Below are 72,089 nucleotides of genomic sequence, written 5' to 3' on the forward strand. Positions count from 1 at the left end.
TGGGAGTAATGGCTCAAACTGTCTACGCTTTTATCGATTCCTGGGAGACCAGTAGTAGTTTTCGAAATACATTTGGAGGCATTCTGTAATCTGTGGACGTTCAGAGTGTTGATGAAACACAGAAATTGCATCGGTATTGAATACAACACGCACCACGAGCACTTTTCTCCATGGGAGTAATGTCTCAAACTGTCTACGCTTTTATCGATTCCTGGGAGACCAGTAGTAGTTTTCGAAATACATTTGGAGGCATTCTGTAATCTGTGGACGTTCAGAGTGTTGATGAAACACAGAAATTGCATCGGTATTGAATACAACACGCACCACGAGCACTTTTCTCCATGGGAGTAATGTCTCAAACTGTCTAAGCTTTTATCGATTCCTGGGAGACCAGTAGTAGTTTTCGAAATACATTTGGAGGCATTCTGTAATCTGTGGACGTTCAGAGTGTTGATGAAACACAGAAATTGCATCGGTATTGAATACAACACGCACCACGAGCACTTTTCTCCATGGGAGTAATGTCTCCAACTGTCTACGCTTTTATCGATTCCTGGGAGACCAGTAGTAGTTTTCGAAACACAATTGGAAACATTCTGTAATCTGTGGACGTTCAGAGTGTTGATGAAACACAGAAATTGCATCGGTATTGAATACAACACGCACCACGAGCACTTTTCTCCATGGGAGTAATGTCTCCAACTGTCTACGCTTTTATCGATTCCTGGGAGACCAGTAGTAGTTTTCGAAACACAATTGGAAACATTCTGTAATCTGTGGACGTTCAGAGTGTTGATGAAACACAGAAATTGCATCGGTATTGAATACAACACGCACCACGAGCACTTTTCTCCATGGGAGTAATGTCTCAAACTGTCTACGCTTTTATCGATTCCTGGGAGACCAGTAGTAGTTTTCGAAACACAATTGGAAGCATTCTGTAATCTGTGGACGTTCAGAGTGTTGATGAAACACAGAAATTGCATCGGTATTGAATACAACACGCACCACGAGCACTTTTCTCCATGGGAGTAATGTCTCAAACTGTCTACGCTTTTATCGATTCCTGGGAGACCAGTAGGAGTTTTCGAAATACATTTGGAGGCATTCTGTAATCTGTGGACGTTCAGAGTGTTGATGAAACACAGAAATTGCATCGGTATTGAATACAACACGCACCACGAGCACTTTCCTCCATGGGAGTAATGTCTCAAACTGTCTACACTTTTATCGATTCCTGGGAGACCAGTAGTAGTTTTCGAAATACATTTGGAGGCATTCTGTAATCTGTGGACGTTCAGAGTGTTGATGAAACACAGAAATTGCATCGGTATTGAATACAACACGCACCACGAGCACTTTTCTCCATGGGAGTAATGTCTCAAACCGTCTACGCTTTTATCGATTCCTGGGAGACCAGTAGTAGTTTTCGAAATACATTTGGAGGCATTCTGTAATCTGTGGACGTTCAGAGTGTTGATGAAACACAGATATTGCATCGGTATTGAATACAACACGCACCACGAGCACTTTTCTCCATGGGAGTAATGTCTCAAACTGTCTACGCTTTTATCGATTCCTGGGAGACCAGTAGTAGTTTTCGAAATACATTTGGAGGCATTCTGTAATCTGTGGACGTTCAGAGTGTTGATGAAACACAGAAATTGCGTCGGTATTGAATACAACACGCACCACGAGCACTTTTCTCCATGGGAGTAATGTCTCAAACTGTCTACGCTTTTATCGATTCCTGGGAGACCAGTAGTAGTTTTCGAAATACATTTGGAGGCATTCTGTAATCTGTGGACGTTCAGAGTGTTGATGAAACACAGAAATTGCATCGGTATTGAATACAACACGCACCACGAGCACTTTTCTCCATGGGAGTAATGTCTCAAACTGTCTACGCTTTTATCGATTCCTGGGAGACCAGTAGTAGTTTTCGAAATACATTTGGAGGCATTCTGTAATCTGTGGACGTTCAGAGTGTTGATGAAACACAGAAATTGCATCGGTATTGAATACAACACGCACCACGAGCACTTTTCTCCATGGGAGTAATGTCTCAAACTGTCTACGCTTTTATCGATTCCTGGGAGACCAGTAGTAGTTTTCGAAATACATTTGGAGGCATTCTGTAATCTGTGGACGTTCAGAGTGTTGATGAAACACAGAAATTGCATCGGTATTGAATACAACACGCACCACGAGCACTTTTCTCCATGGGAGTAATGTCTCAAACTGTCTACGCTTTTATCGATTCCTGGGAGACCAGTAGTAGTTTTCGAAATACATTTGGAGGCATTCTGTAATCTGTGGACGTTCAGAGTGTTGATGAAACACAGAAATTGCATCGGTATTGAATACAACATGCACCACGAGCACTTTTCTCCATGGGAGTAATGTCTCAAACTGTCTACGCTTTTATCGATTCCTGGGAGACCAGTAGTAGTTTTCGAAATCCATTTGGAGGCATTCTGTAATCTGTGGACGTTCAGAGTGTTGATGAAACACAGAAATTGCATCGGTATTGAATACAACACGCACCACGGGCACTTTTCTCCATGGGAGTAATGTCTCAAACTGTCTACGCTTTTATCGATTCCTGGGAGACCAGTAGTAGTTTTCGAAACACAATTGGAAGCATTCTGTAATCTGTGGACGTTCAGAGTGTTGATGAAACACAGAAATTGCATCGGTATTGAATACAACACGCACCACGAGCACTTTTCTCCATGGGAGTAATGTCTCAAACTGTCTACGCTTTTATCGATTCCTGGGAGACCAGTAGTAGTTTTCGAAATACATTTGGAGGCATTCTGTAATCTGTGGACGTTCAGAGTGTTGATGAAACACAGAAATTGCATCGGTATTGAATACAACACGCACCACGAGCACTTTTCTCCATGGGAGTAATGTCTCAAACTGTCTACGCTTTTATCGATTCCTGGGAGACCAGTAGTAGTTTTCGAAATACATTTGGAGGCATTCTGTAATCTGTGGACGTTCAGAGTGTTGATGAAACACAGAAATTGCATCGGTATTGAATACAACACGCACCACGAGCACTTTTCTCCATGGGAGTAATGTCTCAAACTGTCTACGCTTTTATCGATTCCTGGGAGACCAGTAGTAGTTTTCGAAATACATTTGGAGGCATTCTGTAATCTGTGGACGTTCAGAGTGTTGATGAAACACAGATATTGCATCGGTATTGAATACAACAAGCACCACGAGCACTTTTCTCCATGGGAGTAATGTCTCAAACTGTCTACGCTTTTATCGATTCCTGGGAGACCAGTAGTAGTTTTCGAAATACATTTGGAGGCATTCTGTAATCTGTGGACGTTCAGAGTGTTGATGAAACACAGAAATTGCATCGGTATTGAATACAACACGCACCACGAGCACTTTTCTCCATGGGAGTAATGTCTCCAACTGTCTACGCTTTTATCGATTCCTGGGAGACCAGTAGTAGTTTTCGAAACACAATTGGAAACATTCTGTAATCTGTGGACGTTCAGAGTGTTGATGAAACACAGAAATTGCATCGGTATTGAATACAACACGCACCACGAGCACTTTTCTCCATGGGAGTAATGTCTCAAACTGTCTACGCTTTTATCGATTCCTGGGAGACCAGTAGTAGTTTTCGAAACACAATTGGAAGCATTCTGTAATCTGTGGACGTTCAGAGTGTTGATGAAACACAGAAATTGCATCGGTATTGAATACAACACGCACCACGAGCACTTTTCTCCATGGGAGTAATGTCTCAAACTGTCTACGCTTTTATCGATTCCTGGGAGACCAGTAGTAGTTTTCGAAATACATTTGGAGGCATTCTGTAATCTGTGGACGTTCAGAGTGTTGATGAAAAACAGAAATTGCATCGGTATTGAATACAACACGCACCACGAGCACTTTTCTCCATGGGAGTAATGTCTCAAACTGTCTACGCTTTTATCGATTCCTGGGAGACCAGTAGTAGTTTTCGAAATACATTTGGAGGCATTCTGTAATCTGTGGACGTTCAGAGTGTTGATGAAACACAGAAATTGCATCGGTATTGAATACAACACGCACCACGAGCACTTTTCTCCATGGGAGTAATGTCTCAAACCGTCTACGCTTTTATCGATTCCTGGGAGACCAGTAGTAGTTTTCGAAATACATTTGGAGGTATTCTGTAATCTGTGGACGTTCAGAGTGTTGATGAAACACAGATATTGCATCGGTATTGAATACAACACGCACCACGAGCACTTTTCTCCATGGGAGTAATGTCTCAAACTGTCTACGCTTTTATCGATTCCTGGGAGACCAGTAGTAGTTTTCGAAATACATTTGGAGGCATTCTGTAATCTGTGGACGTTCAGAGTGTTGATGAAACACAGAAATTGCATCGGTATTGAATACGACACGCACCACGAGCACTTTTCTCCATGGGAGTAATGTCTCAAACTATCTACGCTTTTATCGATTCCTGGGAGACCAGTAGTAGTTTTCGAAACACAATTGGAAACATTCTGTAATCTGTGGACGTTCAGAGTGTTGATGAAACACAGAAATTGCATCGGTATTGAATACAACACGCACCACGAGCACTTTTCTCCATGGGAGTAATGTCTCAAACTGTCTACGCTTTTATCGATTCCTGGGAGACCAGTAGTAGTTTTCGAAACACAATTGGAAGCATTCTGTAATCTGTGGACGTTCAGAGTGTTGATGAAACACAGAAATTGCATCGGTATTGAATACAACACGCACCACGAGCACTTTTCTCCATGGGAGTAATGTCTCAAACTGTCTACGCTTTTATCGATTCCTGGGAGACCAGTAGTAGTTTTCGAAATACATTTGGAGGCATTCTGTAATCTGTGGACGTTCAGAGTGTTGATGAAACACAGAAATTGCATCGCTATTGAATACAACACGCACCACGAGCACTTTTCTCCATGGGAGTAATGTCTCAAACTGTCTACGCTTTTATCGATTCCTGGGAGACCAGTAGTAGTTTTCGAAATACATTTGGAGGCATTCTGTAATCTGTGGACGTTCAGAGTGTTGATGAAACACAGAAATTGCATCGGTATTGAATACAACACGCACCACGAGCACTTTTCTCCATGGGAGTAATGTCTCAAACTGTCTACGCTTTTATCGATTCCTGGGAGACCAGTAGTAGTTTTCGAAACACAATTGGAAGCATTCTGTAATCTGTGGACGTTCAGAGTGTTGATGAAACACAGAAATTGCATCGGTATTGAATACAACACGCACCACGAGCACTTTTCTCCATGGGAGTAATGTCTCAAACTGTCTACGCTTTTATCGATTCCTGGGAGACCAGTAGTAGTTTTCGAAACACAACTGGAAGCATTCTGTAATCTGTGGACGTTCAGAGTGTTGATGAAACACAGAAATTGCATCGCTATTGAATACAACACGCACCACGAGCACTTTTCTCCATGGGAGTAATGTCTCAAACTGTCTACGCTTTTATCGATTCCTGGGAGACCAGTAGTAGTTTTCGAAATACATTTGGAGGCATTCTGTAATCTGTGGACGTTCAGAGTGTTGATGAAACACAGAAATTGCATCGGTATTGAATACAACACGCACCACGAGCACTTTTCTCCATGGGAGTAATGTCTCAAACTGTCTACGCTTTTATCGATTCCTGGGAGACCAGTAGTAGTTTTCGAAACACAATTGGAAGCATTCTGTAATCTGTGGACGTTCAGAGTGTTGATGAAACACAGAAATTGCATCGGTATTGAATACAACACGCACCACGAGCACTTTTCTCCATGGGAGTAATGTCTCAAACTGTCTACGCTTTTATCGATTCCTGGGAGACCAGTAGTAGTTTTCGAAACACAACTGGAAGCATTCTGTAATCTGTGGACGTTCAGAGTGTTGATGAAACACAGAAATTGCATCGGTATTGAATACAACACGCACCACGAGCACTTTTCTCCATGGGAGTAATGTCTCAAACTGTCTCCGCTTTTATCGATTCCTGGGAGACCAGTAGTAGTTTTCGAAATACATTTTTAGGCATTCTGTAATCTGTGGACGTTCAGAGTGTTGATGAAACACAGAAATTGCATCGGTATTGAATACAACACGCACCACGAGCACTTTTCTCCATGGGAGTAATGTCTCAAACTGTCTACGCTTTGATCGATTCCTGGGAGACCAGTAGTAGTTTTCGAAATACATTTGGAGGCATTCTGTAATCTGTGGACGTTCAGAGTGTTGATGAAACACAGAAATTGCATCGGTATTGAATACAACACGCACCACGAGCACTTTTCTCCATGGGAGTAATGTCTCAAACTGTCTACGCTTTTATCGATTCCTGGGAGACCAGTAGTAGTTTTCGAAATACATTTGGAGGCATTCTGTAATCTGTGGACGTTCAGAGTGTTGATGAAACACAGAAATTGCATCGGTATTGAATACAACACGCACCACGAGCACTTTTCTCCATGGGAGTAATGTCTCAAACTGTCTACGCTTTTATCGATTCCTGGGAGACCAGTAGTAGTTTTCGAAACACAACTGGAAGCATTCTGTAATCTGTGGACGTTCAGAGTGTTGATGAAACACAGAAATTGCATCGGTATTGAATACAACACGCACCACGAGCACTTTTCTCCATGGGAGTAATGTCTCAAACTGTCTCCGCTTTTATCGATTCCTGGGAGACCAGTAGTAGTTTTCGAAATACATTTTTAGGCATTCTGTAATCTGTGGACGTTCAGAGTGTTGATGAAACACAGAAATTGCATCGGTATTGAATACAACACGCACCACGAGCACTTTTCTCCATGGGAGTAATGTCTCAAACTGTCTACGCTTTTATCGATTCCTGGGAGACCAGTAGTAGTTTTCGAAATACATTTGGAGGCATTCTGTAATCTGTGGACGTTCAGAGTGTTGATGAAACACAGAAATTGCATCGGTATTGAATACAACACGCACCACGAGCACTTTTCTCCATGGGAGTAATGTCTCAAACTGTCTACGCTTTTATCGATTCCTGGGAGACCAGTAGTAGTTTTCGAAATACATTTGGAGGCATTCTGTAATCTGTGGACGTTCAGAGTGTTGATGAAACACAGATATTGCATCGGTATTGAATACAACAAGCACCACGAGCACTTTTCTCCATGGGAGTAATGTCTCAAACTGTCTACGCTTTTATCGATTCCTGGGAGACCAGTAGTAGTTTTCGAAATACATTTGGAGGCATTCTGTAATCTGTGGACGTTCAGAGTGTTGATGAAACACAGAAATTGCATCGGTATTGAATACAACACGCACCACGAGCACTTTTCTCCATGGGAGTAATGTCTCCAACTGTCTACGCTTTTATCGATTCCTGGGAGACCAGTAGTAGTTTTCGAAACACAATTGGAAACATTCTGTAATCTGTGGACGTTCAGAGTGTTGATGAAACACAGAAATTGCATCGGTATTGAATACAACACGCACCACGAGCACTTTTCTCCATGGGAGTAATGTCTCAAACTGTCTACGCTTTTATCGATTCCTGGGAGACCAGTAGTAGTTTTCGAAACACAATTGGAAGCATTCTGTAATCTGTGGACGTTCAGAGTGTTGATGAAACACAGAAATTGCATCGGTATTGAATACAACACGCACCACGAGCACTTTTCTCCATGGGAGTAATGTCTCAAACTGTCTACGCTTTTATCGATTCCTGGGAGACCAGTAGTAGTTTTCGAAATACATTTGGAGGCATTCTGTAATCTGTGGACGTTCAGAGTGTTGATGAAAAACAGAAATTGCATCGGTATTGAATACAACACGCACCACGAGCACTTTTCTCCATGGGAGTAATGTCTCAAACTGTCTACGCTTTTATCGATTCCTGGGAGACCAGTAGTAGTTTTCGAAATACATTTGGAGGCATTCTGTAATCTGTGGACGTTCAGAGTGTTGATGAAACACAGAAATTGCATCGGTATTGAATACAACACGCACCACGAGCACTTTTCTCCATGGGAGTAATGTCTCAAACCGTCTACGCTTTTATCGATTCCTGGGAGACCAGTAGTAGTTTTCGAAATACATTTGGAGGTATTCTGTAATCTGTGGACGTTCAGAGTGTTGATGAAACACAGATATTGCATCGGTATTGAATACAACACGCACCACGAGCACTTTTCTCCATGGGAGTAATGTCTCAAACTGTCTACGCTTTTATCGATTCCTGGGAGACCAGTAGTAGTTTTCGAAATACATTTGGAGGCATTCTGTAATCTGTGGACGTTCAGAGTGTTGATGAAACACAGAAATTGCATCGGTATTGAATACAACACGCACCACGAGCACTTTTCTCCATGGGAGTAATGTCTCAAACTATCTACGCTTTTATCGATTCCTGGGAGACCAGTAGTAGTTTTCGAAACACAATTGGAAACATTCTGTAATCTGTGGACGTTCAGAGTGTTGATGAAACACAGAAATTGCATCGGTATTGAATACAACACGCACCACGAGCACTTTTCTCCATGGGAGTAATGTCTCAAACTGTCTACGCTTTTATCGATTCCTGGGAGACCAGTAGTAGTTTTCGAAACACAATTGGAAGCATTCTGTAATCTGTGGACGTTCAGAGTGTTGATGAAACACAGAAATTGCATCGGTATTGAATACAACACGCACCACGAGCACTTTTCTCCATGGGAGTAATGTCTCAAACTGTCTACGCTTTTATCGATTCCTGGGAGACCAGTAGTAGTTTTCGAAACACAATTGGAAGCATTCTGTAATCTGTGGACGTTCAGAGTGTTGATGAAACACAGAAATTGCATCGGTATTGAATACAACACGCACCACGAGCACTTTTCTCCATGGGAGTAATGTCTCAAACTGTCTACGCTTTTATCGATTCCTGGGAGACCAGTAGTAGTTTTCGAAACACAACTGGAAGCATTCTGTAATCTGTGGACGTTCAGAGTGTTGATGAAACACAGAAATTGCATCGCTATTGAATACAACACGCACCACGAGCACTTTTCTCCATGGGAGTAATGTCTCAAACTGTCTACGCTTTTATCGATTCCTGGGAGACCAGTAGTAGTTTTCGAAATACATTTGGAGGCATTCTGTAATCTGTGGACGTTCAGAGTGTTGATGAAACACAGAAATTGCATCGGTATTGAATACAACACGCACCACGAGCACTTTTCTCCATGGGAGTAATGTCTCAAACTGTCTACGCTTTTATCGATTCCTGGGAGACCAGTAGTAGTTTTCGAAACACAATTGGAAGCATTCTGTAATCTGTGGACGTTCAGAGTGTTGATGAAACACAGAAATTGCATCGGTATTGAATACAACACGCACCACGAGCACTTTTCTCCATGGGAGTAATGTCTCAAACTGTCTACGCTTTTATCGATTCCTGGGAGACCAGTAGTAGTTTTCGAAACACAACTGGAAGCATTCTGTAATCTGTGGACGTTCAGAGTGTTGATGAAACACAGAAATTGCATCGGTATTGAATACAACACGCACCACGAGCACTTTTCTCCATGGGAGTAATGTCTCAAACTGTCTCCGCTTTTATCGATTCCTGGGAGACCAGTAGTAGTTTTCGAAATACATTTTTAGGCATTCTGTAATCTGTGGACGTTCAGAGTGTTGATGAAACACAGAAATTGCATCGGTATTGAATACAACACGCACCACGAGCACTTTTCTCCATGGGAGTAATGTCTCAAACTGTCTACGCTTTTATCGATTCCTGGGAGACCAGTAGTAGTTTTCGAAATACATTTGGAGGCATTCTGTAATCTGTGGACGTTCAGAGTGTTGATGAAACACAGAAATTGCATCGGTATTGAATACAACACGCACCACGAGCACTTTTCTCCATGGGAGTAATGTCTCAAACTGTCTACGCTTTTATCGATTCCTGGGAGACCAGTAGTAGTTTTCGAAATACATTTGGAGGCATTCTGTAATCTGTGGACGTTCAGAGTGTTGATGAAACACAGAAATTGCATCGGTATTGAATACAACACGCACCACGAGCACTTTTCTCCATGGGAGTTATGTCTCAAACTGTCTACGCTTTTATCGATTCCTGGGAGACCAGTAGTAGTTTTCGAAATACATTTGGAGGCATTCTGTAATCTGTGGACGTTCAGAGTGTTGATGAAACACAGAAATTGCATCGGTATTGAATACAACACGCACCACGAGCACTTTTCTCCATGGGAGTAATGTCTCAAACTGTCTACGCTTTTATCGATTCCTGGGAGACCAGTAGTAGTTTTCGAAATACATTTGGAGGCATTCTGTAATCTGTGGACGTTCAGAGTGTTGATGAAACACAGAAATTGCATCGGTATTGAATACAACACGCACCACGAGCACTTTTCTCCATGGGAGTAATGTCTCAAACTGTCTACGCTTTTATCGATTCCTGGGAGACCAGTAGTAGTTTTCGAAACACAATTGGAAGCATTCTGTAATCTGTGGACGTTCAGAGTGTTGATGAAACACAGAAATTGCATCGGTATTGAATACAACACGCACCACGAGCACTTTTCTCCATGGGAGTAATGTCTCAAACTGTCTACGCTTTTATCGATTCCTGGGAGACCAGTAGTAGTTTTCGAAACACAATTGGAAGCATTCTGTAATCTGTGGACGTTCAGAGTGTTGATGAAACACAGAAATTGCATCGGTATTGAATACAACATGCACCACGAGCACTTTTCTCCATGGGAGTAATGTCTCCAACTGTCTACGCTTTTATCGATTCCTGGGAGACCAGTAGTAGTTTTCGAAATACATTTGGAGGCATTCTGTAATCTGTGGACGTTCAGAGTGTTGATGAAACTAAGAAATTGCATCGGTATTGAATACAACACGCACCACGAGCACTTTTCTCCATGGGAGTAATGTCTCAAACTGTCTACGCTTTTATCGATTCCTGGGAGACCAGTAGTAGTTTTCGAAATACATTTGGAGGCATTCTGTAATCTGTGGACGTTCAGAGTGTTGATGAAACACAGAAATTGCATCGGTATTGAATACAACACGCACCACGAGCACTTTTCTCCATGGGAGTAATGTCTCAAACTGTCTACGCTTTTATCGATTCCTGGGAGACCAGTAGTAGTTTTCGAAATACATTTGGAGGCATTCTGTAATCTGTGGACGTTCAGAGTGTTGATGAAACACAGAAATTGCATCGGTATTGAATACAACACGCACCACGAGCACTTTTCTCCATGGGAGTAATGTCTCAAACTGTCTACGCTTTTATCGATTCCTGGGAGACCAGTAGTAGTTTTCGAAATACATTTGGAGGCATTCTGTAATCTGTGGACGTTCAGAGTGTTGATGAAACACAGAAATTGCATCGGTATTGAATACAACACGCACCACGAGCACTTTTCTCCATGGGAGTAATGTCTCAAACTGTCTACGCTTTTATCGATTCCTGGGAGACCAGTAGTAGTTTTCGAAATACATTTGGAGGCATTCTGTAATCTGTGGACGTTCAGAGTGTTGATGAAACACAGAAATTGCATCGGTATTGAATACAACACGCACCACGAGCACTTTTCTCCATGGGAGTAATGTCTCAAACTGTCTACGCTTTTATCGATTCCTGGGAGACCAGTAGTAGTTTTCGAAATACATTTGGAGGCATTCTGTAATCTGTGGACGTTCAGAGTGTTGATGAAACACAGAAATTGCATCGGTATTGAATACAACACGCACCACGAGCACTTTTCTCCATGGGAGTAATGTCTCAAACTGTCTACGCTTTTATCGATTCCTGGGAGACCAGTAGTAGTTTTCGAAACACAATTGGAAGCATTCTGTAATCTGTGGACGTTCAGAGTGTTGATGAAACACAGAAATTGCATCGGTATTGAATACAACACGCACCACGAGCACTTTTCTCCATGGGAGTAATGTCTCAAACTGTCTACGCTTTTATCGATTCCTGGGAGACCAGTAGTAGTTTTCGAAACACAACTGGAAGCATTCTGTAATCTGTGGACGTTCAGAGTGTTGATGAAACACAGAAATTGCATCGGTATTGAATACAACACGCACCACGAGCACTTTTCTCCATGGGAGTAATGTCTCAAACTGTCTACGCTTTTATCGATTCCTGGGAGACCAGTAGTAGTTTTCGAAATACATTTGGAGGCATTCTGTAATCTGTGGACGTTCAGAGTGTTGATGAAACACAGAAATTGCATCGGTATTGAATACAACACGCACCACGAGCACTTTTCTCCATGGGAGTAATGTCTCAAACTGTCTACGCTTTTATCGATTCCTGGGAGACCAGTAGTAGTTTTCGAAACACAATTGGAAGCATTCTGTAATCTGTGGACGTTCAGAGTGTTGATGAAACACAGAAATTGCATCGGTATTGAATACAACACGCACCACGAGCACTTTTCTCCATGGGAGTAATGTCTCAAACTGTCTACGCTTTTATCGATTCCTGGGAGACCAGTAGTAGTTTTCGAAACACAACTGGAAGCATTCTGTAATCTGTGGACGTTCAGAGTGTTGATGAAACACAGAAATTGCATCGGTATTGAATACAACACGCACCACGAGCACTTTTCTCCATGGGAGTAATGTCTCAAACTGTCTCCGCTTTTATCGATTCCTGGGAGACCAGTAGTAGTTTTCGAAATACATTTTTAGGCATTCTGTAATCTGTGGACGTTCAGAGTGTTGATGAAACACAGAAATTGCATCGGTATTGAATACAACACGCACCACGAGCACTTTTCTCCATGTGAGTAATGTCTCAAACTGTCTACGCTTTTATCGATTCCTGGGAGACCAGTAGTAGTTTTCGAAATACATTTGGAGGCATTCTGTAATCTGTGGACGTTCAGAGTGTTGATGAAACACAGAAATTGCATCGGTATTGAATACAACACGCACCACGAGCACTTTTCTCCATGGGAGTAATGTCTCAAACTGTCTACGCTTTTATCGATTCCTGGGAGACCAGTAGTAGTTTTCGAAATACATTTGGAGGCATTCTGTAATCTGTGGACGTTCAGAGTGTTGATGAAACACAGAAATTGCATCGGTATTGAATACAACACGCACCACGAGCACTTTTCTCCATGGGAGTAATGTCTCAAACTGTCTACGCTTTTATCGATTCCTGGGAGACCAGTAGTAGTTTTCGAAATACAGTTGGAGGCATTCTGTAATCTGTGGACGTTCAGAGTGTTGATGAAACACAGAAATTGCATCGGTATTGAATACAACACGCACCACGAGCACTTTTCTCCATGGGAGTAATGTCTCAAACTGTCTACGCTTTTATCGATTCCTGGGAGACCAGTAGTAGTTTTCGAAATACATTTGGAGGCATTCTGTAATCTGTGGACGTTCAGAGTGTTGATGAAACACAGAAATTGCATCGGTATTGAATACAACACGCACCACGAGCACTTTTCTCCATGGGAGTAATGTCTCAAACTGTCTACGCTTTTATCGATTCCTGGGAGACCAGTAGTAGTTTTCGAAACACAATTGGAAGCATTCTGTAATCTGTGGACGTTCAGAGTGTTGATGAAACACAGAAATTGCATCGGTATTGAATACAACACGCACCACGAGCACTTTTCTCCATGGGAGTAATGTCTCAAACTGTCTACGCTTTTATCGATTCCTGGGAGACCAGTAGTAGTTTTCGAAACACAATTGGAAGCATTCTGTAATCTGTGGACGTTCAGAGTGTTGATGAAACACAGAAATTGCATCGGTATTGAATACAACATGCACCACGAGCACTTTTCTCCATGGGAGTAATGTCTCCAACTGTCTACGCTTTTATCGATTCCTGGGAGAACAGTAGTAGTTTTCGAAATACATTTGGAGGCATTCTGTAATCTGTGGACGTTCAGAGTGTTGATGAAACTAAGAAATTGCATCGGTATTGAATACAACACGCACCACGAGCACTTTTCTCCATGGGAGTAATGTCTCAAACTGTCTACGCTTTTATCGATTCCTGGGAGACCAGTAGTAGTTTTCGAAATACATTTGGAGGCATTCTGTAATCTGTGGACGTTCAGAGTGTTGATGAAACACAGAAATTGCATCGGTATTGAATACAACACGCACCACGAGCACTTTTCTCCATGGGAGTAATGTCTCAAACTGTCTACGCTTTTATCGATTCCTGGGAGACCAGTAGTAGTTTTCGAAATACATTTGGAGGCATTCTGTAATCTGTGGACGTTCAGAGTGTTGATGAAACACAGAAATTGCATCGGTATTGAATACAACACGCACCACGAGCACTTTTCTCCATGGGAGTAATGTCTCAAACTGTCTACGCTTTTATCGATTCCTGGGAGACCAGTAGTAGTTTTCGAAATACATTTGGAGGCATTCTGTAATCTGTGGACGTTCAGAGTGTTGATGAAACACAGAAATTGCATCGGTATTGAATACAACACGCACCACGAGCACTTTTCTCCATGGGAGTAATGTCTCAAACTGTCTACGCTTTTATCGATTCCTGGGAGACCAGTAGTAGTTTTCGAAATACATTTGGAGGCATTCTGTAATCTGTGGACGTTCAGAGTGTTGATGAAACACAGAAATTGCATCGGTATTGAATACAACACGCACCACGAGCACTTTTCTCCATGGGAGTAATGTCTCAAACTGTCTACGCTTTTATCGATTCCTGGGAGACCAGTAGTAGTTTTCGAAATACATTTGGAGGCATTCTGTAATCTGTGGACGTTCAGAGTGTTGATGAAACACAGAAATTGCATCGGTATTGAATACAACACGCACCACGAGCACTTTTCTCCATGGGAGTAATGTCTCAAACTGTCTACGCTTTTATCGATTCCTGGGAGACCAGTAGTAGTTTTCGAAACACAATTGGAAGCATTCTGTAATCTGTGGACGTTCAGAGTGTTGATGAAACACAGAAATTGCATCGGTATTGAATACAACACACACCACGAGCACTTTTCTCCATGGGAGTAATGTCTCAAACTGTCTACGCTTTTATCGATTCCTGGGAGACCAGTAGTAGTTTTCGAAACACAATTGGAAGCATTCTGTAATCTGTGGACGTTCAGAGTGTTGATGAAACACAGAAATTGCATCGGTATTAAATACAACACGCACCACGAGCACTTTTCTCCATGGGAGTAATGTCTCAAAGTGTCTACGCTTTTATCGATTCCTGGGAGACCAGTAGTAGTTTTCGAAATACATTTGGAGGCATTCTGTAATCTGTGGACGTTCAGAGTGTTGATGAAACACAGAAATTGCATCGGTATTGAATACAACACGCACCACAAGCACTTTTCTCCATGGGAGTAATGTCTCAAACAGTCTACGCTTTTATCGATTCCTGGGAGACCAGTAGTAGTTTTCGAAATACATTTGGAGGCATTCTGTAATCTGTGGACGTTCAGAGTGTTGATGAAACACAGAAATTGCATCGGTATTGAATACAACACGCACCACGAGCACTTTTCTCCATGGGAGTAATGTCTCAAACTGTCTACGCTTTTATCGATTCCTGGGAGACCAGTAGTAGTTTTCGAAATACATTTGGAGGCATTCTGCAATCTGTGGGCGTTCAGAGTGTTGATGAAACACAGAAATTGCATCGGTATTGAATACAACACGCACCACGAGCACTTATCTCCATGGGAGTAATGTCTCAAACTGTCTACGCTTTTATCGATTCCTGGGAGACCAGTAGTAGTTTTCGAAATACATTTGGAGGCATTCTGTAATCTGTGGACGTTCAGAGTGTTGATGAAACACAGAAATTGCATCGGTATTGAATACAACACGCACCACGAGCACTTTTCTCCATGGGAGTAATGTCTCAAACTGTCTACGCTTTTATCGATTCCTGGGAGACCAGTAGTAGTTTTCGAAACACAATTGGAAGCATTCTGTAATCTGTGGACGTTCAGAGTGTTGATGAAACACAGAAATTGCATCGGTATTGAATACAACACGCACCACGAGCACTTTTCTCCATGGGAGTAATGTCTCAAACTGTCTACGCTTTTATCGATTCCTGGGAGACCAGTAGTAGTTTTCGAAATACATTTGGAGGCATTCTGTAATCTGTGGACGTTCAGAGTGTTGATGAAACACAGAAATTGCATCGGTATTGAATACAACACGCACCACGAGCACTTTTCTCCATGGGAGTAATGTCTCAAACTGTCTACGCTTTTATCGATTCCTGGGAGACCAGTAGTAGTTTTCGAAATACATTTGGAGGCATTCTGTAATCTGTGGACGTTCAGAGTGTTGATGAAACACAGAAATTGCATCGGTATTGAATACAACACGCACCACGAGCACTTTTCTCCATGGGAGTAATGTCTCAAACTGTATACGCTTTTATCGATTCCTGGGAGACCAGTAGTAGTTTTCGAAATACATTTGGAGGCATTCTGTAATCTGTGGACGTTCAGAGTGTTGATGAAACACAGAAATTGCATCGGTATTGAATACAACACGCACCACGAGCACTTTTCTCCATGGGAGTAATGTCTCAAACTGTCTACGCTTTTATCGATTCCTGGGAGACCAGTAGTAGTTTTCGAAACACAATTGGAAGCATTCTGTAATCTGTGGACGTTTAGAGTGTTGATGAAACACAGAAATTGCATCGGTATTGAATACAACACGCACCACGAGCACTTTTCTCCATGGGAGTAATGTCTCAAACTGTCTACGCTTTTATCGATTCCTGGGAGACCAGTAGTAGTTTTCGAAATACATTTGGAGGCATTCTGTAATCTGTGGACGTTCAGAGTGTTGATGAAACACAGAAATTGCATCGGTATTGAATACAACACGCACCACGAGCACTTTTCTCCATGGGAGTAATGTCTCAAACTGTATACGCTTTTATCGATTCCTGGGAGACCAGTAGTAGTTTTCGAAATACATTTGGAGGCATTCTGTAATCTGTGGACGTTCAGAGTGTTGATGAAACACAGAAATTGCATCGGTATTGAATACAACACGCACCACGAGCACTTTTCTCCATGGGAGTAATGTCTCAAACTGTCTACGCTTTTATCGATTCCTGGGAGACCAGTAGTAGTTTTCGAAATACATTTGGAGGCATTCTGTAATCTGTGGACGTTCAGAGTGTTGATGAAACACAGAAATTGCATCGGTATTAAATACAACACGCACCACGAGCACTTTTCTCCATGGGAGTAATGTCTCAAACTGTCTACGCTTTTATCGATTCCTGGGAGACCAGTAGTAGTTTTCGAAATACATTTGGAGGCATTCTGTAATCTGTGGACGTTCAGAGTGTTGATGAAACACAGAAATTGCATCGGTATTGAATACAACACGCACCACGAGCACTTTTCTCCATGGGAGTAATGTCTCAAACTGTCTACGCTTTTATCGATTCCTGGGAGACCAGTAGTAGTTTTCGAAATACATTTGGAGGCATACTATAATCTGTGGACGTTCAGAGTGTTGATGAAACACAGAAATTGCATCGGTATTGAATACAACACGCACCACGAGCACTTTTCTCCATGGGAGTAATGTCTCAAACTGTCTACGCTTTTATCGATTCCTGGGAGACCAGTAGTATTTTTCGAAACACAATTGGAAACATTCTGTAATCTGTGGACGTTCAGAGTGTTGATGAAACACAGAAATTGCATCGGTATTGAATACAACACGCACCACGAGCACTTTTCTCCATGGGAGTAATGTCTCAAACTGTCTACGCTTTTATCGATTCCTGGGAGACCAGTAGTAGTTTTCGAAACACAATTGGAAGCATTCTGTAATCTGTGGACGTTCAGAGTGTTGATGAAACACAGAAATTGCATCGGTATTGAATACAACACGCACCACGAGCACTTTTCTCCATGGGAGTAATGTCTCAAACTGTCTACGCTTTTATCGATTCCTGGGAGACCAGTAGTAGTTTTCGAAATACATTTGGAGGCATACTGTAATCTGTGGACGTTCAGAGTGTTGATGAAACACAGAAATTGCATCGGTATTGAATACAACACGCACCACGAGCACTTTTCTCCATGGGAGTAATGTCTCAAACTGTCTACGCTTTTATCGATTCCTGGGAGACCAGTAGTATTTTTCGAAACACAATTGGAAACATTCTGTAATCTGTGGACGTTCAGAGTGTTGATGAAACACAGAAATTGCATCGGTATTGAATACAACACGCACCACGAGCACTTTTCCCCATGGGAGTAATGTCTCAAACAGTCTACGCTTTTATCGATTCCTGGGAGACCAGTAGTAGTTTTCGAAACACAATTGGAAGCATTCTGTAATCTGTGGACGTTCAGAGTGTTGATGAAACTCAGAAATTGCATCGGTATTGAATACAACACGCACCACGAGCACTTTTCTCCATGGGAGTAATGTCTCAAACTGTCTACGCTTTTATCGATTCCTGGGAGACCAGTAGTAGTTTTCCAAATACATTTGGAGGCATTCTGTAATCTGTGGACGTTCAGAGTGTTGATGAAACACAGAAATTGCATCGGTATTGAATACAACACGCACCACGAGCACTTTTCTCCATGGGAGTAATGTCTCAAACTGTCTACGCTTTTATCGATTCCTGGGAGACCAGTAGTAGTTTTCGAAATACATTTGGAGGCATTCTGTAATCTGTGGACGTTCAGAGTGTTGATGAAACACAGAAATTGCATCGGTATTGAATACAACACGCACCACGAGCACTTTTCTCCATGGGAGTAATGTCTCAAACTGTCTACGCTTTTATCGATTCCTGGGAGACCAGTAGTAGTTTTCGAAACACAATTGGAAACATTCTGTAATCTGTGGACGTTCAGAGTGTTGATGAAACACAGAAATTGCATCGGTATTGAATACAACACGCACCACGAGCACTTTTCTCCATGGGAGTAATGTCTCAAACAGTCTACGCTTTTATCGATTCCTGGGAGACCAGTAGTAGTTTTCGAAACACAATTGGAAGCATTCTGTAATCTGTGGACGTTCAGAGTGTTGATGAAACACAGAAATTGCATCGGTATTGAATACAACACGCACCACGAGCACTTTTCTCCATGGGAGTAATGTCTCAAACTGTCTACGCTTTTATCGATTCCTGGGAGACCAGTAGTAGTTTTCGAAACACAATTGGAAGCATTCTGTAATCTGTGGACGTTCAGAGTGTTGATGAAACACAGAAATTGCATCGGTATTGAATACAACACGCACCACGAGCACTTTTCTCCATGGGAGTAATGTCTCAAACTGTCTACGCTTTTATCGATTCCTGGGAGACCAGTAGTAGTTTTCGAAATACATTTGGAGGCATTCTGTAATCTGTGGACGTTCAGAGTGTTGATGAAACACAGAAATTGCATCGGTATTGAATACAACACGCACCACGAGCACTTTTCTCCATGGGAGTAATGTCTCAAAGTGTCTACGCTTTTATCGATTCCTGGGAGACCAGTAGTAGTTTTCGAAATACATTTGGAGGCATTCTGTAATCTGTGGACGTTCAGAGTGTTGATGAAACACAGAAATTGCATCGGTATTGAATACAACACGCACCACGAGCACTTTTCTCCATGGGAGTAATGTCTCAAACTGTCTACGCTTTTATCGATTCCTGGGAGACCAGTAGTAGTTTTCGAAATACATTTGGAGGCATTCTGTAATCTGTGGACGTTCAGAGTGTTGATGAAACACAGAAATTGCATCGGTATTGAATACAACACGCACCACGAGCACTTTTCTCCATGGGAGTAATGTCTCAAACTGTCTACGCTTTTATCGATTCCTGGGAGACCAGTAGTAGTTTTCGAAATACATTTGGAGGCATTCTGTAATCTGTGGACGTTCAGAGTGTTGATGAAACACAGAAATTGCATCGGTATTGAATACAACACGCACCACGAGCACTTTTCTCCATGGGAGTAATGTCTCAAACTGTCTACGCTTTTATCGATTCCTGGGAGACCAGTAGTAGTTTTCGAAATACATTTGGAGGCATTCTGTAATCTGTGGACGTTCAGAGTGTTGATGAAACACAGAAATTGCATCGGTATTGAATACAACACGCACCACGAGCACTTTTCTCCATGGGAGTAATGTCTCAAACTGTCTACGCTTTTATCGATTCCTGGGAGACCAGTAGTAGTTTTCGAAATACATTTGGAGGCATTCTGTAATCTGTGGACGTTCAGAGTGTTGATGAAACACAGAAATTGCATCGGTATTGAATACAACACGCACCACGAGCACTTTTCTCCATGGGAGTAATGTCTCAAACTGTCTACGCTTTTATCGATTCCTGGGAGACCAGTAGTAGTTTTCGAAATACAGTTGGAGGCATTCTGTAATCTGTGGACGTTCAGAGTGTTGATGAAACACAGAAATTGCATCGGTATTGAATACAACACGCACCACGAGCACTTTTCTCCATGGGAGTAATGTCTCAAACTGTCTACGCTTTTATCGATTCCTGGGAGACCAGTAGTAGTTTTCGAAATACATTTGGAGGCATTCTGTAAACTGTGGACGTTCAGAGTGTTGATGAAACACGGAAATTGCATCGGTATTGAATACAACACGCACCACGAGCACTTTTCTCCATGGGAGTAATGTCTCAAACTGTCTACGCTTTTATCGATTCCTGGGAGACCAGTAGTAGTTTTCGAAATACATTTGGAGGCATTCTGTAATCTGTGGACGTTCAGAGTGTTGATGAAACACAGAAATTGCATCGGTATTGCATACAACACGCACCACGAGCACTTTTCTCCATGGGAGTAATGTCTCAAAGTGTCTACGCTTTTATCGATTCCTGGGAGACCAGTAGTAGTTTTCGAAATACATTTGGAGGCATTCTGCAATCTGTGGACGTTCAGAGTGTTGATGAAACACAGAAATTGCATCGGTATTGAATACAACACGCACCACGAGCACTTTTCTCCATGGGAGTAATGTCTCAAACTGTCTACGCTTTTATCGATTCCTGGGAGACCAGTAGTAGTTTTCGAAATACATTTGGAGGCATTCTGTAATCTGTGGACGTTCCGAGTGTTGATGAAACACAGAAATTGCATCGGTATTGAATACAACACGCACCACGAGCACTTTTCTCCATGGGAGTAATGTCTCAAACAGTCTACGCTTTTATCGATTCCTGGGAGACCAGTAGTAGTTTTCGAAATACATTTGGAGGCATTCTGTAATCTGTGGACGTTCAGAGTGTTGATGAAACACAGAAATTGCATCGGTATTGAATACAACACGCACCACGAGCACTTTTCTCCATGGGAGTAATGTCTCAAACTGTCTACGCTTTTATCGATTCCTGGGAGACCAGTAGTAGTTTTCGAAACACAATTGGAAGCATTCTGTAATCTGTGGACGTTCAGAGTGTTGATGAAACACAGAAATTGCATCGGTATTGAATACAACACGCACCACGAGCACTTTTCTCCATGGGAGTAATGTCTCAAGCTGTCTACGCCTTTATCGATTCCTGGGAGACCAGTAGTAGTTTTCGAAATACATTTGGAGGTATTCTGTAATCTGTGGACGTTCAGAGTGTTGATGAAACACAGAAATTGCATCGGTATTGAATACAACACTCACCACGAGCACATTTCTCCATGGGAGTAATGTCTCAAACTGTCTACGCTTTTATCGATTCCTGGGAGACCAGTAGTAGTTTTCGAAATACATTTGGAGGCATTCTGTAATCTGTGGACGTTCAGAGTGTTGATGAAACACAGAAATTGCATCGGTATTGAATACAACACGCACCACGAGCACTTTTCTCCATGGGAGTAATGTCTCAAACTGTCTACGCTTCTATCGATTCCTGGGAGACCAGTAGTAGTTTTCGAAACACAATTGGAAGCATTCTGTAATCTGTGGACGTTCAGAGTGTTGATGAAACACAGAAATTGTATCGATATTGAATACAACACGCACCACGAGCACTTTTCTCCATGGGAGTAATGTCTCAAACTGTCTACGCTTTTATCGATTCCTGGGAGACCAGTAGTAGTTTTCGAAACACAATTGGAAGCATTCTGTAATCTGTGGACGTTCAGAGTGTTGATGAAACACAGAAATTGCATCGGTATTGAATACAACACTCACCACGAGCACATTTCTCCATGGGAGTAATGTCTCAAACTGTCTACGCTTTTATCGATTCCTGGGAGACCAGTAGTAGTTTTCGAAATACATTTGGAGGCATTCTGTAATCTGTGGACGTTCAGAGTGTTGATGAAACACAGAAATTGCATCGGTATTGAATACAACACGCACCACGAGCACTTTTCTCCATGGGAGTAATGTCTCAAACTGTCTACGCTTTTATCGATTCCTGGGAGACCAGTAGTAGTTTTCGAAACACAATTGGAAGCATTCTGTAATCTGTGGACGTTCAGAGTGTTGATGAAACACAGAAATTGCATCGGTATTGAATACAACACGCACCACGAGCACTTTTCTCCATGGGAGTAATGTCTCAAACTGTCTACGCTTCTATCGATTCCTGGGAGACCAGTAGTAGTTTTCGAAACACAATTGGAAGCATTCTGTAATCTGTGGACGTTCAGAGTGTTGATGAAACACAGAAATTGCATCGGTATTGAATACAACACGCACCACGAGCACTTTTCTCCATGGGAGTAATGTCTCAAACTGTCTACGCTTTTATCGATTCCTGGGAGACCAGTAGTAGTTTTCGAAACACAATTGGAAGCATTCTGTAATCTGTGGACGTTCAGAGTGTTGATGAAACACAGAAATTGCATCGGTATTGAATACAACACGCACCACGAGCACTTTTCTCCATGGGAGTAATGTCTCAAACTGTCTACGCTTCTATCGATTCCTGGGAGACCAGTAGTAGTTTTCGAAACACAATTGGAAGCATTCTGTAATCTGTGGACGTTCAGAGTGTTGATGAAACACAGAAATTGTATCGATATTGAATACAACACGCACCACGAGCACTTTTCTCCATGGGAGTAATGTCTCAAACTGTCTACGCTCTTATCGATGCCTGGGAGACCAGTAGTAGTTTTCGAAACACAATTGGAAGCATTCTGTAATCTGTGGACGTTCAGAGTGTTGATGAAACACAGAAATTGCATCGGTATTGAATACAACACGCACCACGAGCACTTTTCTCCATGGGAGTAATGTCTCAAACTGTCTACGCTTTTATCGATTCCTGGGAGACCAGTAGTAGTTTTCGAAACACAATTGGAAGCATTCTGTAATCTGTGGACGTTCAGAGTGTTGATGAAACACAGAAATTGCATCGGTATTGAATACAACACGCACCACGAGCACTTTTCTCCATGGGAGTAATGTCTCAAGCTGTCTACGCCTTTATCGATTCCTGGGAGACCAGTAGTAGTTTTCGAAATACATTTGGAGGTATTCTGTAATCTGTGGACGTTCAGAGTGTTGATGAAACACAGAAATTGCATCGGTATTGAATACAACACTCACCACGAGCACATTTCTCCATGGGAGTAATGTCTCAAACTGTCTACGCTTTTATCGATTCCTGGGAGACCAGTAGTAGTTTTCGAAATACATTTGGAGGCATTCTGTAATCTGTGGACGTTCAGAGTGTTGATGAAACACAGAAATTGCATCGGTATTGAATACAACACGCACCACGAGCACTTTTCTCCATGGGAGTAATGTCTCAAACTGTCTACGCTTTTATAGATTCCTGGGAGACCAGTAGTAGTTTTCGAAATACATTTGGAGGCATTCTGTAATCTGTGGACGTTCAGAGTGTTGATGAAACACAGAAATTGCATCGGTATTGAATACAACACGCACCACGAGCACTTTTCTCCATGGGAGTAATGTCTCAAACTGTCTACGCTTTTATCGATTCCTGGGAGACCAGTAGTAGTTTTCGAAACACAATTGGAAGCATTCTGTAATCTGTGGACGTTCAGAGTGTTGATGAAACACAGAAATTGCATCGGTATTGAATACAACACGCACCACGAGCACTTTTCTCCATGGGAGTAATGTCTCAAACTGTCTACGCTTTTATCGATTCCTGGGAGACCAGTAGTAGTTTTCGAAACACAATTGGAAGCATTCTGTAATCTGTGGACGTTCAGAGTGTTGATGAAACACAGAAATTGCATCGGTATTGAATACAACACGCACCACGAGCACTTTTCTCCATGGGAGTAATGTCTCAAACTGTCTACGCTTTTATCGATTCCTGGGAGACCAGTAGTAGTTTTCGAAATACATTTGGAGGCATTCTGTAATCTGTGGACGTTCAGAGTATTGATGAAACACAGAAATTGCATCGGTATTGAATACAACACGCACCACGAGCACTTTTCTCCATGGGAGTAATGTCTCAAACTGTCTACGCTTTTATCGATTCCTGGGAGACCAGTAGTAGTTTTCGAAATACATTTGGAGGCATTCTGTAATCTGTGGACGTTCAGAGTGTTGATGAAACACAGAAATTGCATCGGTATTGAATACAATACGCACCACGAGCACTTTTCTCCATGGGAGTAATGTCTCAAACTGTCTACGCTTTTATCGATTCCTGGGAGACCAGTAGTAGTTTTCGAAATACATTTGGAGGCATTCTGTAATCTGTGGACTTCAGAGTGTTGATGAAACACAGAAATTGCATCGGTATTGAATACAACACGCACCACGGGCACTTTTCTCCATGGGAGTAATGTCTCAAACTGTCTACGCTTTTATCGATTCCTGGGAGACCAGTAGTAGTTTTCGAAATACATTTGGAGGCATTCTGTAATCTGTGGACGTTCAGAGTGTTGATGAAACACAGAAATTGCATCGGTATTGAATACAACACGCACCACGAGCACTTTTCTCCATGGGAGTAATGTCTCAAACTGTCTACGCTTTTATCGATTCCTGGGAGACCAGTAGTAGTTTTCGAAACACAATTGGAAGCATTCTGTAATCTGTGGACCTTCAGAGTGTTGATGAAACATAGAAATTGCATCGGTATTGAATACAACATGCACCACGAGCACTTTTCTCCATGGGAGTAATGTCTCAAACTGTCTACGCTTTTATCGATTCCTGGGAGACCAGTAGTAGTTTTCGAAATACATTTGGAGGCATTCTGTAATCTGTGGACGTTCAGAGTGTTGATGAAACACAGAAATTGCATCGGTATTGAATACAACACGCACCACGAGCACTTTTCTCCATGGGAGTAATGTCTCAAACTGTCTACGCTTTTATCGATTCCTGGGAGACCAGTAGTAGTTTTCGAAATACATTTGGAGGCATTCTGTAATCTGTGGACGTTCAGAGTGTTGATGAAACACAGAAATTGCATCGGTATTGAATACAACACGCACCACGAGCACTTTTCTCCATGGGAGTAATGTCTCAAACTGTCTACGCTTTTATCGATTCCTGGAAGACCAGTAGTAGTTTTCGAAATACATTTGGAGGCATTCTGTAATCTGTGGACGTTCAGAGTGTTGATGAAACACAGAAATTGCATCGGTATTGAATACAACACGCACCACGAGCACTTTTCTCCATGGGAGTAATGTCTCAAACTGTCTACGCTTTTATCGATTCCTGGGAGACCAGTAGTAGTTTTCGAAATACATTTGAAGGCATTCTGTAATCTGTGGACGTTCAGAGTGTTGATGAAACACAGAAATTGCATCGGTATTGAATACAACACGCACCACGAGCACTTTTCTCCATGGGAGTAATGTCTCAAACTGTCTACGCTTTTATCGATTCCTGGGAGACCAGTAGTAGTTTTCGAAATACATTTGGAGGCATTCTGTAATCTGTGGACGTTCAGAGTGTTGATGAAACACAGAAATTGCATCGGTATTGAATACAACACGCACCACGAGCACTTTTCTCCATGGGAGTAATGTCTCAAACTGTCTACGCTTTTATCGATTCCTGGGAGACCAGTAGTAGTTTTCGAAACACAATTGGAAGCATTCTGTAATCTGTGGACGTTCAGAGTGTTGATGAAACACAGAAATTGCATCGGTATTGAATACAACACGCACCACGAGCACTTTTCTCCATGGGAGTAATGTCTCAAACTTTCTACGCTTTTATCGATTCCTGGGAGACCAGTAGTAGTTTTCGAAACACAATTGGAAGCATTCTGTAATCTGTGGACGTTCAGAGTGTTGATGAAACACAGAAATTGCATCGGTATTGAATACAACACGCACCACGAGCACTTTTCTCCATGGGAGTAATGTCTCAAACTGTCTACACTTTTATCGATTCCTGGGAGACCAGTAGTAGTTTTCGAAATACATTTGAAGGCATTCTGTAATCTGTGGGCGTTCAGAGTGTTGATGAAACACAGAAATTGCATCGGTATTGAATACAACACGCACCACGAGCACTTTTCTCCATGGGAGTAATGTCTCAAACTGTCTACGCTTTTATCGATTCCTGGGAGACCAGTAGTAGTTTTCGAAATACATTTGGAGGCATTCTGTAATCTGTGGACGTTCAGAGTGTTGATGAAACACAGAAATTGCATCGGTATTGAATACAACACGCACCACGAGCACTTTTCTCCATGGGAGTAATGTCTCAAACTGTCTACGCTTTTATCGATTCCTGGGAGACCAGTAGTAGTTTTCGAAATACATTTGGAGGCATTCTGTAATCTGTGGACGTTCAGAGTGTTGATGAAACACAGAAATTGCATCGGTATTGAATACAACACGCACCATGAGCACTTTTCTCCATGGGAGTAATGTCTCAAACTGTCTACGCTTTTATCGATTCCTGGGAGACCAGTAGTAGTTTTCGAAATACATTTGGAGGCATACTGTAATCTGTGGACGTTCAGAGTGTTGATGAAACACAGAAATTGCATCGGTATTGAATACAACATGCACCACGAGCACTTTTCTCCATGGGAGTAATGTCTCAAACTGTCTACGCTTTTATCGATTCCTGGGAGACCAGTAGTAGTTTTCGAAACACAATTGGAAGCATTCTGTAATCTGTGGACGTTCAGAGTGTTGATGAAACACAGAAATTGCATCGGTATTGAATACAACACGCACCACGAGCACTTTTCTCCATGGGAGTAATGTCTCAAACTGTCTACACTTTTATCGATTCTTGGGAGACCAGTAGTAGTTTTCGAAACGCAATTGGAAGCATTCTGTAATCTGTGGACGTTCAGAGTGTTGATGAAACACAGAAATTGCATCGGTATTGAATACAACACGCACCACGAGCACTTTTCTCCATGGGAGTAATGTCTCAAACTGTCTACGCTCTTATCGATTCCTGGGAGACCAGTAGCAGTTTTCGAAACACAATTGGAAGCATTCTGTAATCTGTGGACGTTCAGAGTGTTGATGAAACACAGCAATTGCATCGGTATTGAATACAACACGCACCACGAGCACTTTTCTCCATGGGAGTAATGTCTCAAACTGTCTACGCTTCTATCGATTCCTGGGAGACCAGTAGTAGTTTTCGAAACACAATTGGAAGCATTCTGTAATCTGTGGACGTTCAGAGTGTTGATGAAACACAGAAATTGCATCTGTATTGAATACAACACGCACCACGAGCACTTATCTCCATGGGAGTAATGTCTCAAACTGTCTACGCCTTTATCGATTCCTGGGAGACCAGTAGTAGTTTTCGAAATACATTTGGAGGCATTCTGTAATCTGTGGACGTTCAGAGTGTTGATGAAACACAGAAATTGCATCGGTATTGAATACAACACGCACCACGAGCACTTTTCTCCATGGGAGTAATGTCTCAAACTGTCTACGCTTTTATCGATGCCTGGGAGACCAGTAGTAGTTTTCGAAACACAATTGGAAGCATTCTGTAATCTGTGGACGTTCAGAGTGTTGATGAAACACAGAAATTGCATCGGTATTGAATACAACACGCACCACGAGCACTTTTCTCCATGGGAGTAATGTCTCAAACTGTCTACGCTTTTATCGATTCCTGGGAGACCAGTAGTAGTTTTCGAAACACAATAGGAAGCATTCTGTAATCTGTGGACGTTCAGAGTGTTGATGAAACACAGAAATTGCATCGGTATTGAATACAACACGCACCACGAGCACTTTTCTCCATGGGAGTAATGTCTCAAACTGTCTACGCTTTTATCGATTCCTGGGAGACCAGTAGTAGTTTTCGAAATACATTTGGAGGCATTCTGTAATCTGTGGACGTTCAGAGTGTTGATGAAACACAGAAATTGCATCGGTATTGAATACAACACGCACCACGAGCACTTTTCTCCATGGGAGTAATGTCTCAAACTGTCTACGCTTTTATCGATTCCTGGGAGACCAGTAGTAGTTTTCGAAATACATTTGGAGGCATTCTGTAATCTGTGGACGTTCAGAGTGTTGATGAAACACAGAAATTGCATCGGTATTGAATACAACACGTACCACGAGCACTTTTCTCCATGGGAGTAATGTCTCAAACTGTCTACGCTTTTATCGATTCCTGGGAGACCAGTAGTAGTTTTCGAAATACATTTGGAGGCATTCTGTAATCTGTGGACGTTCAGAGTGTTGATGAAACACAGAAATTGCATCGGTATTGAATACAACACGCACCACGAGCACTTTTCTCCATGGGAGTAATGTCTCAAACTGTCTACGCTTTTATCGATTCCTGGGAGACCAGTAGTAGTTTTCGAAACACAATTGGAAGCATTCTGTAATCTGTGGACGTTTAGAGTGTTGATGAAACACAGAAATTGCATCGGTATTGAATACAACACGCACCACGAGCACTTTTCTCCATGGGAGTAATGTCTCAAACTATCTACGCTTTTATCGATTCCTGGGAGACCAGTAGTAGTTTTCGAAACACAATTGGAAGCATTCTGTAATCTGTGGACGTTCAGAGTGTTGATGAAACACAGAAATTGCATCGGTATTGAATACAACACGCACCACGAGCACTTTTCTCCATGGGAGTAATGTCTCAAACTGTCTACGCTTTTATCGATTCCTGGGAGACCAGTAGTAGTTTTCGAAACACAATTGGAAGCATTCTGTAATCTGTGGACGTTTAGAGTGTTGATGAAACACAGAAATTGCATCGGTATTGAATACAACACGCACCACGAGCACTTTTCTCCATGGGAGTAATGTCTCAAACTGTCTACGCTCTTATCGATTCCTGGGAGACCAGTAGTAGTTTTCGAAACACAATTGGAAGCATTCTGTAATCTGTGGACGTTTAGAGTGTTGATGAAACACAGAAATTGCATCGGTATTGAATACAACACGCACCACGAGCACTTTTCTCCATGGGAGTAATGTCTCAAACTGTCTACGCTTTTATCGATTCCTGGGAGACCAGTAGTAGTTTTCGAAATACATTTGGAGGCATTCTGTAATCTGTGGACGTTCAGAGTGTTGATGAAACACAGAAATTGCATCGGTATTGAATACAACACGCACCACGAGCACTTTTCTCCATGGGAGTAATGTCTCAAACTGTCTACGCTTTTATCGATTCCTGGGAGACCAGTAGTAGTTTTCGAAATACATTTGGAGGCATTCTGTAATCTGTGGACGTTCAGAGTGTTGATGAAACACAGAAATTGCATCGGTATTGAATACAACACGCACCACGAGCACTTTTATCCATGGGAGTAATGTCTCAAACTGTCTACGCTTTTATCGATTCCTGGGAGACCAGTAGTAGTTTTCGAAACACATTTGGAGGCATTCTGTAATCTGTGGACGTTCAGAGTGTTGATGAAACACAGAAATTGCATCGGTATTGAATACAACACGCACCACGAGCACTTTTCTCCATGGGAGTAATGTCTCAAACTGTCTACGCTTTTATCGATTCCTGGGAGACCAGTAGTAGTTTTCGAAACACATTTGGAAGCATTCTGTAATCTGTGGACGTTCAGAGTGTTGATGAAACACAGAAATTGCATCGGTATTGAATACAACACGCACCACGAGCACTTTTCTCCATGGGAGTAATGTCTCAAACTGTCTACGCTTTTATCGAATCCTGGGAGACCAGTAGTAGTTTTCGAAATACATTTGGAGGCATTCTGTAATCTGTGGACGTTCAGAGTGTTGATGAAACACAGAAATTGCATCGGTATTGAATACAACACGCACCACGAGCACTTTTCTCCATGGGAGTAATGTCTCAAACTGTCTACGCTTTTATCGATTCCTGGGAGACCAGTAGTAGTTTTCGAAATACATTTGGAGGCATTCTGTAATCTGTGGACGTTCAGAGTGTTGATGAAACACAGAAATTGCATCGGTATTGAATACAACACGCACCACGAGCACTTTTCGCCATGGGAGTAATGTCTCAAACTGTCTACGCTTTTATCGATTCCTGGGAGACCAGTAGTAGTTTTCGAAATACATTTGGAGGCATTCTGTAATCTGTGGACGTTCAGAGTGTTGATGAAACACAGAAATTGCATCGGTATTGAATACAACACGCACCACGAGCACTTTTCTCCATGGGAGTAATGTCTCAAACTGTCTACGCTTTTACCGATTCCTGGGAGACCAGTAGTAGTTTTCGAAATACATTTGGAGGCATTCTGTAATCTGTGGACGTTCAGAGTGTTGATGAAACACAGAAATTGCATCGGTATTGAATACAACACGCACCACGAGCACTTTTCTCCATGGGAGTAATGTCTCAAACTGTCTACGCTTTTATCGATTCCTGGGAGACCAGTAGTAGTTTTCGAAACACAATTGGAAGCATTCTGTAATCTGTGGACGTTTAGAGTGTTGATGAAACACAGAAATTGCATCGGTATTGAATACAACACGCACCACGAGCACTTTTCTCCATGGGAGTAATGTCTCAAACTGTCTACGCTTTTATCGATTCCTGGGAGACCAGTAGTAGTTTTCGAAATACATTTGGAGGCATTCTGTAATCTGTGGACGTTCAGAGCGTTGATGAAACACAGAAATTGCATCGGTATTGAATACAACACGCACCACGAGCACTTTTCTCCATGGGAGTAATGTCTCAAACTGTCTACGCTTTTATCGATTCCTGGGAGACCAGTAGTAGTTTTCGAAATACATTTGGAGGCATTCTGTAATCTGTGGACGTTCAGAGTGTTGATGAAACACAGAAATTGCATCGGTATTGAATACAACACGCACCACGAGCACTTTTCTCCATGGGAGTAATGTCTCAAACTGTCTACGCTTTTATCGATTCCTGGGAGACCAGTAGTAGTTTTCGAAATACATTTGGAGGCATTCTGTAATCTGTGGACGTTCAGAGTGTTGATGAAACACAGAAATTGCATCGGTATTGAATACAACACGCACCACGAGCACTTTTCTCCATGGGAGTAATGTCTCAAACTGTCTCCGCTTTTATCGATTCCTGGGAGACCAGTAGTAGTTTTCGAAATACATTTGGAGGCATTCTGTAATCTGTGGACGTTCAGAGTGTTGATGAAACACAGAAATTGCATCGGTATTGAATACAACACGCACCACGAGCACTTTTCTCCATGGGAGTAATGTCTCAAACTGTCTACGCTTTTATCGATTCCTGGGAGACTAGTAGTAGTTTTCGAAATACATTTGGAGGCATTCTGTAATCTGTGGACGTTCAGAGTGTTGATGAAACACAGAAATTGCATCGGTATTGAATACAACACGCACCACGAGCACTTTTCTCCATGGGAGTAATGTCTCAAACTGTCTACGCCCTTATCGACTCCTGGGAGACCAGTAGTAGTTTTCGAAATACATTTGGAGGCATTCTGTAATCTGTGGACGTTCAGAGTGTTGATGAAACACAGAAATTGCATCGGTATTGAATACAATACGCACCACGAGCACTTTTCTCCATGGGAGTAATGTCTCAAACTGTCTACGCTTTTATCGATTCCTGGGAGACCAGTAGTAGTTTTCGAAACACAATTGGAGGCATTCTGTAATCTGTAGACGTTCAGAGTGTTGATGAAACACAGAAATTGCATCGGTATTGAATACAACACGCACCACGAGCACTTTTCTCCATGGGAGTAATGTCTCAAACTGTCTACGCTTTTATCGATTCCTGGGAGACCAGTAGTAGTTTTCGAAACACAATTGGAAGCATTCTGTAATCTGTGGACGTTCAGAGTGTTGATGAAACACAGAAATTGCATCGGTATTGAATGCAACACGCACCACGAGCACTTTTCTCCATGGGAGTAATGTCTCAAACTGTCTACACTTTTATCGATTCCTGGGAGACCAGTAGTAGTTTTCGAAATACATTTGGAGGCATTCTGTAATCTGTGGACGTTCAGAGTGTTGATGAAACACAGAAATTGCATCGGTATTGAATACAACACGCACCACGAGCACTTTTCTCCATGGGAGTAATGTCTCAAACTGTCTACGCTTTTATCGATTCCTGGGAGACCAGTAGTAGTTTTCGAAATACATTTGGAGGCATTCTGTAATCTGTGGACGTTCAGAGTGTTGATGAAACACAGAAATTGCATCGGTATTGAATACAACACGCACCACGAGCACTTTTCTCCATGGGAGTAATGTCTCAAACTGTCTACGCTTTTATCGATTCCTGGGAGACCAGTAGTAGTTTTCGAAATACATTTGGAGGCATTGTGTAATCTGTGGACGTTCAGAGTGTTGATGAAACACAGAAATTGCATCGGTATTGAATACAACACGCACCACGAGCACTTTTCTCCATGGGAGTAATGTCTCAAACTGTCTACGCTTTTATCGATTCCTGGGAGACCAGTAGTAGTTTTCGAAACACAATTGGAAGCATTCTGTAATCTGTGGACGTTCAGAGTGTTGATGAAACACAGAAATTGCATCGGTATTGAATACAACACGCACCACGAGCACTTTTCTCCATGGGAGTAATGTCTCAAACTGTCTACGCTTTTATCGATTCCTGGGAGACCAGTAGTAGTTTTCGAAACACAATTGGAAGCATTCTGTAATCTGTGGACGTTCAGAGTGTTGATGAAACACAGAAATTGCATCGGTATTGAATACAACACGCACCACGAGCACTTTTCTCCATGGGAGTAATGTCTCAAACAGTCTACGCTTTTATCGATTCCTGGGAGACCAGTAGTAGTTTTCGAAATACATTTGGAGGCATTCTGTAATCTGTGGACGTTCAGAGTGTTGATGAAACACAGAAATTGCATCGGTATTGAATACAACACGCACCACGAGCACTTTTCTCCATGGGAGTAATGTCTCAAACTGTCTACGCTTTTATCGATTCCTGGGAGACCAGTAGTAGTTTTCGAAATACATTTGGAGGCATTCTGTAATCTGTGGACGTTCAGAGTGTTGATGAAACACAGAAATTGCATCGGTATTGAATACAACACGCACCACGAGCACTTTTCTCCATGGGAGTAATGTCTCAAACTGTCTACGCTTTTATCGATTCCTGGGAGACCAGTAGTAGTTTTCGAAATACATTTGGAGGCGTTGTGTAATCTGTGGACGTTCAGAGTGTTGATGAAACACAGAAATTGCATCGGGATTGAATACAACACGCACCACGAGCACTTTTCTCCATGGGAGTAATGTCTCAAACTGTCTACGCATTTATCGATTCCTGGGAGACCAGTAGTAGTTTTCGAAATACATTTGGAGGCATTCTGTAATCTGTGGACGTTCAGAGTGTTGATGAAACACAGAAATTGCATCGGTATTGAATACAACACGCACCACGAGCACTTTTCTCCATGGGAGTAATGTCTCAAACTGTCTACGCTTTTATCGATTCCTGGGAGACCAGTAGTAGTTTTCGAAATACATTTGGAGGCATTCTGTAATCTGTGGACGTTCAGAGTGTTGATGAAACACAGAAATTGCATCGGTATTGAATACAACACGCACCACGAGCACTGTTCTCCATGGGAGTAATGTCTCAAACTGTCTACGCTTTTATCGATTCCTGGGAGACCAGTAGTAGTTTTCGAAATACATTTGGAGGCATTCTGTAATCTGTGGACGTTCAGAGTGTTGATGAAACACAGAAATTGCATCGGTATTGAATACAACACGCACCACGAGCACGTTTCTCCATGGGAGTAATGTCTCAAACTGTCTACGCTTTTATCGATTCCTGGGAGACCAGTAGTAGTTTTCGAAATACATTTGGAGGCATTCTGTAATCTGTGGACGTTCAGAGTGTTGATGAAACACAGAAATTGCATCGGTATTGAATACAACAGGCACCACGAGCACTTTTCTCCATGGGAGTAATGTCTCAAACTGTCTACGCTTTTATCGATTCCTGGGAGACCAGTAGTAGTTTTCGAAATACATTTGGAGGCATTGTGTAATCTGTGGACGTTCAGAGTGTTGATGAAACACAGAAATTGCATCGGTATTGAATACAACACGCACCACGAGCACTTTTCTCCATGGGAGTAATGTCTCAAACTGTCTACGCTTTTATCGATTCCTGGGAGACCAGTAGTAGTTTTCGAAACACAATTGGAAGCATTCTGTAATCTGTGGACGTTCAGAGTGTTGATGAAACACAGAAATTGCATCGGTATTGAATACAACACGCACCACGAGCACTGTTCTCCATGGGAGTAATGTCTCAAACTGTCTACGCTTTTATCGATTCCTGGGAGACCAGTAGTAGTTTTCGAAATACATTTGGAGGCATTCTGTAATCTGTGGACGTTCAGAGTGTTGATGAAACACAGAAATTGCATCGGTATTGAATACAACACGCACCACGAGCACTTTTCTCCATGGGAGTAATGTCTCAAACTGTCTACGCTTTTATCGAATCCTGGGAGACCAGTAGTAGTTTTCGAAATACATTTGGAGGCATTGTGTAATCTGTGGACGTTCAGAGTGTTGATGAAACACAGAAATTGCATCGGTATTGAATACAACACGCACCACGAGCACTTTTCTCCATGGGAGTAATGTCTCAAACTGTCTACGCTTTTATCGATTCCTGGGAGACCAGTAGTAGTTTTCGAAACACAATTGGAAGCATTCTGTAATCTGTGGACGTTCAGAGTGTTGGTGAAACACAGAAATTGCATCGGTATTGAATACAACACGCACCACGAGCACTTTTCTCCATGGGAGTAATGTCTCAAACTGTCTACGCTTTTATCGATTCCTGGGAGACCAGTAGTAGTTTTCGAAACACAATTGGAAGCATTCTGTAATCTGTGGACGTTCAGAGTGTTGATGAAATACAGAAATTGCATCGGTATTGAATACAACACGCACCACGAGCACTTTTCTCCATGGGAGTAATGTCTCAAACTGTCTACGCTTTTATCGATTCCTGGGAGACCAGTAGTAGTTTTCGAAACACAATTGGAAGCATTCTGTAATCTGTGGACGTTCAGAGTGTTGATGAAACACAGAAATTGCATCGGTATTGAATACAACACGCACCACGAGCACTTTTCTCCATGGGAGTAATGTCTGAAACTGTCTACGCTTTTATCGATTCCTGGGAGACCAGTAGTAGTTTTCGAAACACAATTGGAAGCATTCTGTAATCTGTGGAAGTTCAGAGTGTTGATGAAACACAGAAATTGCATCGGTATTGAATACAACACGCACCACGAGCACTTTTCTCCATGGGAGTAAAGTCTCAAACTGTCTACGCTTTTATCGATTCCTGGGAGACCAGTAGTTTTCGAAACACAATTGGAAGCATTCTGTAATCTGTGGACGTTCAGAGTGTTGATGAAACACAGAAATTGCATCGGTATTGAATACAACACGCACCACGAGCACTTTTCTCCATGGGAGTAATGTCTCAAACTGTCTACGCTTTTATCGATTCCTGGGAGACCAGTAGTAGTTTTCGAAACACATTTGGAAGCATTCTGTAATCTGTGGACGTTCAGAGTGTTGATGAAACACAGAAATTGCATCGGTATTGAATACAACACGCACCACGAGCACTTTTCTCCATGGGAGTAATGTCTCAAACTGTCTACGCTTTTATCGATTCCTGGGAGACCAGTAGTAGTTTTCGAAATACATTTGGAGGCATTCTGTAATCTGTGGACGTTCAGAGTGTTGATGAAACACAGAAATTGCATCGGTATTGAATACAACACGCACCACGAGCACTTTTCTCCATGGGAGTAATGTCTCAAACTGTCTACGCTTTTATCGATTCCTGGGAGACCAGTAGTAGTTTTCGAAATACATTTGGAGGCATTCTGTAATCTGTGGACGTTCAGAGTGTTGATGAAACACAGAAATTGCATCGGTATTGAATACAACACGCACCACGAGCACTTTTCTCCATGGGAGTAATGTCTCAAACTGTCTACGCTTTTATCGATTCCTGGGAGACCAGTAGTAGTTTTCGGAATACATTTGGAGGCATTCTGTAATCTGTGGACGTTTAGAGTGTTGATGAAACACAGAAATTGCATCGGTATTGAATACAACACGCACCACGAGCACTTTTCTCCATGGGAGTAATGTCTCAAACTGTCTACGATTTTATCGATTACTGGGAGACCAGTAGTAGTTTTCGAAATACATTTGGAGGCATTCTGTAATCTGTGGACGTTCAGAGTGTTGATGAAACACAGAAATTGCATCGGTATTGAATACAACACGCACCACGAGCACTTTTCTCCATGGGAGTAATGTCTCAAACTGTCTACGCTTTTATCGATTCCTGGGAGACCAGTAGTAGTTTTCGAAATACATTTGGAGGCATTCTGTAATCTGTGGACGTTCAGAGTGTTGATGAAACACAGAAATTGCATCGGTATTGGATACAACACGCACCACGAGCACTTTTCTCCATGGGAGTAATGTCTCAAACTGTCTACGCTTTTATCGATTCCTGGGAGACCAGTAGTAGTTTTGGAAACACATTTGGAGGCATTCTGTAATCTGTGGACGTTCAGAGTGTTAATGAAACACAGAAATTGCATCGGTATTGAATACAACACGCACCACGAGCCCTTTTCTCCATGGGAGTAATGTCTCAAACTGTCTACGCTTTTATCGATTCCTGGGAGACCAGTAGTAGTTTTCGAAACACAATTGGAAGCATTCTGTAATCTGTGGACGTTCAGAGTGTTGATGAAACACAGAAATTGCATCGGTATTGAATACAACACGCACCACGAGCACTTTTCTCCATGGGAGTAATGTCTCAAACTGTCTACGCTTTTATCGATTCCTGGGAGACCAGTAGTAGTTTTCGAAATACATTTGGAGGCATTCTGTAATCTGTGGACGTTCAGAGTGTTGATGAAACACAGAAATTGCATCGGTATTGAATACAACACGCACCACGAGCACTTTTCTCCATGGGAGTAATGTCTCAAACTGTCTACGCTTTTATCGATTCCTGGGAGACCAGTAGTAGTTTTCGAAATACATTTGGAGGCATTCTGTAATCTGTGGACGTTCAGAGTGTTGATGAAACACAGAAATTGCATCGGTATTGAATACAACACGCACCACGAGCACTTTTCTCCATGGGAGTAATGTCTCAAACTGTCTACGCTTTTATCGATTCCTGGGAGACCAGTAGTAGTTTTCGAAATACATTTGGAGGCATTCTGTAATCTGTGGACGTTCAGAGTGTTGATGAAACACAGAAATTGCATCGGTATTGAATACAACACGCACCACGAGCACTTTTCTCCATGGGAGTAATGTATCAAACTGTCTACGCTTTTATCGATTCCTGGGAGACCAGTAGTAGTTTTCGAAATACATTTGGAGGCATTCTGTAATCTGTGGACGTTCAGAGTGTTGATGAAACACAGAAATTGCATCGGTATTGGATACAACACGCACCACGAGCACTTTTCTCCATGGGAGTAATGTCTCAAACTGTCTACGCTTTTATCGATTCCTGGGAGACCAGTAGTAGTTTTGGAAATACATTTGGAGGCATTCTGTAATCTGTGGACGTTCAGAGTGTTAATGAAACACAGAAATTGCATCGGTATTGAATACAACACGCACCACGAGCACTTTTCTCCATGGGAGTAATGTCTCAAACTGTCTACGCTTTTATCGATTCCTGGGAGACCAGTAGTAGTTTTCGAAATACATTTGGAGGCATTCTGTAATCTGTGGACGTTCAGAGTGTTGATGAAACACAGAAATTGCATCGGTATTGAATACAACACGCACCACGAGCACTTTTCTCCATGGGAGTAATGTCTCAAACTGTCTACGCTTTTATCGATTCCTGGGAGACCAGTAGTAGTTTTCGAAATACATTTGGAGGCATTCTGTAATCTGTGGACGTTCAGAGTGTTGATGAAACACAGAAATTGCATCGGTATTGAATACAACACTCACCACGAGCACTTTTCTCCATGGGAGTAATGTCTCAAACTGTCTACGCTTTTATCGATTCCTGGGAGACCAGTAGTAGTTTTCGAAACACGATTGGAAGCATTCTGTAATCTGTGGACGTTTAGAGTGTTGATGAAACACAGAAATTGCATCGGTATTGAATACAACACGCACCAAGAGCACTTTTCTCCATGGGAGTAATGTCTCAAACTGTCTACGCTTTTATCGAATCCTGGGAGACCAGTAGTAGTTTACACACGCGAGACAGATAGCATTCTGTAATCTGTGGACGTTCAGAGTGTTGATGAAACACAGAAATTGCATCGGTATTGAATACAACACGCACCACGAGCACTTTTCTCCATGGGAGTAATGTCTCAAACTGTCTACGCTTTTATCGATTCCTGGGAGACCAGTAGTAGTTTTCGAAATACATTTGGAGGCATTCTGTAATCTGTGGACGTTCAGAGTGTTGATGAAACACAGAAATTGCATCGGTATTGAATACAACACGCACCACGAGCACTTTTCTCCATGGGAGTAATGTCTCAAACTGTCTACGCTTTTATCGATTCCTGGGAGACCAGTAGTAGTTTTCGAAATACATTTGGAGGCATTCTGTAATCTGTGGACGTTCAGAGTGTTGATGAAACACAGAAATTGCATCGGTATTGAATACAACACGCACCACGAGCACTTTTCTCCATGGGAGTAATGTCTCAAACTGTCTACGCTTTTATCGATTCCTGGGAGACCAGTAGTAGTTTTCGAAATACATTTGGAGGCATTCTGTAATCTGTGGACGTTCAGAGTGTTGATGAAACACAGAAATTGCATCGGTATTGAATACAACACGCACCACGAGCACTTTTCTCCATGGGAGTAATGTCTCAAACTGTCTACGCTTTTATCGATTCCTGGGAGACCAGTAGTAGTTTTCGAAATACATTTGGAGGCATTCTGTAATCTGTGGACGTTCAGAGTGTTGATGAAACACAGAAATTGCATCGGTATTGGATACAACACGCACCACGAGCACTTTTCTCCATGGGAGTAATGTCTCAAACTGTCTACGCTTTTATCGATTCCTGGGAGACCAGTAGTAGTTTTGGAAATACATTTGGAGGCATTCTGTAATCTGTGGACGTTCAGAGTGTTAATGAAACACAGAAATTGCATCGGTATTGAATACAACACGCACCACGAGCACTTTTCTCCATGGGAGTAATGTCTCAAACTGTCTACGCTTTTATCGATTCCTGGGAGACCAGTAGTAGTTTTCGAAACACAATTGGAAGCATTCTGTAATCTGTGGACGTTCAGAGTGTTGATGAAACACAGAAATTGCATCGGTATTGAATACAACACGCACCACGAGCACTTTTCTCCATGGGAGTAATGTCTCAAACTGTCTACGCTTTTATCGATTCCTGGGAGACCAGTAGTAGTTTTCGAAATACATTTGGAGGCATTCTGTAATCTGTGGACGTTCAGAGTGTTGATGAAACACAGAAATTGCATCGGTATTGGATACAACACGCACCACGAGCACTTTTCTCCATGGAGTAATGTCTCAAACTGTCTACGCTTTTATTGATTCCTGGGAGACCAGTAGTAGTTTTGGAAATACATTTGGAGGCATTCTGTAATCTGTGGACGTTCAGAGTGTTAATGAAACACAGAAATTGCATCGGTATTGAATACAACACGCACCACGAGCACTTTTCTAAATGGGAGTAATGTCTCAAACTGTCTACGCTTTTATCGATTCCTGGGAGACCAGTAGTAGTTTTCGAAACACAATTGGAAGCATTCTGTAATCTGTGGACGTTCAGAGTGTTGATGAAACACAGAAATTGCATCGGTATTGAATACAACACGCACCACGAGCACTTTTCTCCATGGGAGTAATGTCTCAAACTGTCTACGCTTTTATCGATTCCTGGGAGACCAGTAGTAGTTTTCGAAATACATTTGGAGGCATTCTGTAATCTGTGGACGTTCAGAGTGTTGATGAAACACAGAAATTGCATCGGTATTGAATACAACACGCACCACGAGCACTTTTCTCCATGGGAGTAATGTCTCAAACTGTCTACGCTTTTATCGATTCCTGGGAGACCAGTAGTAGTTTTCGAAACACAATTGGAAGCATTCTGTAATCTGTGGACGTTTAGAGTGTTGATGAAACACAGAAATTGCATCGGTATTGAATACAACACGCACCAAGAGCACTTTTCTCCATGGGAGTAATGTCTCAAACTGTCTACGCTATTATCGAATCCTGGGAGACCAGTAGTAGTTTTCGAAACACAATTGGAAGCATTCTGTAATCTGTGGACGTTCAGAGTGTTGATGAAACACAGAAATTGCATCGGTATTGAATACAACACGCACCACGAGCACTTTTCTCCATGGGAGTAATGTCTCAAACTGTCTACGCTTTTATCGATTCCTGGGAGACCAGTAGTAGTTTTCGAAATACATTTGGAGGCATTCTGTAATCTGTGGACGTTCAGAGTGTTGATGAAACACAGAAATTGCATCGGTATTGAATACAACACGCACCACGAGCACTTTTCTCCATGGGAGTAATGTCTCAAACTGTCTACGCTTTTATCGATTCCTGGGAGACCAGTAGTAGTTTTCGAAATACATTTGGAGGCATTCTGTAATCTGTGGACGTTCAGAGTGTTGATGAAACACAGAAATTGCATCGGTATTGGATACAACACGCACCACGAGCACTTTTCTCCATGGGAGTAATGTCTCAAACTGTCTACGCTTTTATCGATTCCTGGGAGACCAGTAGTAGTTTTGGAAATACATTTGGAGGCATTCTGTAATCTGTGGACGTTCAGAGTGTTAATGAAACACAGAAATTGCATCGGTATTGAATACAACACGCACCACGAGCACTTTTCTCCATGGGAGTAATGTCTCAAACTGTCTACGCTTTTATCGATTCCTGGGAGACCAGTAGTAGTTTTCGAAACACAATTGGAAGCATTCTGTAATCTGTGGACGTTCAGAGTGTTGATGAAACACAGAAATTGCATCGGTATTGAATACAACACGCACCACGAGCACTTTTCTCCATGGGAGTAATGTCTCAAACTGTCTACGCTTTTATCGATTCCTGGGAGACCAGTAGTAGTTTTCGAAATACATTTGGAGGCATTCTGTAATCTGTGGACGTTCAGAGTGTTGATGAAACACAGAAATTGCATCGGTATTGGATACAACACGCACCACGAGCACTTTTCTCCATGGGAGTAATGTCTCAAACTGTCTACGCTTTTATCGATTCCTGGGAGACCAGTAGTAGTTTTGGAAATACATTTGGAGGCATTCTGTAATCTGTGGACGTTCAGAGTGTTAATGAAACACAGAAATTGCATCGGTATTGAATACAACACGCACCACGAGCACTTTTCTCCATGGGAGTAATGTCTCAAACTGTCTACGCTTTTATCGATTCCTGGGAGACCAGTAGTAGTTTTCGAAACACAATTGGAAGCATTCTGTAATCTGTGGACGTTCAGAGTGTTGATGAAACACAGAAATTGCATCGGTATTGAATACAACACGCACCACGAGCACTTTTCTCCATGGGAGTAATGTCTCAAACTGTCTACGCTTTTATCGATTCCTGGGAGACCAGTAGTAGTTTTCGAAATACATTTGGAGGCATTCTGTAATCTGTGGACGTTCAGAGTGTTGATGAAACACAGAAATTGCATCGGTATTGAATACAACACGCACCACGAGCACTTTTCTCCATGGGAGTAATGTCTCAAACTGTCTACGCTTTTATCGATTCCTGGGAGACCAGTAGTAGTTTTCGAAACACAATTGGAAGCATTCTGTAATCTGTGGACGTTTAGAGTGTTGATGAAACACAGAAATTGCATCGGTATTGAATACAACACGCACCAAGAGCACTTTTCTCCATGGGAGTAATGTCTCAAACTGTCTACGCTATTATCGAATCCTGGGAGACCAGTAGTAGTTTTCGAAACACAATTGGAAGCATTCTGTAATCTGTGGACGTTCAGAGTGTTGATGAAACACAGAAATTGCATCGGTATTGAATACAACACGCACCACGAGCACTTTTCTCCATGGGAGTAATGTCTCAAACTGTCTACGCTTTTATCGATTCCTGGGAGACCAGTAGTAGTTTTCGAAATACATTTGGAGGCATTCTGTAATCTGTGGACGTTCAGAGTGTTGATGAAACACAGAAATTGCATCGGTATTGAATACAACACGCACCACGAGCACTTTTCTCCATGGGAGTAATGTCTCAAACTGTCTACGCTTTTATCGATTCCTGGGAGACCAGTAGTAGTTTTCGAAATACATTTGGAGGCATTCTGTAATCTGTGGACGTTCAGAGTGTTGATGAAACACAGAAATTGCATCGGTATTGAATACAACACGCACCACGAGCACTTTTCTCCATGGGAGTAATGTCTCAAACTGTCTACGCTTTTATCGATTCCTGGGAGACCAGTAGTAGTTTTCGAAATACATTTGGAGGCATTCTGTAATCTGTGGACGTTCAGAGTGTTGATGAAACACAGAAATTGCATCGGTATTGAATACAACACGCACCACGAGCACTTTTCTCCATGGGAGTAATGTCTCAAACTGTCTACGCTTTTATCGATTCCTGGGAGACCAGTAGTAGTTTTCGAAATACATTTGGAGGCATTCTGTAATCTGTGGACGTTCAGAGTGTTGATGAAACACAGAAATTGCATCGGTATTGAATACAACACGCACCACGAGCACTTTTCTCCATGGGAGTAATGTCTCAAACTGTCTACGCTTTTATCGATTCCTGGGAGACCAGTAGTAGTTTTCGAAACACAATTGGAAGCATTCTGTAATCTGTGGACGTTTAGAGTGTTGATGAAACACAGAAATTGCATCGGTATTGAATACAACACGCACCACGAGCACTTTTCTCCATGGGAGTAATGTCTCAAACTGTCTACGCTTTTATCGATTCCTGGGAGACCAGTAGTAGTTTTCTAAACACAATTGGAAGCATTCTGTAATCTGTGGACGTTCAGAGTGTTGATGAAACACAGAAATTGCATCGGTATTGAATACAACACGCACCACGAGCACTTTTCTCCATGGGAGTAATGTCTCAAACTGTCTACGCTTTTATCGATTCCTGGGAGACCAGTAGTAGTTTTCGAAGTACATTTGGAGGCATTCTGTAATCTGTGGACGTTCAGAGTGTTGATGAAACACAGAAATTGCATCGGTATTGAATACAACACGCACCACGAGCACTTTTCTCCATGGGAGTAATGTCTCAAACTGTCTACGCTTTTATCGATTCCTGGGAGACCAGTAGTAGTTTTCGAAATACATTTGGAGGCATTCTGTAATCTGTGGACGTTCAGAGTGTTGATGAAACACAGAAATTGCATCGGTATTGAATACAACACGCACCACGAGCTCTTTTCTCCATGGGAGTAATGTCTCAAACTGTCTACGCTTTTATCGATTCCTGGGAGACCAGTAGTAGTTTTCGAAATACATTTGGAGGCATTCTGTAATCTGTGGACGTTCAGAGTGCTGATGAAACACAGAAATTGCATCGGTATTGAATACAACACGCACCACGAGCACTTTTCTCCATGGGAGTAATGTCTCAAACTGTCTACGCTTTTATCGATTCCTGGGAGACCAGTAGTAGTTTTCGAAATACATTTGGAGGCATTCTGTAATCTGTGGACGTTCAGAGTGTTGATGAAACACAGAAATTGCATCGGTATTGAATACAACACGCACCACGAGCACTTTTCTCCATGGGAGTAATGTCTCAAACTGTCTACGCTTTTATCGATTCCTGGGAGACCAGTAGTAGTTTTCGAAATACATTTGGAGGCATTCTGTAATCTGTGGACGTTCAGAGTGTTGATGAAACACAGAAATTGCATCGGTATTGAATACAACACGCACCACAAGCACTTTTCTCCATGGGAGTAATGTCTCAAACTGTCTACGCTTTTATCGATACCTGGGAGACCAGTAGTAGTTTTCGAAATACATTTGGTGGCATTCTGTAATCTGTGGACGTTCAGAGTGTTGATGAAACACAGAAATTGCATCGGTATTGAATACAACACGCACCACGAGCACTTTTCTCCATGGGAGTAATGGCTCAAACTGTCTACGCTTTTATCGATTCCTGGGAGACCAGTAGTAGTTTTCGAAACACATTTGGAAGCATTCTGTAATCTGTGGACGTTCAGAGTGTTGATGAAACACAGAAATTGCATCGGTATTGAATACAACAGGCACCACGAGCACTTTTCTCCATGGGAGTAATGTCTCAAACTGTCTACGCTTTTATCGATTCCTGGGAGACCAGTAGTAGTTTTCGAAATACATTTGGAGGCATTCTGTAATCTGTGGACGTTCAGAGTGTTGATGAAATACAGAAATTGCATCGGTATTGAATACAACACGCACCACGAGCACTTTTCTCCATGGGAGTAATGTCTCAAACTGTCTACGCTTTTATCGATTCCTGGGAGACCAGTAGTAGTTTTCGAAATACATTTGGAGACATTCTGTAATCTGTGGACGTTCAGAGTGTTGATGAAACACAGAAATTGCATCGGTATTGAATACAACACGCACCACGAGCACTTTTCTCCATGGGAGTAATGTCTCAAACTGTCTACGCTTTTATCGATTCCTGGGAAACCAGTAGTAGTTTTCGAAATACATTTGGAGGCATTCTGTAATCTGTGGACGTTCAGAGTGTTGATGAAACACAGAAATTGCATCGGTATTGAATACAACACGCACCACGAGCACTTTTCTCCATGGGAGTAATGTCTCAAACTGTCTACGCTTTTATCGATTCCTGGGAGACCAGTAGTAGTTTTCGAAACACAATTGGAAGCATTCTGTAATCTGTGGACGTTCAGAGTGTTGATGAAACACAGAAAATTCATCGGTATTGAATACAACACTCACCACGAGCACTTTTCTCCATGGGAGTAATGTCTCAAACTGTCTACGCTTTTATCGATTCCTGGGAGACCAGTAGTAGTTTTCGAAATACATTTGGAGGCATTCTGTAATCTGTGGACGTTCAGAGTGTTGATGAAACACAGAAATTGCATCGGTATTGACTACAACACGCACCACGAGCACTTTACTCCATGGGAGTAATGTGTCAAACTGTCTACGCTTTTATCGATTTCTGGGAGACCAGTAGTAGTTTTCGAAATACATTTGGAGGCATTCTGTAATCTGTGGACGTTCAGAGTGTTGATGAAACACAGAAATTGCATCGGTATTGAATACAACACGCACCACGAGCACTTTTCTCCATGGGAGTAATGTCTCAAACTGTCTACGCTTTTATCGATTCCTGGGAGACCAGTAGTAGTTTTCGAAATACATTTGGAGGCATTCTGTAATCTGTGGACGTTCAGAGTGTTAATGAAACACAGAAATTGCATCGGTATTGAATACAACACGCACCACGAGCACTTTTCTCCATGGGAGTAATGTCTCAAACTGTCTACGCTTTTATCGATTCCTGGGAGACCAGTAGTAGTTTTCGAAATACATTTGGAGGGATTCTGTAATCTGTGGACGTTCAGAGTGTTGATGAAACACAGAAATTGCATCGGTATTGAATACAACACGCACCACGAGCACTTTTCTCCATGGGAGTAATGTCTCAAACTGTCTACGCTTTTATCGATTCCTGGGAGACCAGTAGTAGTTTTCGAAATACATTTGGAGGCATTGTGTAATCTGTGGACGTTCAGAGTGTTGATGAAACACAGAAATTGCATCGGTATTGAATACAACACGCACCACGAGCACTTTTCTCCATGGGAGTAATGTCTCAAACTGTCTACGCTTTTATCGATTCCTGGGAGAACAGTAGTAGTTTTCGAAATACATTTGGAGGCATTCTGTAATCTGTGGACGTTCAGAGTGTTGATGAAACACAGAAATTGCATCGGTATTGAATACAACACGCACCACGAGCACTTTTCTCCATGGGAGTAATGTCTCAAACTGTCTACGCTTTTATCGATTCCTGGGAGACCAGTAGTAGTTTTCGAAATACATTTGGAGGCATTCTGTAATCTGTGGACGTTCAGAATGTTGATGAAACACAGAAATTGCATCGGTATTGAATACAACACGCACCACGAGCACTTTTCTCCATGGGAGTAATGTGTCAAACTGTCTACGCTTTTATCGATTCCTGGGAGACCAGTAGTAGTTTTCGAAACACAATTGGAAGCATTCTGTAATCTGTGGACGTTCAGAGTGTTGATGAAACACAGAAATTGCATCGGTATTGAATACAACACGCACCACGAGCACTTTTCTCCATGGGAGTAATGTCTCAAACTGTCTACGCTTTTATCGATTCCTGGGAGACCAGTACTAGTTTTCGAAATACATTTGGAGGCATTCTGAAATCTGTGGACGTTCAGAGTGTTGATGAAACACAGAAATTGCATCGGTATTGAATACAACACGCACCACGAGCACTTTTCTCCATGGGAGTAATGTCTCAAACTGTCTACGCTTTTATCGATTCCTGGGAGACCAGTAGTAGTTTTCGAAATACATTTGGAGGCATTGTGTAATCTGTGGACGTTCAGAGTGTTGATGAAACACAGAAATTGCATCGGTATTGAATACAACACGCACCACGAGCACTTTTCTCCATGGGAGTAATGTCTAAAACTGTCTACGCTTTTATCGATTCCTGGGAGACCAGTAGTAGTTTTCGAAATACATTTGGAGGCATTCTGTAATCTGTGGACGTTCAGAGTGTTGATGAAACACAGAAATTGCATCGGTATTGAATACAACACGCACCACGAGCACTTTTCTCCATGGGAGTAATGTCTCAAACTGTCTACGCTTTTATCGATTCCTGGGGGAACAGTAGTAGTTTTCGAAATACATTTGGAGGCATTCTGTAATCTGTGGACGTTCAGAGTGTTGATGAAACACAGAAATTGCATCGGTATTGAATACAACACGCACCACGAGCACATTTCTCCATGGGAGTAATGTCTCAAACTGTCTACGCTTTTATCGATTCCTGGGAGACCAGTAGTAGTTTTCGAAATACATTTGGAGGCATTGTGTAATCTGTGGACATTCAGAGTGTTGATGAAACACAGAAATTGCATCGGTATTGAATACAACACGCACCACGAGCACTTTTCTCCATGGGCGTAATGTCTCAAACTGTCTACGCTTTTATCGATTCCTGGGAGACCAGTAGTAGTTTTCGAAATACATTTGGAGGCATTCTGTAATCTGTGGACGTTCAGAGTGTTGATGAAACACAGAAATTGCATCGGTATTGAATACAACACGCACCACGAGCACTTTTCTCCATGGGAGTAATGTCTCAAACTGTCTACGCTTTTATCGATTCCTGGGAGACCAGTAGTAGTTTTCGAAACACAATTGGAAGCATTCTGTAATCTGTGGACGTTCATAGTGTTGATGAAACACAGAAATTACATCGGTATTGAATACAACATGCACCACGAGCACTTTTCTCCATGGGAGTAATGTCTCAAACTGTCTACGCTTTTATCGATACCTGGGAGACCAGTAGTAGTTTTCGAAATACATTTGGAGGCATTCTGTAATCTGTGGACGTTCAGAGTGTTGATGAAACACAGAAATTGCATCGGTATTGAATACAACACGCACCACGAGCACTTTTCTCCATGGGAGTAATGTCTCAAACTGTCTACGCTTTTATCGATTCCTGGGAGACCAGTAGTAGTTTTCGAAATACATTTGGAGGCATTCTGTAATCTGTGGACGTTCAGAGTGTTGATGAAACACAGAAATTGCATCGGTATTGAATACAACACGCACCACGAGCACTTTTCTCCATGAGAGTAATGTCTCAAACTGTCTACGCTTTTATCGATTCCTGGGAGAACAGTAGTAGTTTTCGAAATACATTTGGAGGCATTCTGTAATCTGTGGACGTTCAGAGTGTTGATGAAACACAGAAATTGCATCGGTATTGAATACAACACGCACCACGAGCACTTTTCTCCATGGGAGTAATGTCTCAAACTGTCTACGCTTTTATCGATTCCTGGGAGACCAGTAGTAGATTTCGAAATACATTTGGAGGCATTGTGTAATCTGTGGACGTTCAGAGTGTTGATGAAACACAGAAATTGCATCGGTATTGAATACAACACGCACCACGAGCACTTTTCTCCATGGGAGTAATGTCTCAAACTGTCTACGCTTTTATCGATTCCTGGGAGACCAGTAGTAGTTTTCGAAACACAATTGGAAGCATTCTGTAATCTGTGGACGTTCAGAGTGTTGATGAAACACAGAAATTGCATCGGTATTGAATACAACACGCACCACGAGCACTTTTCTCCATGGGAGTAATGTCTCAAACTGTCTACGTTTTTATCGATTCCTGGGAGACCAGTAGTAGTTTTCGAAACACAATTGGAAGCATTCTGTAATCTGTGGACGTTCAGAGTGTTGATGAAACACAGAAATTGCATCGGTATTGAATACAACACGCACCACGAGCACTTTTCTCCATGGGAGTAACGTCTCAAACAGTCTACGCTTTTATCGATTCCTGGGAGACCAGTAGTAGTTTTCGAAATACATTTGGAGGCATTCTGTAATCTGTGGACGTTCAGAGTGTTGATGAAACACAGAAATTGCATTGGTATTGAATACAACACGCACCACTAGCACTTTTCTCCATGGGAGTAATGTCTCAAACTGTCTACGCTTTTATCGATTCCTGGGAGACCAGTAGTAGTTTTCGAAATACATTTGGAGGCATTCTGTAATCTGTGGAAGTTCAGAGTGTTGATGAAACACAGAAATTGCATCGGTATTGAATACAACAGGCACCACGAGCACTTTTCTCCATGGGAGTAATGTCTCAAACTGTCTACGCTTTTATCGATTCCTGGGAGACCAGTAGTAGTTTTCGAAATACATTTGGAGGCATTGTGTAATCTGTGGACGTTCAGAGTGTTGATGAAACACAGAAATTGCATCGGTATTGAATACAACACGCACCACGAGCACTTTTCTCCATGGGAGTAATGTCTCAAACTGTCTACGCTTTTATCGATTCCTGGGAGACCAGTAGTAGTTTTCGAAATACATTTGGAGGCATTCTGTAATCTGTGGACGTTCAGAGTGTTGATGAAACACAGAAATTGCATCGGTATTGAATACAACACGCACCACGAGCACTTTTCTCCATGGGGGTAATGTCTCAAACTGTCTACGCTTTTATCGATTCCTGGGAGACCAGTAGTAGTTTTCGAAATACATTTGGAGGCATTCTGTAATCTGTGGACGTTCAGAGTGTTGATGAAACACAGAAATTGCATCGGTATTGAATACAACACGCACCACGAGCACTGTTCTCCATGGGAGTAATGTCTCAAACTGTCTACGCTTTTATCGATTCCTGGGAGACCAGTAGTAGTTTTCGAAATACATTTGGAGGCATTCTGTAATCTGTGGACGTTCAGAGTGTTGATGAAACACAGAAATTGCATCGGTATTGAATACAACACGCACCACGAGCACTTTTCTCCATGGGAGTAATGTCTCAAACTGTCTACGCTTTTATCGATTCCTGGGAGACCAGTAGTAGTTTTCGAAATACATTTGGAGGCATTCTGTAATCTGTGGACGTTCAGAGTGTTGATGAAACACAGAAATTGCATCGGTATTGAATACAACACGCACCACGAGCACTTTTCTCCATGGGAGTAATGTCTCAAACTGTCTACGCTTTTATCGATTCCTGGGAGACCAGTAGTAGTTTTCGAAATACATTTGGAGGCATTGTGTAATCTGTGGACGTTCAGAGTGTTGATGAAACACAGAAATTGCATCGGTATTGAATACAACACGCACCACGAGCACTTTTCTCCATGGGAGTAATGTCTCAAACTGTCTACGCTTTAATCGATTCCTGGGAGACCAGTAGTAGTTTTCGAAACACAATTGGAAGCATTCTGCAATCTGTGGACGTTCAGAGTGTTGATGAAACACAGAAATTGCATCGGTATTGAATACAACACGCACCACGAGCACTTTTCTCCATGGGAGTAATGTCTCAAACTGTCTACGCTTTTATCGATTCCTGGGAGACCAGTAGTAGTTTTCGAAACACAATTGGAAGCATTCTGTAATCTGTGGACGTTCAGAGTGTTGATGAAACACAGAAATTGCATCGGTAATGTATACAACACGCACCACGAGCACTTTTCTCCATGGGAGTAATGTCTCAAACTGTCTACGCTTTTATCGATTCCTGGGAGACCAGTAGTAGTTTTCGAAACACAATTGGAAGCATTCTGTAATCTGTGGACGTTCAGAGTGTTGATGAAACACAGAAATTGCATCGGTATTGAATACAACACGCACCACGAGCACTTTTCTCCATGGGAGTAATGTCTCAAACTGTCTACGCTTTTATCGAATCCTGGGAGACCAGTAGTAGTTTTCGAAACACAATTGGAAGCATTCTGTAATCTGTGGACGTTCAGAGTGTTGATGAAACACAGAAATTGCATCGGTATTGAATACAACACGCACCACGAGCACTTTTCTCCATGGGAGTAATGTCTCAAACTGTCTACGCTTTTATCGATTCCTGGGAGACCAGTAGCAGTTTTCGAAATACATTTGGAGGCATTCTGTAATCTGTGGACTTTCAGAGTGTTGATGAAACACAGAAATTGCATCGGTATTGAATACAACACGCACCACGAGCACTTTTTCCATGGGAGTAATGTCTCAAACTGTCTACGCTTTTATCGATTCCTGGGAGACCAGTAGTAGTTTTCGAAACACAATTGGAAGCATTCTGTAATCTGTGGACGTTCAGAGTGTTGATGAAACACAGAAATTGCATCGGTATTGAATACAACACGCACCACGAGCACTTTTCTCCATGGGAGTAATGTCTCAAACTGTCTATGCTTTTATCGATTCCTGGGAGACCAGTAGTAGTTTTCGAAACACAATTGGAAGCATTCTGTAATCTGTGGACGTTCAGAGTGTTGGTGAAACACAGAAATTGCATCGGTATTGAATACAACACGCACCACGAGCACTTTTCTCCATGGGAGTAATGTCTCAAACTGTCTACGCTTTTATCGATTCCTGGGAGACCAGTAGTAGTTTTCGAAACACAATTGGAAGCATTCTGTAATCTGTGGACGTACAGAGTGTTGATGAAACTCAGAAATTGCATCGGTATTGAATACAACAGGCACCACGAGCACTTTTCTCCATGGGAGTAATGTCTCAAACTGTCTACGCTTTTATCGATTCCTGGGAGACCAGTAGTAGTTTTCGAAACACAATTGGAAGCATTCTGTAATCTGTGGACGTTCAGAGTGTAGATGAAACACAGAAATTGCATCGGTATTGAATACAACACACACCACGAGCACTTTTCTCCATGGGAGTAATGTCTCAAACTGTCTACGCTTTTATCGATTCCTGAGAGACCAGTAGTAGTTTTCGAAACACAATTGGAAGCATTCTGTAATCTGTGGACGTTCAGAGTGTTGATGAAACACAGAAATTGCATCGGTATTGAATACAACAGGCACCGCGAGCACTTTTCTCCATGGGAGTAATGTCTCAAACTGTCTACGCTTTTATCGATTCCTGGGAGACCGGTAGTAGTTTTCGAAATACATTTGGAGGCATTCTGTAATCTGTGGACGTTCAGAGTGTTGATGAAACACAGAAATTGCATCGGTATTGAATACAACACGCACCACGAGCACTTTTCTCCATGGGAGTAATGTCTCAAACTGTCTACGCTTTTATCGATTCCTGGGAGACCAGTAGTAGTTTTCGAAACACAATTGGAAGCATTCTGTAATCTGTGGACTTTCAGAGTGTTGATGAAACACAGAAATTGCATCGGTATTGAATGCAACAGGCACCACGAGCAGTTTTCTCCATGGGAGTAATGTCTCAAACTGTCTACGCTTTTATCGATTCCTGGGAGACCAGTAGTAGTTTTCGAAACACAATTGGAAGCATTCTGTAATCTGTGGACGTTCAGAGTGTTGATGAAACACAGAAATTGCATCGGTATTGAATACAACACGCACCACGAGCACTTTTCTCCATGGGAGTAATGTCTCAAACTGTCTACGCTTTTATCGATTCCTGGGAGACCAGTAGTAGTTTTCGAAATACATTTGGAGGCATTCTGTAATCTGTGGACGTTCAGAGTGTTGATGAAACTCAGAAATTGCATCGGTATTGAATATAACACGCACCACGAGCACTTTTCTCCATGGGAGCAATGTCTCAAACTGTCTACGCTTTTATCGATTCCTGGGAGACCAGTAGTAGTTTTCGAAACACAATTGGAAGCATTCTGTAATCTGTGGACGTTCAGAGTGTTGATGAAACACAGAAATTGCATCGGTATTGAATACAACAGGCACCACGAGCACTTTTCTCCATGGGAGTAATGTCTCAAACTGTCTACGCTTTTATCGATTCCTGGGACACCAGTAGTAGTTTTCGAAATACATTTGGAGGCATTCTGTAATCTGTGGACGTTCAGAGTGTTGATGAAACACAGAAATTGCATCGGTATTGAATACAACACGCACCACGAGCACTTTTCTCCATGGGAGTAATGTCTCAAACTGTCTACGCTTTTATCGATTCCTGGGAGACCAGTAGTAGTTTTCGAAATACATTTGGAGGCATTCTGTAATCTGTGGACGTTCAGAGTGTTGATGAAACACAGAAAATGCATCGGTATTGAATACAACACGCACCACGAGAACTTTTCTCCATGGGAGTAATGTCTCAAACTGTCTACGCTTTTATCGATTCCTGGGAGACCAGTAGTAGTTTTCGAAACACAATTGGAAGCATTCTGTAATCTGTGGACGTTCAGAGTGTTGATGAAACACAGAAATTGCATCGGTATTGAATACAACACGCACCACGAGCACTTTTCTCCATGGGAGTAATGTCGCAAACTGTCTACGCTTTTATCGATTCCTGGGAGACCAGTAGTAGTTTTCGAAACACAATTGGAAGCATTCTGTAATCTGTGGACGTTCAGAGTGTTGATGAAACACAGAAATTGCATCGGTATTGAATACAACACGCACCACGAGCACTTTTCTCCATGGGAGTAATGTCTCAAACTGTCTACGCTTTTATCGATTCCTGGGAGACCAGTAGTAGTTTTCGAAATACATTTGGAGGCATTCTGTAATCTGTGGACGTTCAGAGTGTTGATGAAACACAGAAATTGCATCGGTATTGAATACAACACGCACCACGAGCACTTTTCTCCATGGGAATAATGTCTCAAACTGTCTACGCTTTTATCGATTCCTGGGAGACCAGTAGTAGTTTTCGAAACACAATTGGAAGCATTCTGTAATCTGTGGACGTTCAGAGTGTTGATGAAACACAGAAATTGCATCGGTACTGAATACAACACGCACCACGAGCACTTTTCTCCATGGGAGTAATGTCTCAAACTGTCTACGCTTTTATCGATTCATGGGAGACCAGTAGTAGTTTTCGAAATACATTTGGAGGCATTCTGTAATCTGTGGACGTTCAGAGTGTTGATGAAACACAGAAATTTCATCGGTATTGAATACAACACGCACCATGAGCACTTTTCTCCATGGGAGTAATGTCTCAAACTGTCTACGCTTTTATCGATTCCTGGGAGACCAGTAGTAGTTTTCGAAACACAATTGGAAGCATTCTGTAATCTGTGGACGTTCAGAGTGTTGATGAAACACAGAAATTGCATCGGTATTGAATACAACACGCACCACGAGCACTTTTCTCCATGGGAGTAATGTCTCAAACTGTCTACGCTTTTATCGATTCCTGGGAGACCAGTAGTAGTTTTCGAAATACATTTGGAGGCATTCTGTAATCTGTGGACGTTCAGAGTGTTGATGAAACACAGAAATTGCATCGGTATTGAATACAACACGCACCATGAGCACTTTTCTCCATGGGAGTAATGTCTCAAACTGTCTACGCTTTTATCGATTCCTGGGAGACCAGTAGTAGTTTTCGAAACACAATTGGAAGCATTCTGTAATCTGTGGACGTTCAGAGTGTTGATGAAACACAGAAATTGCATCGGTATTGAATACAACACGCACCACGAGCACTTTTCTCCATGGGAGTAATGTCTCAAACTGTCTACGCTTTTATCGATTCCTGGGAGACCAGTAGTAGTTTTCGAAATACATTTGGAGGCATTCTGTAATCTGTGGACGTTCAGAGTGTTGATGAAACACAGAAATTGCATCGGTATTGAATACAACACGCACCACGAGCACTTTTCTCCATGGGAGTAATGTCTCAAACTGTCTACGCTTTTATCGATTCCTGGGAGACCAGTAGTAGTTTTCGAAATACATTTGGAGGCATTCTGTAATCTGTGGACGTTCAGAGTGTTGATGAAACACAGAAATTACATCGGTATTGAATACAACACGCACCACGAGCACTTTTCTCCATGGGAGTAATGTCTCAAACTGTCCACGCTTTTATCGATTCCTGGGAGACCAGTAGTAGTTTTCGAAATACATTTGGAGGCATTCTGTAATCTGTGGACGTTCAGAGTGTTGATGAAACACAGAAATTGCATCGGTATTGAATACAACACGCACCACGAGCACTTTTCTCCATGGGAGTAATGTCTCAAACTGTCTACGCTTTTATCGATTCCTGGGAGACCAGTAGTAGTTTTCGAAACACAATTGGAAGCATTCTGTAATCTGTGGACGTTCAGAGTGTTGATGAAACACAGAAATTGCATCGGTATTGAATACAACACGCACCACGAGCACTTTTCTCCATGGGAGTAATGTCTCAAACTGTCTACGCTTTTATCGATTCCTGGGAGACCAGTAGTAGTTTTCGAAACACAATTGGAAGCATTCTGTAATCTGTGGACGTTCAGAGTGTTGATGAAACACAGAAATTGCATCGGTATTGAATACAACACCCACCACGAGCACTTTTCTCCATGGGAGTAATGTCTCAAACTGTCTACGCTTTTATCGATTCCTGGGAGACCAGTAGTAGTTTTCGAAACACAATTGGAAGCATTCTGTAATCTGTGGTCGTTCAGAGTGTTGATGAAACACAGAAATTGCATCGGTATTGAATACAACACGCACCACGAGCACTTTTCTCCATGGGAGTAATGTCTCAAACTGTCTACGCTTTTATCGATTCCTGGGAGACCAGTAGTAGTTTTCGAAATACATTTGGAGGCATTCTGTAATCTGTGGACGTTCAGAGTGTTGATGAAACACAGAAATTGCATCGGTATTGAATACAACACGCACCACGAGCACTTTTCTCCATGGGAGCAATGTCTCAAACTGTCTACGCTTTTATCGATTCCTGGGAGACCAGTAGTAGTTTTCGAAACACAATTGGAAGCATTCTGTAATCTGTGGACGTTCAGAGTGTTGATGAAACACAGAAATTGCATCGGTATTGAATACAACACGCACCACGAGCACTTTTCTCCATGGGAGTAATGTCTCAAACTGTCTACGCTTTTATCGATTCCTGGGAGACCAGTAGTAGTTTTCGAAATACATTTGGAGGCATTCTGTAATCTGTGGACGTTCAGAGTGTTGATGAAACACAGAAATTGCATCGGTATTGAATACAACACGCACCACGAGCACTTTTCTCCATGGGAGTAATGTCTCAAACTGTCTACGCTTTTATCGATTCCTGGGAGACCAGTAGTAGTTTTCGAAACACAATTGGAAGCATTCTGTAATCTGTGGACGTTCAGAGTGTTGATGAAACACAGAAATTGCATCGGTATTGAATACAACACGCACCATGAGCACTTTTCTCCATGGGAGTAATGTCTCAATCTGCCTACGCTTTTATCGATTCCTGGGAGACCAGTAGTAGTTTTCGAAACACAATTGGAAGCATTCTGTAATCTGTGGACGTTCAGAGTGTTGATGAAACACAGAAATTGCATCGGTATTGAATACAACACGCACCACGAGCACTTTTCTCCATGGGAGTAATGTCTCAAACTGTCTACGCTTTTATCGATTCCTGGGAGACCAGTAGTAGTTTTCGAAACACAATTGGAAGCATTCTGTAATCTGTGGACGTTCAGGGTGTTGATGAAACACAGAAATTGCATCGGTATTGAATACAACACGCACCACGAGCACTTTTCTCCATGGGAGTAATGTCTCAAACTGTCTACGCTTTTATCGATTCCTGGGAGACCAGTAGTAGTTTTCGAAACACAATTGGAAGCATTCTGTAATCTGTGGACGTTCAGAGTGTTGATGAAACACAGAAATTGCATCGGTATTGAATACAACACGCACCACGAGCACTTTTCTCCATGGGAGTAATGTCTCAAACTGTCTACGCTTTTATCGATTCCTGGGAGACCAGTAGTAGTTTTCGAAATACATTTGGAGGCATTCTGTAATCTGTGGACGTTCAGAGTGTTGATGAAACACAGAAATTGCATCGGTATTGAATACAACACGCACCACGAGCACTTTTCTCCATGGGAGTAATGTCTCAAACTGTCTACGCTTTTATCGATTCCTGGGAGACCAGTAGTAGTTTTCGAAACACAATTGGAAGCATTCTGTAATCTGTGGACGTTCAGAGTGTTGATGAAACACAGAAATTGCATCGGTATTGAATACAACACGCACCACGAGCACTTTTCTCCATGGGAGTAATGTCTCAAACTGTCTACGCTTTTATCGATTCCTGGGAGACCAGTAGTAGTTTTCGAAACACAATTGGAAGCATTCTGTAATCTGTGGACGTTCAGAGTGTTGATGAAACACAGAAATTGCATCGGTATTGAATACAACACGCACCACGAGCACTTTTCTCCATGGGAGTAATGTCTCAAACTGTCTACGCTTTTATCGATTCCTGGGAGACCAGTAGTAGTTTTCGAAATACATTTGGAAGCATTCTGTAATCTGTGGACGTTCAGAGTGTTGATGAAACACAGAAATTGCATCGGTATTGAATACAACACGCACCACGAGCACTTTTCTCCATGGGAGTAATGTCTCAAACTGTCTACGCTTTTATCGATTCCTGGGAGACCAGTAGTAGTTTTCGAAACACAATTGGAAGCATTCTGTAATCTGTGGACGTTCAGAGTGTTGATGAAACACAGAAATTGCATCGGTATTGAATACAACACGCACCATGAGCACTTTTCTCCATGGGAGTAATGTCTCAAACTGTCTACGCTTTTATCGATTCCTGGGAGACCAGTAGTAGTTTTCGAAACACAATTGGAAGCATTCTGTAATCTGTGGACGTTCAGAGTGTTGATGAAACACAGAAATTGCATCGGTATTGAATACAACACGCACCACGAGCACTTTTCTCCATGGGAGTAATGTCTCAAACTGTCTACGCTTTTATCGATTCCTGGGAGACCAGTAGTAGTTTTCGAAATACATTTGGAGGCATTCTGTAATCTGTGGACGTTCAGAGTGTTGATGAAACACAGAAATTGCATCGGTATTGAATACAACACGCACCACGAGCACTTTTCTCCATGGGAGTAATGTCTCAAACTGTCTACGCTTTTATAGATTCCTGGGAGACCAGTAGTAGTTTTCGAAATACATTTGGAGGCATTCTGTAATCTGTGGACGTTCAGAGTGTTGATGAAACACAGAAATTGCATCGGTATTGAATACAACACGCACCACGAGCACTTTTCTCCATGGGAGTAATGTCTCAAACTGTCTACGCTTTTATCGATTCCTGGGAGACCAGTAGTAGTTTTCGAAATACATTTGGAGGCATTCTGTAATCTGTGGACGTTCAGAGTGTTGATGAAACACAGAAATTGCATCGGTATTGAATACAACACGCACCACGAGCACTTTTCTCCATGGGAGTAATGTCTCAAACTGTCTACGCTTTTATCGATTCCTGGGAGACCAGTAGTAGTTTTCGAAATACATTTGGAGGCATTCTGTAATCTGTGGACGTTCAGAGTGTTGATGAAACACAGAAATTGCATCGGTATTGAATACAACACGCACCACGAGCACTTTTCTCCATGGGAGTAATGTCTCAAACTGTCTACGCTTTTATCGATTCCTGGGAGACCAGTAGTAGTTTTCGAAATACATTTGGAGGCATTCTGTAATCTGTGGACGTTCAGAGTGTTGATGAAACACAGAAATTGCATCGGTATTGAATACAACACGCACCACGAGCACTTTTCTCCATGGGAGTAATGTCTCAAACTGTCTACGCTTTTATCGATTCCTGGGAGACCAGTAGTAGTTTTCGAAACACAATTGGAAGCATTCTGTAATCTGTGGACGTTCAGAGTGTTGATGAAACACAGAAATTGCATCGGTATTGAATACAACACGCACCACGAGCACTTTTCTCCATGGGAGTAATGTCTCAAACTGTCTACGCTTTTATCGATTCATGGGAGACCAGTAGTAGTTTTCGAAATACATTTGGAGGCATTCTGTAATCTGTGGACGTTCAGAGTGTTGATGAAACACAGAAATTGCATCGGTATTGAATACAACACGCACCATGAGCACTTTTCTCCATGGGAGTAATGTCTCAAACTGTCTACGCTTTTATCGATTCCTGGGAGACCAGTAGTAGTTTTCGAAACACAATTGGAAGCATTTTGTAATCTGTGGACGTTCAGAGTGTTGATGAAACACAGAAATTGCATCGGTATTGAATACAACACGCACCACGAGCACGTTTCTCCATGGGAGTAATGTCTCAAACTGTCTACGCTTTTATCGATTCCTGGGAGACCAGTAGTAGTTTTCGAAATACATTTGGAGGCATTCTGTAATCTGTGGACGTTCAGAGTGTTGATGAAACACAGAAATTGCATCGGTATTGAATACAACACGCACCACGAGCACTTTTCTCCATGGGAGTAATGTCTCAAACTGTCTACGCTTTTATCGATTCCTGGGAGACCAGTAGTAGTTTTCGAAATACATTTGGAGGCATTCTGTAATCTGTGGACGTTCAGAGTGTTGATGAAACACAGAAATTGCATCGGTATTGAATACAACACGCACCACGAGCACTTTTCTCCATGGGAGTAATGTCTCAAACTGTCTACGCTTTTATCGATTCCTGGGAGACCAGTAGTAGTTTTCGAAATACATTTGGAGGCATTCTGTAATCTGTGGACGTTCAGAGTGTTGATGAAACACAGAAATTGCATCGGTATTGAATACAACACGCACCACGAGCACTTTTCTCCATGGGAGTAATGTCTCAAACTGTCTACGCTTTTATCGATTCCTGGGAGACCAGTAGTAGTTTTCGAAACACAATTGGAAGCATTCTGTAATATGTGGACGTTCAGAGTGTTGATGAAACACAGAAATTGCATCGGTATTGAATACAACACGCACCACGAGCACTTTTCTCCATGGGAGTAATGTCTCAAACTGTCTACGCTTTTATCGATTCCTGGGAGACCAGTAGTAGTTTTCGAAACACAATTGGAAGCATTCTGTAATCTGTGGACGTTCAGAGTGTTGATGAAACACAGAAATTGCATCGGTATTGAATACAACACGCACCATGAGCACTTTTCTCCATGGGAGTAATGTCTCAATCTGCCTACGCTTTTATCGATTCCTGGGAGACCAGTAGTAGTTTTCGAAACACAATTGGAAGCATTCTGTAATCTGTGGACGTTCAGAGTGTTGATGAAACACAGAAATTGCATCGGTATTGAATACAACTCGCACCACGAGCACTTTTCTCAATGGGAGTAATGTCTCAAACTGTCTACGCTTTTATCGATTCCTGGGAGACCAGTAGTAGTTTTCGAAACACAATTGGAAACATTCTGTAATCTGTGGACGTTCAGAGTGTTGATGAAACACAGAAATTGCATCGGTATTGAATACAACACGCACCACGAGCACTTTTCTCCATGGGAGTAATGTCTCAAACTGTCTACGCTTTTATCGATTCCTGGGAGACCAGTAGTAGTTTTCAAAACACAATTGGAAGCATTCTGTAATCTGTGGACGTTCAGAGTGTTGATGAAACACAGAAATTGCATCGGTATTGAATACAACACGCACCACGAGCACTTTTCTCCATGGGAGTAATGTCTCAAACTGTCTACGCTTTTATCGATTCCTGGGAGACCAGTAGTAGTTTTCGAAATACATTTGGAGGCATTCTGTAATCTGTGGACGTTCAGAGTGTTGATGAAACACAGAAATTGCATCGGTATTGAATACAACACGCACCACGAGCACTTTTCTCCATGGGAGTAATGTCTCAAACTGTCTACGCTTTTATCGATTCCTGGGAGACCAGTAGTAGTTTTCGAAACACAATTGGAAGCATTCTGTAATCTGTGGACGTTCAGAGTGTTGATGAAACACAGAAAATGCATCGGTATTGAATACAACACGCACCACGAGCACTTTTCTCCATGGGAGTAATGTCTCAAACTGTCTACGCTTTTGTCGATTCCTGGGAGACCAGTAGTAGTTTTCGAAACAAAATTGGAAGCATTCTGTAATCTGTGGACGTTCAGAGTGTTGATGAAACACAGAAATTGCATCGGTATTGAATACAACACGCACCACGAGCACTTTTCTCCATGGGAGTAATGTCTCAAACTGTCTACGCTTTTATCGATTCCTGGGAGACCAGTAGTAGTTTTCGAAATACATTTGGAGGCATTCTGTAATCTGTGGACGTTCAGAGTGTTGATGAAACACAGAAATTGCATCGGTATTGAATACAACACGCACCACGAGCACTTTTCTCCATGGGAGTAATGTCTCAAACTGTCTACGCTTTTATCGATTCCTGGGAGACCAGTAGTAGTTTTCGAAACACAATTGGAAGCATTCTGTAATCTGTGGACGTTCAGAGTGTTGATGAAACACAGAAATTGCATCGGTATTGAATACAACACGCACCACGAGCACTTTTCTCCATGGGAGTAATGTCTCAAACTGTCTACGATTTTATCGATTCCTGGGAGACCAGTAGTAGTTTTCGAAACACAATTGGAAGCATTCTGTAATCTGTGGACGTTCAGAGTGTTGATGAAACACAGAAATTGCATCGGTATTGAATACAACACGCACCACGAGCACTTTTCTCAATGGGAGTAATGTCTCAAACTGTCTACGCTTTTATCGATTCCTGGGAGACCAGTAGTAGTTTTCGAAACACAATTGGAAACATTCTGTAATCTGTGGACGTTCAGAGTGTTGATGAAACACAGAAATTGCATCGGTATTGAATACAACACGCACCACGAGCACTTTTCTCCATGGGAGTAATGTCTCAAACTGTCTACGCTTTTATCGATTCCTGGGAGACCAGTAGTAGTTTTCGAAACACAATTGGAAGCATTCTGTAATCTGTGGACGTTCAGAGTGTTGATGAAACACAGAAATTGCATCGGTATTGAATACAACACGCACCACGAGCACTTTTCTCCATGGGAGTAATGTCTCAAACTGTCTACGCTTTTATCGATTCCTGGGAGACCAGTAGTAGTTTTCGAAATACATTTGGAGGCATTCTGTAATCTGTGGACGTTCAGAGTGTTGATGAAACACAGAAATTGCATCGGTATTGAATACAACACGCACCACGAGCACTTTTCTCCATGGGAGTAATGTCTCAAACTGTCTACGCTTTTATCGATTCCTGGAGACCAGTAGTAGTTTTCGAAACACAATTGGAAGCATTCTGTAATCTGTGGACGTTCAGAGTGTTGATGAAACACAGAAAATGCATCGGTATTGAATACAACACGCACCACGAGCACTTTTCTCCATGGGAGTAATGTCTCAAACTGTCTACGCTTTTATCGATTCCTGGGAGACCAGTAGTAGTTTTCGAAACAAATTGGAAGCATTCTGTAATCTGTGGACGTTCAGAGTGTTGATGAAACACAGAAATTGCATCGGTATTGAATACAACACGCACCACGAGCACTTTTCTCCATGGGAGTAATGTCTCAAACTGTCTACGCTTTTATCGATTCCTGGGAGACCAGTAGTAGTTTTCGAAATACATTTGGAGGCATTCTGTAATCTGTGGACGTTCAGAGTGTTGATGAAACACAGAAATTGCATCGGTATTGAATACAACACGCACCACAAGCACTTTTCTCCATGGGAGTAATGTCTCAAACTGTCTACGCTTTTATCGATTCCTGGGAGACCAGTAGTAGTTTTCGAAACACAATTGGAAGCATTCTGTAATCTGTGGACGTTCAGAGTGTTGATGAAACACAGAAATTGCATCGGTATTGAATACAACACGCACCATGAGCACTTTTCTCCATGGGAGTAATGTCTCAAACTGTCTACGCTTTTATCGATTCCTGGGAGACCAGTAGTAGTTTTCGAAACACAATTGGAAGCATTCTGTAATCTGTGGACGTTCAGAGTGTTGATGAAACACAGAAATTGCATCGGTATTGAATACAACACGAACAACGAGCACTTTTCTCCATGGGAGTAACGTCTCAAACTGTCTACGCTTTTATCGATTCCTGGGAGACCAGTAGTAGTTTTCGAAATACATTTGGAGGCATTCTGTAATCTGTGGACGTTCAGAGTGTTGATGAAACACAGAAATTGCATCGGTATTGAATACAACACGCACCACGAGTACTTTTCTCCATGGGAGTAATGTCTCAAACTGTCTACGCTTTTATAGATTCCTGGAGACCAGTAGTAGTTTTCGAAATACATTTGGAGGCATTCTGTAATCTGAGGACGTTCAGAGTGTTGATGAAACACAGAAATTGCATCGGTATTGAATACAACACGCACCACGAGCACTTTTCTCCATGGGAGTAATGTCTCAAACTGTCTACGCTTTTATCGATTCCTGGGAGACCAGTAGTAGTTTTCGAAATACATTTGGAGGCATTCTGTAATCTGTGGACGTTCAGAGTGTTGATGAAACACAGAAATTGCATCGGTATTGAATACAACACGCACCACGAGCACTTTTCTCCATGGGAGTAATGTCTCAAACTGTCTACGCTTTTATCGATTCCTGGGAGACCAGTAGTAGTTTTCGAAACACAATTGGAAGCATTCTGTAATCTGTGGACGTTCAGAGTGTTGATGAAACACAGAAATTGCATCGGTATTGAATACAACACGCACCACGAGCACTTTTCTCCATGGGAGTAATGTCTCAAACTGTCTACGCATTTATCGATTCCTGGGAGACCAGTAGTAGTTTTCGAAATACATTTGGAGGCATTCTGTAATCTGTGGACGTTCAGAGTGTTGATGAAACACAGAAATTGCATCGGTATTGAATACAACACGCACCACGAGCACTTTTCTCCATGGGAGTAATGTCTCAAACTGTCTACGCTTTTATCGATTCCTGGGAGACCAGTAGTAGTTTTCGAAACACAATTGGAAGCATTCTGTAATCTGTGGACGTTCAGAGTGTTGATGAAACACAGAAATTGCATCGGTATTGAATACAACACGCACCACGAGCACTTTTCTCCATGGGAGTAATGTCTCAAACTGTCTACGCTTTTATCGATTCATGGGAGACCAGTAGTAGTTTTCGAAATACATTTGGAGGCATTCTGTAATCTGTGGACGTTCAGAGTGTTGATGAAACACAGAAATTGCATCGGTATTGAATACAACACGCACCATGAGCACTTTTCTCCATGGGAGTAATGTCTCAAACTGTCTACGCTTTTATCGATTCCTGGGAGACCAGTAGTAGTTTTCGAAACACAATTGGAAGCATTCTGTAATCTGTGGACGTTCAGAGTGTTGATGAAACACAGAAATTGCATCGGTATTGAATACAACACGCACCACGAGCACTTTTCTCCATGGGAGTAATGTCTCAAACTGTCTACGCTTTTATCGATTCTTGGGAGACCAGTAGTAGTTTTCGAAATACATTTGGAGGCATTCTGTAATCTGTGGACGTTCAGAGTGTTGATGAAACACAGAAATTGCATCGGTATTGAATACAACACGCACCACGAGCACTTTTCTCCATGGGAGTAATGTCTCAAACTGTCTACGCTTTTATCGATTCCTGGGAGACCAGTAGTAGTTTTCGAAATACATTTGGAGGCATTCTGTAATCTGTGGACGTTCAGAGTGTTGATGAAACACAGAAATTGCATCGGTATTGAATACAACACGCACCACGAGCACTTTTCTCCATGGGAGTAATGTCTCAAACTGTCTACGCTTTTATCGATTCCTGGGAGACCAGTAGTAGTTTTCGAAATACATTTGGAGGCATTCTGTAATCTGTGGACGTTCAGAGTGTTGATGAAACACAGAAATTGCATCGGTATTGAATACAACACGCACCACGAGCACTTTTCTCCATGGGAGTAATGTCTCAAACTGTCTACGCTTTTATCGATTCCTGGGAGACCAGTAGTAGTTTTCGAAACACAATTGGAAGCATTCTGTAATCTGTGGACGTTCAGAGTGTTGATGAAACACAGAAATTGCATCGGTATTGAATACAACACGCACCACGAGCACTTTTCTCCATGGAGTAATGTCTCAAACTGTCTACGGTTTTATCGATTCCTGGGAGACCAGTAGTAGTTTTCGAAACACAATTGGAAGCATTCTGTAATCTGTGGACGTTCAGAGTGTTGATGAAACACAGAAATTGCATCGGTATTGAATACAACACGCACCACGAGTACTTTTCTCCATGGGAGTAATGTCTCAAACTGTCTACGCTTTTATCGATTCCTGGGAGACCAGTAGTAGTTTTCGAAACACAATTGGAAGCATTCTGTAATCTGTGGACGTTCAGAGTGTTGATGAAACACAGAAATTGCATCGGTATTGAATACAACACGCACCACGAGCACTTTTCTCCATGGGAGTAATGTCTCAAACTGTCTACGCTTTTATCGATTCCTGGGAGACCAGTAGTAGTTTTCGAAACACAATTGGAAGCATTCTGTAATCTGTGGACGTTCAGAGTGTTGATGAAACACAGAAATTGCATCGGTATTGAATACAACACGCACCACGAGCACTTTTCTCCATGGGAGTAATGTCTCAAACTGTCTACGCTTTTATCGATTCCTGGGAGACCAGTAGTAGTTTTCGAAATACATTTGGAGGCATTCTGTAACCTGTGGACGTTCAGAGTGTTGATGAAACACAGAAATTGCATCGGTATTGAATACAACACGCACCACGAGCACTTTTCTCCATGGGAGTAATGTCTCAAACTGTCTACGCTTTTATCGATTCCTGGGAGACCAGTAGTAGTTTTCGAAACACAATTGGAAGCATTCTGTAATCTGTGGACGTTCAGAGTGTTGATGAAACACAGAAATTGCATCGGTATTGAATACAACACGCACCATGAGCACTTTTCTCCATGGTAGTAATGTCTCAATCTGCCTACGCTTTTATCGATTCCTGGGAGACCAGTAGTAGTTTTCAAAACACAATTGGAAGCATTCTGTAATCTGTGGACGTTCAGAGTGTTGATGAAACACAGAAATTGCATCGGTATTGAATACAACACGCACCACGAGCACTTTTCTCCATGGGAGTAATGTCTCAAACTGTCTACGCTTTTATCGATTCCTGGGAGACCAGTAGTAGTTTTCGAAACACAATTGGAAGCATTCTGTAATCTGTGGACGTTCAGAGTGTTGATGAAACACAGAAATTGCATCGGTATTGAATACAACACGCACCACGAGCACTTTTCTCCATGGGAGTAATGTCTCAAACTGTCTACGCTTTTATCGATTCCTGGGAGACCAGTAGTAGTTTTCGAAACACAATTGGAAGCATTCTGTAATTTGTGGACGTTCAGAGTGTTGATGAAACACAGAAATTGCATCGGTATTGAATACAACACGCACCACGAGCACTTTTCTCCATGGGAGTAATGTCTCAAACTGTCTACGCTTTTATCGATTCCTGGGAGACCAGTAGTAGTTTTGGAAATACATTTGGAGGCATTCTGTAATCTGCGGACGTTCAGAGTGTTGATGAAACACAGAAATTGCATCGGTATTGAATACAACACGCACCACGAGCACTTTTCTCCATGGGAGTAATGTCTCAAACTGTCTACGCTTTTATCGATTCCTGGGAGACCAGTAGTAGTTTTCGAAACACAATTGGAAACATTCTGTAATCTGTGGACGTTCAGAGTGTTGATGAAACACAGAAATTGCATCGGTATTGAATACAACACGCACCATGAGCACTTTTCTCCATGGGAGTAATGTCTCAAACTGTCTACGCTTTTATCGATTCCTGGGAGACCAGTAGTAGTTTTCGAAACACAATTGGAAGAATTCTGTAATCTGTGGACGTTCAGAGTGTTGATGAAACACAGAAATTGCATCGGTATTGAATACAACACGCACCACGAGCACTTTTCTCCATGGGAGTAATGTCTCAAACTGTCTACGCTTTTATCGATTCCTGGGAGACCAGTAGTAGTTTTCGAAATACATTTGGAGGCATTCTGTAATCTGTGGACGTTCAGAGTGTTGATGAAACACAGAAATTGCATCGGTATTGAATACAACACGCACCACGAGCACTTTTCTCCATGGGAGTAATGTCTCAAACTGTCTACGCTTTTATCGATTCCTGGGAGACCAGTAGTAGTTTTCGAAATACATTTGGAGGCATTCTGTAATCTGTGGACGTTCAGAGTGTTGATGAAACACAGAAATTGCATCGGTATTGAATACAACACGCACCACGAGCACTTTTCTCCATGGGAGTAATGTCTCAAACTGTCTACGCTTTTATCGATTCCTGGGAGACCAGTAGTAGTTTTCGAAATACATTTGGAGGCATTCTGTAATCTGTGGACGTTCAGAGTGTTGATGAAACACAGAAATTGCATCGGTATTGAATACAACACGCACCACGAGCACTTTTCTCCATGGGAGTAATGTCTCAAACTGTCTACGCTTTTATCGATTCCTGGGAGACCAGTAGTAGTTTTCGAAATACATTTGGAGGCATTCTGTAATCTGTGGACGTTCAGAGTGTTGATGAAACACAGAAATTGCATCGGTATGGAATACAACACGCACCACGAGCACTTTTCTCCATGGGAGTAATGTCTCAAACTGTCTACGCTTTTATCGATTCCTGGGAGACCAGTAGTAGTTTTCGAAACACAATTGGAAGCATTCTGTAATCTGTGGACGTTCAGAGTGTTGATGAAACACAGAAATTGCATCGGTATTGAATACAACACGCACCACGAGCACTTTTCTCCATGGGAGTAATGTCTCAAACTGTCTACGCTTTTATCGATTCCTGGGAGACCAGTAGTAGTTTTCGAAACACAATTGGAAGCATTCTGTAATCTGTGGACGTTCAGAGTGTTGATGAAACACAGAAATTGCATCGGTATTGAATACAACACGCACCACGAGCACTTTTCTCCATGGGAGTAATGTCTCAAACTGTCTACGCTTTTATCGATTCCTGGGAGACCAGTAGTAGTTTTCGAAACACAATTGGAAGCATTCTGTAATCTGTGGACGTTCAGAGTGTTGATGAAACACAGAAATTGCATCGGTATTGAATACAACACGCACCACGAGCACTTTTCTCCATGGGAGTAATGTCTCAAACTGTCTACGCTTTTATCGATTCCTGGGAGACCAGTAGTAGTTTTCGAAACACAATTGGAAGCATTCTGTAATCTGTGGACGTTCAGAGTGTTGATGAAACACAGAAATTGCATCGGTATTGAATACAACACGCACCACGAGCACTTTTCTCCATGGGAGTAATGTCTCAAACTGTCTACGCTTTTATCGATTCCTGGGAGACCAGTAGTAGTTTTCGAAATACATTTGGAGGCATTCTGTAACCTGTGGACGTTCAGAGTGTTGATGAAACACAGAAATTGCATCGGTATTGAATACAACACGCACCACGAGCACTTTTCTCCATGGGAGTAATGTCTCAAACTGTCTACGCTTTTATCGATTCCTGGGAGACCAGTAGTAGTTTTCGAAACACAATTGGAAGCATTCTGTAATCTGTGGACGTTCAGAGTGTTGATGAAACACAGAAATTGCATCGGTATTGAATACAACACGCACCATGAGCACTTTTCTCCATGGTAGTAATATCTCAATCTGCCTACGCTTTTATCGATTCCTGGGAGACCAGTAGTAGTTTTCGAAACACAATTGGAAGCATTCTGTAATCTGTGGACGTTCAGAGTGTTGATGAAACACAGAAATTGCATCGGTATTGAATACAACACGCACCACGAGCACTTTTCTCCATGGGAGTAATGTCTCAAACTGTCTACGCTTTTATCGATTCCTGGGAGACCAGTAGTAGTTTTCGAAACACAATTGGAAGCATTCTGTAATCTGTGGACGTTCAGAGTGTTGATGAAACACAGAAATTGCATCGGTATTGAATACAACACGCACCACGTGCACTTTTCTCAATGGGAGTAATGTCTCAAACTGTCTACGCTTTTATCGATTCCTGGGAGACCAGTAGTAGTTTTCGAAACACAATTGGAAGCATTCTGTAATCTGTGGACGTTCAGAGTGTTGATGAAACACAGAAATTGCATCGGTATTGAATACAACACGCACCACGAGCACTTTTCTCCATGGGAGTAATGTCTCAAACTGTCTACGCTTTTATCAATTCCTGGGAGACCAGTAGTAGTTTTCGAAATACATTTGGAGGCATTCTGTAATCTGTGGACGTTCAGAGTGTTGATGAAACACAGAAATTGCATCGGTATTGAATACAACACGCACCACGAGCACTTTTCTCCATGGGAGTAATGTCTCAAACTGTCTACGCTTTTATCGATTCCTGGGAGACCAGTAGTAGTTTTCGAAACACAATTGGAAACATTCTGTAATCTGTGGACGTTCAGAGTGTTGATGAAACACAGAAATTGCATCGGTATTGAATACAACACGCACCATGAGCACTTTTCTCCATGGGAGTAATGTCTCAAACTGTCTACGCTTTTATCGATTCCTGGGAGACCAGTAGTAGTTTTCGAAACACAATTGGAAGCATTCTGTAATCTGTGGACGTTCAGAGTGTTGATGAAACACAGAAATTGCATCGGTATTGAATACAACACGCACCACGAGCACTTTTCTCCATGGGAGTAATGTCTCAAACTGTCTACGCTTTTATCGATTCCTGGGAGACCAGTAGTAGTTTTCGAAATACATTTGGAGGCATTCTGTAATCTGTGGACGTTCAGAGTGTTGATGAAACACAGAAATTGCATCGGTATTGAATACAACACGCACCACGAGCACTTTTCTCCATGGGAGTAATGTCTCAAACTGTCTACGCTTTTATCGATTCCTGGGAGACCAGTAGTAGTTTTCGAAATACATTTGGAGGCATTCTGTAATCTGTGGACGTTCAGAGTGTTGATGAAACACAGAAATTGCATCGGTATTGAATACAACACGCACCACGAGCACTTTTCTCCATGGGAGTAATGTCTCAAACTGTCTACGCTTTTATCGATTCCTGGGAGACCAGTAGTAGTTTTCGAAATACATTTGGAGGCATTCTGTAATCTGTGGACGTTCAGAGTGTTGATGAAACACAGAAATTGCATCGGTATTGAATACAACACGCACCACGAGCACTTTTCTCCATGGGAGTAATGTCTCAAACTGTCTACGCTTTCGTCGATTCCTGGGAGACCAGTAGTAGTTTTCGAAACACAATTGGAAGCATTCTGTAATCTGTGGACGTTCAGAGTGTTGATGAAACACAGAAATTGCATCGGTATTGAATACAACACGCACCACGAGCACTTTTCTCCATGGGAGTAATGTCTCAAACTGTCTACGCTTTTATCGATTCCTGGGAGACCAGTAGTAGTTTTCGAAACACAATTGGAAGCATTCTGTAATCTGTGGACGTTCAGAGTGTTGATGAAACACAGAAATTGCATCGGTATTGAATACAACACGCACCACGAGCACTTTTCTCCATGGGAGTAATGTCTCAAACTGTCTACGCTTTTATCGATTCCTGGGAGACCAGTAGTAGTTTTCGAAACACAATTGGAAGCATTCTGTAATCTGTGGACGTTCAGAGTGTTGATGAAACACAGAAATTGCATCGGTATTGAATACAACACGCACCACGAGCACTTTTCTCCATGGGAGTAATGTCTCAAACTGTCTACGCTTTTATCGATTCCTGGGAGACCAGTAGTAGTTTTCGAAACACAATTGGAAGCATTCTGTAATCTGTGGACGTTCAGAGTGTTGATGAAACACAGAAATTGCATCCGTATTGAATACAACACGCACCACGAGCACTTTTCTCCATGGGAGTAATGTCTCAAACTGTCTACGCTTTTATCGATTCCTGGGAGACCAGTAGTAGTTTTCGAAATACATTTGGAGGCATTCTGTAACCTGTGGACGTTCAGAGTGTTGATGAAACACAGAAATTGCATCGGTATTGAATACAACACGCACCACGAGCACTTTTCTCCATGGGAGTAATGTCTCAAACTGTCTACGCTTTTATCGATTCCTGGGAGACCAGTAGTAGTTTTCGAAACACAATTGGAAGCATTCTGTAATCTGTGGACGTTCAGAGTGTTGATGAAACACAGAAATTGCATCGGTATTGAATACAACACGCACCATGAGCACTTTTCTCCATGGGAGTAATGTCTCAATCTGCCTACGCTTTTATCGATTCCTGGGAGACCAGTAGTAGTTTTCGAAACACAATTGGAAGCATTCTGTAATCTGTGGACGTTCAGAGTGTTGATGAAACACAGAAATTGCATCGGTATTGAATACAACACGCACCACGAGCACTTTTCTCCATGGGAGTAATGTCTCAAACTGTCTACGCTTTTATCGATTCCTGGGAGACCAGTAGCAGTTTTCGAAACACAATTGGAAGCATTCTGTAATATGTGGACGTTCAGAGTGTTGATGAAACACAGAAATTGCATCGGTATTGAATACAACACGCACCACGAGCACTTTTCTCCATGGGAGTAATGTCTCAAACTGTCTACGCTTTTATCGATTCCTGGGAGACCAGTAGTAGTTTTCGAAACACAATTGGAAGCATTCTGTAATCTGTGGACGTTCAGAGTGTTGATGAAACACAGAAATTGCATCGGTATTGAATACAACACGCACCACGAGCACTTTTCTCCATGGGAGTAATGTCTCAAACTGTCTACGCTTTTATCGATTCCTGGGAGACCAGTAGTAGTTTTCGAAATACATTTGGAGGCATTCTGTAATCTGTGGACGTTCAGAGTGTTGATGAAACACAGAAATTGCATCGGTATTGAATACAACACGCACCACGAGCACTTTTCTCCATGGGAGTAATGTCTCAAACTGTCTACGCGTTTATCGATTCCTGGGAGACCAGTAGTAGTTTTCGAAACACAATTGGAAGCATTCTGTAATCTGTGGACGTTCAGAGT

Source organism: Schistocerca gregaria, chromosome 11, assembly GCF_023897955.1.
Source record: "Schistocerca gregaria isolate iqSchGreg1 chromosome 11, iqSchGreg1.2, whole genome shotgun sequence".
NCBI lineage: Eukaryota > Metazoa > Arthropoda > Insecta > Orthoptera > Acrididae > Schistocerca > Schistocerca gregaria.